The sequence below is a fragment of the Rhinoderma darwinii genome, chromosome 4 (genome assembly GCF_050947455.1).
Source record: "Rhinoderma darwinii isolate aRhiDar2 chromosome 4, aRhiDar2.hap1, whole genome shotgun sequence".
Classification (NCBI taxonomy): Eukaryota; Metazoa; Chordata; class Amphibia; order Anura; family Rhinodermatidae; genus Rhinoderma; species Rhinoderma darwinii.
Window position 1 is genome coordinate 19,249,599 of NC_134690.1, and position 72,089 is coordinate 19,321,687.

Here is a 72,089-nt window from a genome sequence, read left to right on the forward strand (position 1 = left end):
GATGTAACACCATCTGGGTGGTGGTGGACCGGTTCTCTAAGATGGCACATTTTATCCTGCTGACCGGCCTACCTTCTGCTCCCCGACTGACGAGTCTCTTCATTCAGCACATCTTTCGCTTGCATGGCTCGCCTCTTCACATTGTGTCCGACCGGGGGGGTTCAGTTTACCTCTAAGTTCTGTAGAGTCCTCTGTAAACTCCTGGATGTGAGTTTGGACTTTTCCTCTGCCTATCACCCCCAATCCAATGGGCAAGTTGAGAGGATCAACCAGATCATGGAAAATTATCTCCGCCACTTCATCTCTTCACAGCACGATAACTGGGTACAGCTTCTTTCATGGGCCGAGTTTTCATACAACCACACAAGTGAGTCCACCACTTCCACTCCGTTTCACATCGTGTACAGTCAACATCCCAGAGTCCCTCTTCCTGTGTCAACTTCATCTCAGGTACCCGCTGCTGACTCTGCATATGGGGACTTCCTGCAAATCTGGCAACAGACCCGGTCCTCTATTTTGCTGGCAGTAGATCGCATGAAGCGAAAGGCAGATACTAAGAGAAGAGAGTATCTTCCGGGGACTAAAGTTTGGCTGTCCTCTCGGAACATTCGCTTGAAGGTACCCTCATACAAGTGCGCTCCCAGGTTCCTTGGTCCTTTCGAGATCCTGCAACAGATCAACCCTGTCTCCTATAAACTGCGGCTGCCTCCTACCCTCAGAATCCCTAACTCCTTCCATGTGTCCCTCCTGAAACCAGTGGTCCTGAACAGCTACAGCATGACTTCTAGTTCCACAGTTGCCCCCAGCGGTCCTTCTGATGTATTCGAGGTAAAAGAGATCCTGGACTGCAAAAGGGTAGGAGGAAGTACTTTCTATTTGGTGGACTGGAGAGGGTTTGGTCCTGAGGAGAGGTCCTGGGAGCCAGAAGAGAAACTCAGCGTTGCTGCTCTTATTAAAAAAACTTCCTCTCTCGCTCTGGCCCCAAGAGGAGGGGGTGTAAGAGGGGGGATACTGTAGCGTCCATGGCCGCAGGTCGTCGGGTTCACTCACCTCCCGACGCCTGAAGCCATGGATCCGTGAGCGCTGGTCCCAGTCTCCCTCCTAGGAGACGCCAGCGCTCACTTCCGCTCTGTTCGGCTGTGTCCCGTAGGGTGCGCGCGCATGAACGAGCCGAGTCAAACCAGGAGTGTACGAGGTACCAAACGCAGAGCAAAAGAGTAGTCAGTAAGCCAGGGTCGATATGAAGCAGCGTCAAATAGTTCAGAAGCTGCAGCAGGGCCAGGAAACCAAACGAGAAGAATCACAAGCAAGGAGGAACAGGAAAGGCAGGTATAAATAGACAGAGGGCGGGAGCTAGCTCCGTCTGGCCAGGCTGTGATAGGCTCTACCACTCCTAAGCCTGCCATCCTGAGTGGTGGAAGATGGAGTCAGTCTCACAGATATAGAAGCAGGTGCAGACTGATTACCTATGGGCGTTGACACAGAAGCTGTGCCTGGCAGATCCTTTACAATATAGTGGTATCATAGGTGTGCAGTGTATATAGTGGTATTATATGTGAGTACAGTATATAGTGGTATTATAGGTGTGTAGTGTATATATTAGTATTCAGTGGCAAAGCTATAGAGGTTGCAACGGTCGCAGTTGCGACCGAGCCCCCATGCCTGGGGGGCCCACGGGGCCACTCAGCGCTGGTCATGTTTCCAACTGTATTGCGTCTTCAGGACGCAATTAAAGTTCAGTGCAATGCTGAAGCCTCGCTCCAGCATTCACTGTGCCGCAAGCGGCTCGGTGCAGGCAGGCGCGGTGTGGTGACATCATCGTGCCTGTCTGCTCCGAGTCACTCACAGCCCAGACCGGAGGAGAAGGATCCTCCACCCGTCGTGGGAATGGGGATAGGTAAGTAATTATGGGATTATTTTTCTATTAGGTACATATACTAAGTATGGCAGGGGGGCACATATGATAGATGCTGAGGGGGCATTATACCTTATGGGGGCACTATACTGTATGGGGCAGCTATGGGGGCATTATACTGTATGGGTTATTATAGTGTATGGGGCTTCTATGGGGGCATTATATTGTATGGGGGCATTACATAGTATGGGTGCATTATACTGTATGGGGGCATTTTAGTGTATGGGGTATTATAGTGTATGGGGCTTCTATGGGGGAATTATATAGTATGGGGTGTATTATACTCTTTGGGGCATTATACTGTATGTGGCAGCTATGGGGGCATTATATTGTGGGGGCAGCTATGGGGGCATTATACTGTGGAGGCATTCATGGGGTTTGTCGGACAAGGCGGCAGGGCATAGGCGTGCGCAGGGGTCTGGTGGTGTTGGGGAGGGGATGGGGGGCCCAAGCTGAATTCTTGAACCCAGGCCCATGAGCCTTTAGCTACGCCCCTGTATATATATATATATATATATATATATATATATAGTACACCGTACTATTATAACATTATATATATAGTGTACTATCTTATTATAACATGACATATATATAGTGTACTGTCCTTTTGTAACATGTGATATATATATATATATAGTGTACTGTCCTATTATAACATGAGATATATATATATATACATATATATATAGTGTACAGTACTAATATTACATGATATATATAGTGTACTGTCTTAGTATAACATAAGATATATATAGTGTACAGTGCTATTATAACATGAGATATATATAGTGTACATTACTATTATAACATGAGATATATAATGTACAGTACTATTATAACATGAGATATATATAGTGTACAGTACTATTATAACATGAGATATATAGTGTACTGTCCTATTATAACATGATATGTATATAGTGTACTGTCCTATTATAACATGATATATATAGTGTACTGTCCTATTATAACATGATATATATAGTGTACTGTCCTATTATAACATGATATATATAGTGTACTGTCCTATTATAACATGAGATATATAGTGTACTGTTCTCATAACATATGTATATAGTGTACTTTCCTATTATAACATGAGATATATATAATGTACAGTACTATTATAACATGAGATATATATAATGTACAGTGCTATTATAACATGAGATATATATAATGTACAGTACTATTATAACATGGGATATATATAATGTACAGTACTATTATAACATGAGATATATATAATGTACAGTACTATTATAACATGGGATATATATAATGTACAGTACTATTATAACATGAGATATATAATGTACAGTACTATTATAACATGGGATATATATAATGTACAGTACTATTATAACATGAGATATATAATGTACAGTACTATTATAACATGAGATATATAATGTACAGTACTATTATAACATGAGATATATATAATGTACAGTACTATTATAACATGAGATATATATAATGTACAGTGCTATTATAACATGAGATATATATATATATAATGTACAGTACTATTATAACATGAGATATATATAATGTACAGTACTATTATAACATGAGATATATAATGTACAGTACTATTATAACATGATATATAATGTACAGTACTATTATAACATGAGATATATAATGTACAGTACTATTATAACATGAGAGATATATAATGTACAGTGCTATTATAACATGAGATATATATAATGTACAGTACTATTATAACATGAGATATATATAATGTACAGTACTATTATAACATGAGATATATATAATGTACAGTGCTATTATAACATGACATATATATAATGTACAGTACTATTATAACATGGGATATATATAATGTACAGTACTATTATAACATGATATATATATATAATGTACAGTGCTATTATAACATGAGATATATATAATGTACAGTACTATTAGAACATGAGATATATATAATGTACAGTACTATTATAACATGAGATATATATAATGTACAGTACTATTATAACATGAGATATATATAATGTACAGTACTATTATAACATGGGATATATATAATGTACAGTACTATTATAACATGATATATATATAATGTACAGTGCTATTATAACATGAGATATATAATGTACAGTACTATTATAACATGAGATATATATAATGTACAGTACTATTATAACATGAGAGATATAATGTACAGTGCTATTATAACATGAAATATATAATGTACAGTGCTATTATAACATGAGATATATATAATGTACAGTACTATTATAACATGATATATATATATAATGTACAGTACTATTATAACATGAGATATATAATGTACAGTGCTATTATAACATGAGATATATATATAATGTACAGCGCTATTATAACATGAGATATATATAATGTACAGTACTATTATAACATGAGATATATATAATGTACAGTACTATTATAACATGAGATATATAATGTACAGTACTATTATAACATGAGATATATATAAGGTACAGTACTATTATAACATGAGAGATATAATGTACAGTGCTATTATAACATGATATATATATAATGTACAGTGCTATTATAACATGAGATATATATAATGTACAGTGCTATTATAACATGAGATATATATATAATGTACAGTACTATTATAACATGGGATATATATAATGTACAGTACTATTATAACATGGGATATATATAATGTACAGTGCTATTATAACATGAGATATATATATAATGTACAGTACTATTATAACATGAGATATATATATATAATGTACAGTGCTATTATAACATGAGATATATATATAATGTACAGTACTATTATAACATGGGATATATATAATGTACAGTACTATTATAACATGAGATATATAATGTACAGTACTATTATAACATGAGATATATAATGTACAGTACTATTATAACATGAGATATATATAATGTACAGTGCTATTATAACATGAGATATATAATGTACAGTACTATTATAACATGAGATATATAATGTACAGTACTATTATAACATGAGATATATAATGTACAGTACTATTATAACATGAGATATATATAATGTACAGTACTATTATAACATGAGATATATATAATGTACAGTACTATTATAACATGAGATATATATAATGTACAGTACTATTATAACATGAGATATATAATGTACAGTACTATTATAACATGAGAGATATATAATGTACAGTGCTATTATAACATGAGATATATATAATGTACAGTACTATTATAACATGATATATATAATGTACAGTGCTATTATAACATGAGATATATATAATGTACAGTACTATTATAACATGGGATATATAATGTACAGTACTATTATAACATGAGATATATAATGTACAGTACTATTATAACATGAGATATATAATGTACAGTACTATTATAACATGAGATATATATAATGTACAGTGCTATTATAACATGAGATATATAATGTACAGTACTATTATAACATGAGATATATAATGTACAGTACTATTATAACATGAGATATATAATGTACAGTACTATTATAACATGAGATATATATAATGTACAGTACTATTATAACATGAGATATATATAATGTACAGTACTATTATAACATGAGATATATATAATGTACAGTACTATTATAACATGAGATATATAATGTACAGTACTATTATAACATGAGAGATATATAATGTACAGTACTATTATAACATGAGAGATATATAATGTACAGTGCTATTATAACATGAGATATATATAATGTACAGTACTATTATAACATGATATATATAATGTACAGTGCTATTATAACATGAGATATATATAATGTACAGTACTATTATAACATGGGATATATATAATGTACAGTACCATTATAACATGAGATATATATAATGTACAGTACTATTATAACATGAGATATATAATGTACAGTACTATTATAACATGGGATATATATAATGTACAGTACTATTATAACGTGAGATATATAATGTACAGTACTATTATAACATGAGATATATAATGTACAGTACTATTATAACATGAGATATATATAATGTACAGTGCTATTATAACATGAGATATATATAATGTACAGTGCTATTATAACATGAGATATATAATGTACAGTGCTATTATAACATGAGATATATATAATGTACAGTACTATTATAACATGAGATATATATATAATGTACAGTACTATTATAACATGAGATATATAATGTACAGTACTATTATAACATGAGATATATAATGTACAGTACTATTATAACATGAGATATATATAATGTACAGTGCTATTATAACATGAGATATATATAATGTACAGTGCTATTATAACATGAGATATATAATGTACAGTACTATTATAACATGAGATATATAATGTACAGTACTATTATAACATGAGATATATATAATGTACAGTATTATTATAACATGAGATATATATAATGTACAGTACTATTATAACATGAGATATATATAATGTACAGTACTATTATAACATGAGATATATAATGTACAGTACTATTATAACATGAGAGATATATAATGTACAGTGCTATTATAACATGAGATATATATAATGTACAGTACTATTATAACATGATATATATAATGTACAGTACTATTATAACATGAGATATATAATGTACAGTACTATTATAACATGAGATATATATAATGTACAGTACTATTATAACATGATATATATATAATGTACAGTGCTATTATAACATGAGATATATATAATGTACAGTACTATTATAACATGGGATATATATAATGTACAGTACCATTATAACATGAGATATATATAATGTACAGTACTATTATAACATGAGATATATAATGTACAGTACTATTATAACATGGGATATATATAATGTACAGTGCTATTATAACATGAGATATATATAATGTACAGTACTATTATAACATGAGATATATATAATGTACAGTGCTATTATAACATGAGATATATATATATAATGTACAGTACTATTATAACATGGGATATATATAATGTACAGTACTATTATAACGTGAGATATATAATGTACAGTACTATTATAACATGAGATATATATCATGTACAGTACTATTATAACATGAGATATATATAATGTACAGTGCTATTATAACATGAGATATATATATATAATGTACAGTACTATTATAACATGGGATATATATAATGTACAGTACTATTATAACATGAGATATATATAATGTACAGTACTATTATAACATGAGATATATAATGTACAGTACTATTATAACATGAGATATATATAATGTACAGTGCTATTATAACATGAGATATATATATAATGTACAGTACTATTATAACATGGGATATATATAATGTACAGTACTATTATAACGTGAGATATATAATGTACAGTACTATTATAACATGAGATATATATCATGTACAGTACTATTATAACATGAGATATATATAATGTACAGTACTATTATAACATGGGATATATATAATGTACAGTACTATTATAACGTGAGATATATAATGTACAGTACTATTATAACATGAGATATATATCATGTACAGTACTATTATAACATGAGATATATATAATGTACAGTACTATTATAACATGGGATATATATAATGTACAGTGCTATTATAACATGAGATATATATATATATATATAATGTACAGTACTATTATAACATGGGATATATATAATGTACAGTACTATTATAACATGAGATATATATAATGTACAGTACTATTATAACATGAGATATATAATGTACAGTACTATTATAACATGAGATATATAATGTACAGTACTATTATAACATGAGAGATATATAATGTACAGTGCTATTATAACATGAGATATATATAATGTACAGTACTATTATAACATGATATATATATAATGTACAGTGCTATTATAACATGAGATATATATAATGTACAGTACTATTATAACATGGGATATATATAATGTACAGTACTATTATAACATGGGATATATATAATGTACAGTGCTATTATAACATGAGATATATATATAATGTACAGTACTATTATAACATGAGATATATATATAATGTACAGTGCTATTATAACATGAGATATATATAATGTACAGTACTATTATAACATGGGATATATATAATGTACAGTACTATTATAACATGAGATATATAATGTACAGTACTATTATAACATGAGATATATAATGTACAGTACTATTATAACATGAGATATATATAATGTACAGTGCTATTATAACATGAGATATATAATGTACAGTACTATTATAACATGAGATATATAATGTACAGTACTATTATAACATGAGATATATAATGTACAGTACTATTATAACATGAGATATATATATAATGTACAGTACTATTATAACATGAGATATATATAATGTACAGTACTATTATAACATGAGATATATATAATGTACAGTACTATTATAACATGAGATATATAATGTACAGTACTATTATAACACGAGAGATATATAATGTACAGTGCTATTATAACATGAGATATATATAATGTACAGTACTATTATAACATGATATATATATAATGTATAGTGCTATTATAACATGAGATATATATAATGTACAGTACTATTATAACATGGGATATATATAATGTACAGTACCATTATAACATGAGATATATATAATGTACAGTACTATTATAACATGAGATATATAATGTACAGTACTATTATAACATGGGATATATATAATGTACAGTGCTATTATAACATGAGATATATATAATGTACAGTACTATTATAACATGAGATATATATAATGTACAGTGCTATTATAACATGAGATATATATATAATGTACAGTACTATTATAACATGGGATATATATAATGTACAGTACTATTATAACGTGAGATATATAATGTACAGTACTATTATAACATGAGATATATATCATGTACAGTACTATTATAACATGAGATATATATAATGTACAGTGCTATTATAACATGAGATATATATATATAATGTACAGTACTATTATAACATGAGATATATATATATAATGTACAGTACTATTATAACATGAGATATATATAATGTACAGTACTATTATAACATGAGATATATAATGTACAGTACTATTATAACATGAGATATATAATGTACAGTACTATTATAACATGAGAGATATATAATGTACAGTGCTATTATAACAAGAGATATATATAATGTACAGTACTATTATAACATGATATATATATAATGTACAGTGCTATTATAACATGAGATATATATATAATGTACAGTACTATTATAACATGGGATATATATAATGTACAGTGCTATTATAACATGAGATATATATATATATAATGTACAGTACTATTATAACATGAGATATATATAATGTACAGTGTTATTATAACATGAGATATATAATGTACAGTACTATTATAACATGAGATATATAATGTACAGTACTATTATAACATGAGATATATATAATGTACAGTACTATTATAACATGAGATATATATAATGTACAGTGTTATTATAACATGAGATATATATAATGTACAGTACTATTATAACATGAGATATATATAATGTACAGTACTATTATAACATGAGATATATAATGTACAGTACTATTATAACATGGGATATATATAATGTACAGTACTATTATAACATGAGATATATAATGTACAGTACTATTATAACATGAGATATATAATGTACAGTACTATTATAACATGAGATATATATAATGTACAGTGCTATTATAACATGAGATATATAATGTACAGTACTATTATAACATGAGATATATAATGTACAGTACTATTATAACATGAGATATATAATGTACAGTACTATTATAACATGAGATATATATAATGTACAGTACTATTATAACATGAGATATATATAATGTACAGTACTATTATAACATGAGATATATAATGTACAGTACTATTATAACATAATAATAATAATAATAATCTTTATTTATATAGCGCCAACATATTACGCAGCACTTTACAATTTAGAGGGAACATGAAACAAACAATATCAGACATTACATAGTGACAAAGTTCATTTACAATTCAAACCTGGGTAGTGAGGACCCTGCTCGCAAGAGCTTACAATCTATGAGGACATAAGGGAGACACAAAGTGTAACAGTGTTTGTTCTGTACAATAGTCCGGCCATTTTTATACACATGCGGTGGTAACATAAAGCTGCATGAGCCGGTCACCAGCCAGTGTCAGTGTATGACGGACATGAAGAGAAGGAGTGTGAGGGAATCTTATTCTGATGACTAATCTAAATGGAGGGCCATGAAAAGGAGTCAGATTAGGGAATGTTAGGGCGGGTTCACACATGGCGGATTTTCACTTAAATTCCGCTGCGGACACTCCGCAGCGTTAATCCGCAGCGGAGCCGTTTCTCCATTGACTTTCACTTTAATTTAGCAGTGTTCGTTTACACGATGCGTACAATTCCGCTGCGGAGCATAGGCTGCGGAGCGGAATTTGGTGTCCGCAGCATGCAAGGGATGTTGCGGAGCAGTGGCGGACTGGTTGCGGACTCATGGCGGAATTTCTCCATTGACTTCAATGGAGATTCTAAGTTCCGCAATGAAGTCCGCAGCTGTCATGCACATGTTATGTGTGGTGCGGAGCGTATTGGTTTTTTAACATGACATTTCTTCATTCTGGCTGGACCTATGTATTTCTAGGTCTACAGCCAGACTGAGGAAGTCAATGGGGCTCCCGTAATGACGGGAGCGTTGCTAGGAGACGTCAGTAAATAGTCACTGTCCAGGGTGCTGAAAGAGTTAAGCGATCGGCAGTAACTGTTTCTGCACCCGGGACAGTGACTACCGATCTCAATATACATGTATCTGTAAAAAAACATATAAGTTCATACTTACCGAGAACTCCCTGTTTCTGTCTCCAGTCCGGCCTCCCAGGATGACGTTTCAGTGTAAGTGACGGCTGCAGCCAATCACAGGCCAAGCACAGGCTGCAGCGGTCACATGGACTGGCGCGTCATCCAGGGAGGTCGGGCTGGATGCCGAAGGAGGGACGCGTCATCAAGACAACGGGCGGTAAGTATGAATTTCTTTTACTTTCACTAGGGAAAGTGCTGTCCCTTCTCTCTATCCTGCACTGATAGGGAGAAGGGAAGCACTTTTCCCGCAGTCCGCAGCAGCTAGTCCGCATCAATTTTCTGCACATTTTGTGCAGATCCGCAGCCGTAATCCGCAACCCGGATTAGGTGCGGCATTGATGCGGACAGTTGCGGAGGAATTCCGCCATGTGTGGTCATGCCCTTATAGGCCTGTCTAAATAGATGTGTTTTCAGGGCACGTTTAAAACTGTGGATATTGGGAATTAATCTGATTGTCTGGGGTAGCACATTCCAGAGGACGGGTGCAGCACGAGAGAAATCCTGGAGACGGGAGTGGGAGGTTCGGATTATGGAGGATTTTAATCTAAGGTCGTTGGCAGAACGTAGAGTCCGAGTAGGGTGGTAGACAGAGATGAGGGAGGAGATGTAAGGAGGTGCAGCACTGTGGAGAGCTTTGTGGGTGAGAGTAATAAGTTTGAATTTTATTCGGAAGGGGATGGGCAACCAGTGCAGTGACTGGCACAGATTAGAGGCGTTGGTGTAGCGGTTGGTCATAAAGATGAGCCTGGCTGCTGCATTGAGGATAGATTGGAGAGGGGAGAGTTTAGTGAGGGGAAGACCGACTAGTAATGAGTTACAGTAGTCAAGACGAGAGTGAATCAGAGCAACAATGAGAGTTTTGGCAGTTTCCTCCGTAAGAAAAGAGCGGATTCTGGAGATGTTTTTGAGGTGAAAATGACAGGAGCGTGAAAGTGATTGTATGTGAGGAGTAAAGGAAAGATCTGAGTCAAAAATAACCCCGAGACAGCGGGCGTGCTGCTTAGGAGTTATGATAGTGCCACACACAGAGATGGAGACATCAGGTTTAGGGAGGTTAGTAGATGGTGGGAACACAAGGAGCTCAGTTTTAGAAAGATTCAGTTTCAGATAGAGAGAGGACATGATGTTAGAGACAGCGGACAGACAATCACTGGTGTTCTGTATTAGAGCAGGGGTGATGTCACGGGAAGAGGTATATAATTGGGTGTCATCAGCGTAGAGATGGTACTGGAAGCCAAATCTGCTGATGGTTTGTCCAATAGGAGCTGTGTAGAGAGAAAAGAGGAGCGGACCTAGGACTGATCCCTGAGGAACCCCGATATCAAGGGGAAGAGGAGAAGAGGTGGAACCAGCAAATGACACACTGAACGAGCGGTCAGAGAGATAGGAGGAAAACCAAGAGAGAGCCGCGTCCTTGAGGCCAATAGAGTGGAGCATGTTAAGTAGGAGTTTGTGGTCTACAGTGTCAAAGGCTGCAGAGAGATCCAAAAATCAGGAGAGAGGATTTACCGTCCGATTTAGCCGCCAAGAGATCATTTGAGACTTTAGTAAGGGCAGTTTCTGTGGAGTGTAGAGTGCGGAAACCAGATTGTAAGGGGTCAAGAATGGAGTTAGCAGAGAGATAGCGGATAAGGCGAGAGTAGACCAAGCGTTCCAGGAGTTTAGAGATGAAGGGCAAATTAGAGACTGGTCGGTAGTTGGCAGCGCTGGATGGGTCAAGTGTTGGTTTTTTCAATAATGGGTTTATAATGGCATGTTTAAAAGCGGAGGGAAACATACCAGAGGAAAGAGAGAGGTTAAATATTTTAGTGAGGTGACCAGTGACAGCTGGGGAGAGGGACTGGAGGAGGTGTGAGGGGACAGGATCACTAGGGCAGGTAGTAGGACGAGAAGAAGAGAGGAGCCTCGAGACTTCTTCTTCAGTTATTGGGTCAAATGCTGAGAGTGAAGAAGAGGGAGTGCGGGAGGGAAGGGGATTGATGTTACTAGGGGACTGGGAGAGAATATCATGCCGGATGTTGTCAATTTTAACTTTAAAATAAGTGGCCATGTCTTCAGCACTGAGATCTGTGATTGGCGTCTGCACTTTAGGACTAAGGAGGGAGTGAAAAGTATCAAAGAGGCGTTTTGGATTATTAGATAGTGTGGAGATGAGAGAAGTGAAGTAGACTTGTTTGGCGCGGTGAAGGGCAGAGTTGTACGTTTTGAGCATAAATTTGTAATGGAGGAAATCTGCATCCAAATGCGATTTTCTCCACAGTCGTTCGGCACATCTCAAGCACCGGTGAAGAAAGCGGGATTGAGGCGTGTGCCAGGGTTGTCGTCGTCTTTGTCGGGTGGTTCGGAGTGTAGTGGGGGCTGCTTCATCCAATGCATTTTTGAGAGTGTTGTTATAAAGTTTGGCAGCCAGATTGGGACAGGAGAGGGAAGAGATAGGGGACAATGAGGACTGTAGACTGTCTATGAGTTTCACAGTGTTAATGGCATGTAGATTTCTGTATGTCTGATACGTAGGGATGACCTGAGGAGGCAGAGAATATTTGATAGTAAAGGAGAGAAGATTGTGGTCAGAAAGTGGGAGAGGAGAGTTAATAAAGTCAGAAACTGAGCAGAGCCGGAAGAAGACCAGGTCAAGTGAATGCCCGTCTTCATGTGTAGGAGAGTTAGTAAGTTGTGACAGACCGAGGGACGAGGTTAAAGATAGAAACTGGGAGGCAGATGAGGAGATTGGGTTATCAATGGGGATGTTGAAGTCACCCATGATGAGAGTGGGTGTTTCAGAGGATAGAAATTGTGGAAGCCAGGCAGCAAAATGATCCAGGAATTGGCGGGGTGAGCCCGGTGGGCGGTAGACAACTGCCACTCGGAGGGGAAAAGGGTGATAGAGTCTGAGGGTGTGGACTTCAAAAGAGGGAAATGTGAGTGAGGGGACCGGGGGAATGACCTGGAAAATGCAGTGTGGGGAAAGAAGTATACCTACTCCTCCACCCTGCCTGTTCTCAGGTCTGGGGGCATGAGAGAACTGGAGACCACCATAAGATAGAGCAGCAGGGGAAGCCGTGTCAGACAGGTGTAGCCATGTTTCTGTAAGAGCCAGAAGGTTGAGAGAGTTAGAAAGGAATAAGTCATGAATAAAGGTGAGTTTGTTGCACACGGACCGAGAGTTCCAGAGAGCACAGTTAAAAGAGACAGGAGAAGACGTACAAGGAATGGTAAGAAGATTTGCAGGGTTTCTATGTGTGGCAGGTAAGTGGTTGAGCTTGGCAGAAGAAAAGGGAGGCCCAGGGTTGGGAGAGATGTCCCCTGCAGCTAATAGCAGGAGAATGGAGAGTGACAGCATATGGTTCTGTGATTTATGAGAGCGTTTTTTATGTTGGGCAGTGGGATGAGATGGGTTAAGTTGACTGAGGAAAGTGAATAGTGAATGGGAGCTGTACATGGGCGAGGCAAGGAGAGAGGGACTGATGTAGACTGTTTTTGGGCAAGTCTTAAATGGGCGATAGGATTGAAAACCAAGAGCAGCTATAATGCTGAGAGCGGTGGCAAACATGTTTGTTTACAGATAGTTAGAAATCTAATATTGAGAGCGTGGGCTAGTTTGTCTGGTTTGGTAATGCAGCTTACCTGTCACTGACCTGTGCAACTGCCATGTATAACTGCCAGGACACTTTGACAGTATGACACTTAGGGCGGGTTCACACATAGCGGAATTTCACTTAAATTCCGCTGCGGACACTCCGCAGCGTTAATCCGCAGCGGAGCCGTTTCTCCATTGACTTTCACTTTAATTTAGCAGTGTTCGTTTACACGATGCGTACAATTCCGCTGCGGAGCATAGGCTGCGGAGCGGAATTTGGTGTCCGCAGCATGCTCTGTCTGTTGCGGAGCAGTGGCGGACTGGTTGCGGACTCATGGCGGAATTTCTCCATTGACTTCAATGGAGAGTCAAAATTCCGCAATGAAGTCCGCAGATATTATGTGTGCTGCGGAGCGTATTGGTTTTACTACCATGACATTTCTTCATTCTGGCTGGACCTATGTATTTCTAGGTCTACAGCCAGACTGAGGAAGTCAATGGGGCTCCCGTAATGACGGGAGCGTTGCTAGGAGACGTCTGTAAATAGTCACTGTCCAGGGTGCTGAAAGAGTTAAGCGATCGGCAGTAACTGTTTCTGCACCCGGGACAGTGACTACCGATCTCAATATACATGTATCTGTAAAAAAAAAATATAAGTTCATACTTACCGAGAACTCCCTGCGTCTGTCTCCAGTCCGGCCTCCCAGGATGACGTTTCAGTGTAAGTGACGGCTGCAGCCAATCACAGGCCAAGCACAGGCTGCAGCGGTCACATGGACTGGTGCGTCATCCAGGGAGGTCGGGCCGGATGCCGAAAGAGGGACGAGTCACCAAGACAACGGGCGGTAAGTATGAATTTCTTTGACTTTCACTAGGGAAAGTGCTGTCCCTTCTCTCTATCCTGCACTGAATAGGGAGAAGAGAAGCACTTTTCCTGCAGTCCGCAGCGGCCAGTCCGCATCAATTTTCTGCACATTTTGTGCAGATCCGCTGCAGAATCTGCAACGCAGATTCTGTGCGGCATTGATGCGGACAGTTGCGGAGGAATTCCGCCATGTGTGGTCATGCCCTTACACAGAGATGACTTCTGCCGTCGTGCCCCCCTGTGTGAGTGCCTTCCCCATATGCTACATCTAAATTTATAGGGGAGTAGATGCTCAGATCTAGGCCTAATTAAGCTCGTTCAGCTATTAATCAAATCAACTAGACACATGAGGTGAAAAGCTATGCAGAGATAAACAAACAAACTAGCAGGTCTGGATGATCATAAAACTTAACGACGATCAAACACTTTGACAAAACTTTGAGATAACATTAGACTATATAGCAAGACAGGAAAGCAGAGTACCATAAAATAAAAGTTTCAGCTTTTTGAAATGCAGCTACAGCAGGGATGAGGTTCATGCATGAGATATATAATGTACAGTACTATTATAACATGAGATATATAATGTACAGTACTATTATAACATGAGATATATAATGTACAGTACTATTATAACATGAGAGATATATAATGTACAGTACTATTATAACATGAGATATATAATGTACAGTACTATTATAACATGAGATATATATAATGTACAGTGCTATTATAACATGAGATATATAATGTACAGTACTATTATAACATGAGATATATATAATGTACAGTACTATTATAACATGAGATATATAATGTACAGTACTATTATAACATGAGATATATATAATGTACAGTACTATTATAACATGAGATATATATAATGTACAGTACTATTATAACATGAGATATATATAATGTACAGTACTATTATAACATGAGATATATATAATGTACAGTGCTATTATAACATGAGATATATATAATGTACAGTACTATTATAACATGAGATATATATAATCTACAGTACTATTATAACATGAGATATATATAATGTACAGTACTATTATAACATGAGATATATAATGTACAGTACTATTATAACATGAGATATATATAATGTACAGTACTATTATAACATGAGATATATATAATGTACAGTACTATTATAACATGAGATATATATAATGTACAGTACTATTATAACATGAGATATATATAATGTACAGTACTATTATAACATGAGATATATAATGTACAGTGCTATTATAACATGAGATATATATAATGTACAGTGCTATTATAACATGAGATATATATAATGTACAGTACTATTATAACATGAGATATATATAATGTACAGTGCTATTATAACATGAGATATATATAATGTACAGTACTATTATAACATGAGATATATATAATGTACAGTACTATTATAACATGGGATATGTATATAATGTACAGTGCTATTATAACATGACATATATATATAATGTACAGTACTATTATAACATGAGATATATAATGTACAATGCTATTATAACATGAGATATATATATATAATGTACAGCGCTATTATAACATGAGATATATATAATGTACAGTACTATTATAACATGAGATATATAATGTACAGTACTATTATAACATGAGAAATATATAATGTACAGTGCTATTATAACATGAGATATATATAATGTACAGTACTATTATAACATGGGATATATATATAATGTACAGTACTATTATAACATGAGATATATATATAATGTACAGTACTATTATAACATGAGATATATAATGTACAGTGCTATTATAACATGAGATATATATATAATGTACAGTGCTATTATAACATGAGATATATAATGTACAGTACTATTATAACATGAGATATATAATGTACAGTACTATTATAACAAGAGATATATATAATGTACAGTACTATTAGAACATGAGATATATAATGTACAGTGCTATTATAACATGAGATATATATATATAATGTACAGTACTATTATAACATGGGATATATATAATGTACAGTACTATTATAACGTGAGATATATAATGTACAGTACCATTATAACATGAGATATATATATATAATGTACAGTACTATTATAACATGGGATATATATAATATACAGTACTATTATAACATGAGATATATATCATGTACAGTACTATTATAACATGAGATATATATCATGTACAGTACTATTATAACATGAGATATATAGTGTACTGTTATAACATGAGATATATATAATGTACAGTACTATTAGAACATGAGATATATATAATGTACAGTAACATTATAACATGAGATATATATAATGTACAGTACTATTATAACATGGGATATATATAATGTACAGTACTATTATAACATGAGATATATATAATGTACAGTACTATTATAAATGTACAGTACTATTATAACATGGGATATATATAATGTACAGTGCTATTATAACATGAGATATATATATATAATGTACAGTACTATTATAACATGAGATATATATATAATGTACAGTACTATTATAACATGGGATATATATAATGTACAGTACTATTATAACATGAGATATATAATGTACAGTACTATTATAACATGAGATATATAATGTACAGTACTATTATAACATGAGATATATATAATGTACAGTGCTATTATAACATGAGATATATAATGTACAGTACTATTATAACATGAGATATATAATGTACAGTACTATTATAACATGAGATATATAATGTACAGTACTATTATAACATGAGATATATATAATGTACAGTACTATTATAACATGAGATATATATAATGTACAGTACTATTATAACATGAGATATATAATGTACAGTACTATTATAACATGAGATATATATAATGTACAGTACTATTATAACATGAGATATATAATGTACAGTACTATTATAACATGAGATATATAATGTACAGTGCTATTATAACATGAGATATATATAATGTACAGTACTATTATAACATGAGATATATCTATAATGTACAGTACTATTATAACATGAGATATATATAATGTACAGTGCTATTATAACATGAGATATATATAATGTACAGTACTATTATAACATGAGATATATATAATGTACAGTACTATTATAACATGGGATATATATATAATGTACAGTGCTATTATAACATGACATATATATAATGTACAGTACTATTATAACATGAGATATATATAATGTACAGTACTATTATAACATGAGATATATAATGTACAGTGCTATTATAACATGAGATATATATATATATAATGTACAGCGCTATTATAACATGAGATATATATAATGTACAGTACTATTATAACATGAGATATATAATGTACAGTACTATTATAACATGAGAAATATATAATGTACAGTGCTATTATAACATGAGATATATATAATGTACAGTACTATTATAACATGGGATATATATATAATGTACAGTACTATTATAACATGAGATATATATATAATGTACAGTACTATTATAACATGAGATATATAATGTACAGTGCTATTATAACATGAGATATATATAATGTACAGTGCTATTATAACATGAGATATATAATGTACAGTACTATTATAACATGAGATATATAATGTACAGTACTATTATAACATGAGATATATATAATGTACAGTACTATTAGAACATGAGATATATAATGTACAGTGCTATTATAACATGAGATATATATATATAATGTACAGTACTATTATAACATGGGATATATATAATGTACAGTACCATTATAACATGATATATATATATATATAATGTACAGTACTATTATAACATGGGATATATATAATGTACAGTACTATTATAACATGAGATATATATCATGTACAGTACTATTATAACATGAGATATATATCATGTACAGTACTATTATAACATGAGATATATAATGTACAGTACTATTATAACATGAGATATATAGTGTACTGTTATAACATGAGATATATATAATGTACAGTACTATTAGAACATGGGATATATATAATGTACAGTACTATTATAACATGAGATATATATAATGTACAGTACTATTATAACATGAGATATATATAATGTACAGTGCTATTATAACATGAGATATATATAATGTACAGTGCTATTATAACATGAGATCTATATAATGTACAGTACTATTATACCATGACATATATATAATGTACAGTACTATTATAACATGAGATATATATAATGTACAGTGCTATTATAACATGAGATATATATAATGTACAGTGCTATTATAACATGAGATATATATAATGTACAGTACTATTATAACATGAGATATATATATATAATGTACAGTACTATTATAACATGAGATATATATATAATGTACAGTACTATTATAACATGAGATATATATAATGTACAGTGCTATTATAACATGAGATATATATATAATGTACAGTACTATTATAACATGATATATATAATGTACAGTACTATTATAACATGAGAGATATATAATGTACAGTGCTATTATAACATGAGATATATATAATGTACAGTACTATTATAACATGAGATATATAATGTACAGTACTATTATAACATGAGATATATATATAATGTACAGTACTATTATAACATGAGATATATATATAATGTACAGTGCTATTATAACATGAGATATATATAATGTACAGTGCTATTATAACATGAGATATATATAATGTACAGTACTATTATAACATGAGATATATATATAATGTACAGTACTATTATAGCATGAGATATATATATATAATGTACAGTACTATTATAACATGAGATATATATAATGTACAGTGCTATTATAACATGAGATATATATATAATGTACAGTACTATTATAACATGAGATATATATAATGTACAGTACTATTATAACATGAGAGATATATAATGTACAGTGCTATTATAACATGAGATATATATAATGTACAGTACTATTATAACATGAGATATATAATGTACAGTACTATTATAACATGAGATATATATATAATGTACAGTACTATTATAACATGAGATATATATAATGTACAGTACTATTATAACATGAGATATATAATGTACAGTACTATTATAACATGGGATATATATAATGTACAGTACTATTATAACATGAGAGATATATAATGTACAGTACTATTATAACATGAGATATATAATGTACAGTACTATTATAACATGAGATATATAATGTACAGTACTATTATAACATGAGATATATAATGTACAGTACTATTATAACATGAGAGATATATAATGTACAGTACTATTATAACATGGGATATATATAATGTACAGTACTATTATAACATGAGATATATATATAATGTACAGTACTATTATAACATGAGATATATATAATGTACAGTACTATTATAACATGAGATATATAATGTACAGTACTATTATAACATGAGATATATAATGTACAGTACTATTATAACATGAGATATATATATAATGTATAGTACTATTATAACATGAGATATATATATATAATGTACAGTACTATTATAACATGAGATATATATAATGTACAGTACTATTATAACATGAGATATATAATGTACAGTACTATTATAACATGGGATATATATAATGTACAGTACTATTATAACATGAGAGATATATAATGTACAGTACTATTATAACATGAGATATATAATGTACAGTACTATTATAACATGAGATATATAATGTACAGTACTATTATAACATGAGATATATAATGTACAGTACTATTATAACATGAGAGATATATAATGTACAGTACTATTATAACATGAGATATATATAATGTACAGTACTATTATAACATGAGATATATAATGTACAGTACTATTATAACATGAGATATATAATGTACAGTACTATTATAACATGAGAGATATATAATGTACAGTACTATTATAACATGAGAGATATATAATGTACAGTACTATTATAACATGATATATATATATATAATGTACAGTACTATTATAACATGAGAGATATCGTGTACTATCACTGAGAAAACACTGTAGAACGCGCTTTATAGGCGGGTTCTACACCTGAGAGGCGGAGCTAAGCACAATGACTGGCTGCGGGGAGGACATGGGGGGGGGGTTTGTTACAGAGGGCGGGATCAGCGCCTGGAGTGACGGTGAGAGTCCATGAATTATGCTTGGGAGGGGCGGGGTCAGTGCAGTGAGTGGCAGGCTGAATAAACAGTTCAGCGTGTTAGGGGCGGGGCGCTCGCTGTGAGGAGGGGCGGAGTCAGCAGCGTGAGTGGCGGGATAGCGGGAAAGCGGTAAATACGGATCCCGACTCCGGTTCCAGGGCCCGGCGGGAGAAGGATGGTGGCGGCCGGGGGTATAGGCTGGTTCGCGGCAGTCTCTCTCCTCCTGTACTTGGCAGAGCGGGCGGCGGGTGAGTACATTACTTGTCTCTGCTGCTCTTAGTCGGTTCATGGCATTCTGCACCCGGTGATTTCGTGTTTATCACTCCGCTTTACGACCCCCTCTACTGCCCCAGCATACCGCCCCCTGGTGCTTCTCGCCTGCCACCGTGCTCACACCCATCCCCCGAGCTGGTACTGAATCTGCTCATGTCCGTCCATAGCTGGGTGATATCCTAGACAGAATCCCGTGTCATGCCCCGCCCCTTATTACCGTGGGTCGTGTCATGCCCCGCCCCTTATTATTCTCGGACGTCTCATGCCCGCCCCTTATTACCCTGGGTCATGGAGAGAGGTGGCCAGGTCACCGTGTGTAGACAGGGCGGGCAGCAACAGGTTGGGTATAAAACATACATATCTCTGATACAGAACACTTCAGTTTTGCCTGGGTTACCCTGTAACATGGAGCTTCATGATGGAGATGCCCTTTAAGTGACCTACCTGCCAGCAGGGGGTGCTGCGGTGACAGATGGCATCAGTTAAAGTTATATTTTACCTGTTATGTCCAATCACTAAATAATAGGCACCCAATGATCTGTAGCTCACATTTTAAAGTCAAATGCAAAATCTCTGTTTGCCAACAGTGAATGGGTACATTGTTCTTTACATCCATAGGATGGAAAAAGTGTACAGGCCTAACACATCTCACAGCTGAGGGTTTGTTACCATTGTATCCAGTCTAGACAATCTCTGCCCACCAATCTCCTGTCCTGGTAGTTTGTTACAATGTATCAGTCTGTTCACTTCTGGATACAAATGTAACAAACTTAATATTCGCTCTTTATTGGATTTTAACCTCGGAATATAAAGCACAAAGTTCCAATTCACTGACAGCAAGCAGGTAATATACGGAAACATAATGCAGAACTTATTATACAGCGATTACAGGGTAGAGATGATAATATCGGCTAGAACTACTTATGATTGATGAGTCTCTAGTTATATCGGCACCTGGGAAAGCTGGGTGACCGGCAATGGATTGTTATCCAGACTCCTGTGTAGCCATAACTTCCCTGCTGCACCAGCACTGGAGCGCCCCCGGATGATAATAGAAGTGTATTGCATGTTCCATTGTCCCCATCTCTCCATGCAGCAGTTTCCAGGCGTCATCGCTCGTCCCTCTCCACTTTCATGGACTCCGCAGCAGTCATTGTGATCCGGATCTCTGACCTCTCCCTGCTGCCGAGCTGCCCATACATTATAGATGAACCCGGCCATATAATCTCCAGACAGCAGGATAAAGTGACAGCCTGAGGTCACAAGAGGACGCTCTAATCCTGACTGTCACTCATAGCGAGACCTACAAGCCTGGGGGCAGCATTATAGTAGTTATATTCTTGTATATAGGGGGCAGTATTATAGTAGATATATTCTTGTATATAGGGGCAGTATTATAGTAGTTATATTCTTGTATATAGGAGCAGTATTATAGTAGTTATATTCTTGTATATAGGGGCAGTATTATAGTAGTTATATTCTTGTATATAGGGGGCAGTATTATAGTAGTTATATTCTTGTATATAGGAGGCAGTATTATAGTAGTTATATTCTTGTATATAGGAGCAGTATTATAGTAGTTATATTCTTGTACATAGAGGGCAGTATTATAGTAGTTATATTCTTGTATATAGGGGGCAGTATTATAGTAGTTATATTCTTGTATATAGGAGGCAGTATTATAGTAGTTATATTCTTGAATATAGGGGTAGTATTATAGTAGTTATATTCTTGTATATAGGGGGCAGCATTATAGTAGTTATATTCTTGTACATAGGGGCAGTATTATAGTAGTTATATTCTTGTATATAGGGGCAGTATTATAGTAGTTATATTCTTGTGTATAGGGGACAGTAATATAGTAGTTATATTCTTGTATATAGGGGCAGTATTATAGTAGTTATATTCTTGTATATAGGATCAGTATTATAGTAGTTATATTCTTGTATATAGGAGCAGTGTTATAGTAGTTATATTATTGTATATAGGGCGCAGTATTATAGTAGTTATATTCTTGTATATGGCGGGCAGTAATATAGTAGTTATATTCTTGTATATAGGGGCAGTATTATAGTAGTTATATTCTTGTATATAGGATCAGTATTATAGTAGTTATATTCTTGTGTATAGGAGGCAGTATTATAGTAGTTATATTCTTGTATATAGGAGGCAGTATTATAGTAGTTATATTCTTGCATATACGGGGCAGTATTATAGTAGTTATAGTCTTGTATATATGGCAGTATTATAGTAGTTATATTCTTATATATAGGAGCAGTATTATAGTAGTTATATTCTTGTATATAGGAGCAGTATTATAGTAGTTATAGTCTTGTATATAGGAGCAGTATTATAGTAGCTGTATTCTTGTATATAGGGGCAGTATTATAGTAGTTATATTATTGTATATAGGAGGCAGTATTATAGTAGTTATATTCTTGTATATAGAAGGCAGTATTATAGTAGTTATATTCTTTTAGATAGGAGGCAGTATTATAGTAGTTATATTCTTGTATATAGAGGGCAGTATTATAGTAGTTATATTCTTTTATATAGGGATCAGTATTATAGTAGTTATATTCCTGTATATAGGAGCAGTATTATAGTAGCTATATTCTTGTATATAGGAGACAGTATTATAGTAGTTATATTCTTGTATATAGGGGCAGTATTATAGTAGTTATATTCTTGTATATAGGGACAGTATTATAGTAGTTATATTCTTGTATATAGGGGCAGTATTATAGTAGTTATATTCTTGTATATAAGGAGCAGTATTATAGTAGTTATATTCTTGTATATAGGGGCAGTATTATAGTAGTTATATTCTTGTAGATAGGAGGCAGTATTATAGTAGTTATGTTCTTGTATATAAGGGCAGTATTATAGTAGTTATATTCTTGTAGATAGGAGGCAGTATTATAGTAGTTATGTTCTTGTATATAAGGGCAGTATTATAGTAGTTATATTCTTGTATATAGGAGCAGTATTATAGTAGTTATATTCTTGTATATAGGGGCAGTATTATAGTAGTTACATTCTTGTATATAGGGGCAGTATTATAGTAGTTATATTCTTGTATATAGGAGCAGTATTATAGTAGTTATATTCTTGTATATAGGAGCAGTATTATAGTAGTTATATTCTTGTATATAGAGGGCAGTATTATAGTAGTTATATTCTTGTATATAGGAGCAGTATTCTATTAGCTATATTCTTGTATATAGGAGACAGTATTATAGTAGTTATATTCTTGTATATAGGGGCAGTATTATAGTAGTTATATTCTTGTATATAGGGACAGTATTATAGTAGTTATATTCTTGTATATAGGGGCAGTATTATAGTAGTTATATTCTTGTATATAAGGAGCAGTATTATAGTAGTTATATTCTTGTATATAGGGGCAGTATTATAGTAGTTATATTCTTGTAGATAGGAGGCAGTATTATAGTAGTTATGTTCTTGTATATAAGGGCAGTATTATAGTAGTTATATTCTTGTATATAGGAGCAGTATGATAGTAGTTATATTCTTGTATATAGGGGCAGTATTATAGTAGTTATATTCTTGTATATAGGGGGGCAGTGTTATAGTAGTTATATTCTTGTATATAGGGGGCAGTATTATAGTAGTTATATTCTTGTATATAGGGGCAGCATTATAGTAGTTACATTCTTGTATATAGGGGCAGTATTATAGTAGTTATATTCTTGTATATAGGAGCAGTATTATAGTAGTTATATTCTTGTATATAGGAGCAGTATTATAGTAGTTATATTCTTGTATATGGGGGGCAGTATTATAGTAGTTATGTTCTTGTATATAGGGGGCAGTATTATAGTAGTTATATTCTTGTATATAGGGGCAGTATTATAGTAGTTATATTGTATATGGGGGCAGTATTATAGTTGTTATATTCTTGTATATAGGAGGCAGTATTATAGTTGTTATATTCTTGTATATAGGAGCAGTGTTATAGTAGTTATATTATTGTATATAGGGCGCAGTATTATAGTAGTTATATTCTTGTATATGGGGTGCAGTATTATAGTAGTTATGTTCTTGTATATAGGAGGCAGTATTATAGTAGTTATATTCTTGTATATAGGAGCAGTATTATAGTAGTTACATTCTTGTATATAGGGGCAGTATTATAGTAGTTACATTCTTGTATATAGGGACAGTATTATAGTAGTTATATTCTTGTATATAGGGGGCAGTAATATAGTAGTTATATTCTTGTATATAGGGGGCAGTATTATATAGTTCTATTCTTGTATATAGGAGCAGTATTATAGTAGTTATAGTCTTGTATATAGGGGGCAGTATTATAGTAGTTATATTCTTGTATATGGGGGGGCAGTATTATAGTAGTTATATTCTTGTATATAGGGGGCAGTATTATAGTAGTTATATTCTTGTACATAGGAGGCAGTATTATAGTAGTTATATTCTTGTATATAGGGGGCAGTATTATAGTAGTTATGTTCTTGTATATAGGAGGAAGTATTATAGTAGTTATATTCTTGTATATAGGGGCAGTATTATAGTAGTTATATTCTTGTATATAGGGGCAGTATTATAGTAGTTATATTCTTGTGTATAGGGGGCAGTATTATAGTAGTTATATTCTTGTATATAGGGGGCAGTATTAGGGCATGACCACACATGGCGGAATTCCTCCGCAACTGTCCGCATCAATGCCGCACAGAATCTGCGTTGCAGATTCTGCAGCGGATCTGCACAAAATGTGCAGAAAATTGATGCGGACTGGCCGCTGCGGACTGCAGGAAAAGTGCTTCTCTTCTCCCTATCAGTGCAGGATAGAGAGAAGGGACAGCACTTTCCCTAGTGAAAGTCAAAGAAATTCATACTTACCGCCCGTTGTCTTGGTGACGCGTCCCTCTTTCGGCATCCGGCCCGACCTCCCTGGATGACGCTCCAGTCCATGTGACCGCTGCAGCCTGTGCTTGGCCTGTGATTGGCTGCAGCCGTCACTTACACTGAAACGTCATCCTGGGAGGCCGGACTGTAGACAGACGCAGGGAGTTCTCGGTAAGTATGAACTTATATTTTTTTTTACAGATACATGTATATTGAGATCGGTAGTCACTGTCCCGGGTGCAGAAACAGTTACTGCCGATCGCGTAACTCTTTCAGCACCCTGGACAGTGACTATTTACAGACGTCTCCTAGCAACGCTCCCGTCATTACGGGAGCCCCATTGACTTCCTCAGTCTGGCTGTAGACCTAGAAATACATAGGTCCAGCCAGAATGAAGAAATGTCATGGTAGTAAAAACAATACGCTCCGCAGCACACATAAGATCTGCGGACTTCATTGCGGAATTTTGACTCTCCATTGAAGTCAATGGAGAAATTCCGCCATGAGTCCGCAACCAGTCCGCCACTGCTCCGCAACAGACAGAGCATGCTGCGGACACCAAATTCCGCTCCGCAGCCTATGCTCCGCAGCGGAATTGTACGCATCGTGTAAACGAACACTGCTAAATTAAAGTGAAAGTCAATGGAGAAACGGCTCCGCTGCGGATTAACGCTGCGGAGTGTCCGCAGCGGAATTTAAGTGAAATTCCGCCATGTGTGAACCCGCCCTTATAGTAGTTATATTCTTGTACTTTGGGGGCAGTATTATAGTAGTTATATTCTTGTATATAGGAACAGTATTATAGTAGTTATATTCTTGTATATAGGGGCAGTTTTATAGTAGTTATATTCTTGTATATAGAGGGCAGTATTATAGTAGTTATATTCTTGAATATAGGGGCAGTATTATAGTAGTTATATTCTTGTATATAGGGGTAGTATTATAGTAGTTATAATATTGTATATAGGGGCAGTATTATAGTAGTTATATTCTTGTATATAGGGGCAGTATTATAGTAGTTATATTCTTTTAGATAGGAGGCAGTATTATAGTAGTTATATTCTTGTAGATAGGAGGCAGTATTATAGTAGTTATATTCTTGTAGATAGGAGGCAGTATTACAGTAGTTATGTTCTTGTATATAGGGGGCAGTATTATAGTAGTTATATTCTTTTAGATAGGAGGCAGTATTATTGTAGTTATATTCTTGTATATAGGGGCAGTATTATAGTAGTTATATTCTTGTAGATAGGAGGCAGTATTATAGTAGTTATGTTCTTGTATATAAGGGCAGTATTATAGTAGTTATATTCTTGTATATAGGAGCAGTATGATAGTAGTTATATTCTTGTATATGGGGGGCAGTATTATAGTAGTTATGTTCTTGTATATAGGAGGCAGTATTATAGTAGTTATATTCTTGTATATAGGAGCAGTATTATAGTAGTTACATTCTTGTATATAGGGGCAGTATTATAGTAGTTACATTCTGGTATATAGGGACAGTATTATAGTAGTTATATTCTTGTATATAGGGGGCAGTAATATAGTAGTTATATTCTTGTATATAGGGGGCAGTATTATATAGTTCTATTCTTGTATATAGGAGCAGTATTATAGTAGTTATAGTCTTGTATATAGGGGGCAGTATTATAGTAGTTATATTCTTGTATATGGGGGGGCAGTATTATAGTAGTTATATTCTTGTATATAGGGGGCAGTATTATAGTAGTTATATTCTTGTACATAGGAGGCAGTATTATAGTAGTTATTTTCTTGTATATAGGGGGCAGTATTATAGTAGTTATGTTCTTGTATATAGGAGGAAGTATTATAGTAGTTATATTCTTGTATATAGGGGCAGTATTATAGTAGTTATATTCTTGTATATAGGGGCAGTATTATAGTAGTTATATTCTTGTGTATAGGGGGCAGTATTATAGTAGTTATATTCTTGTACTTTGGGGGCAGTATTATAGTAGTTATATTCTTGTACTTTGGGGGCAGTATTATAGTAGTTATATTCTTGTATATAGGAACAGTATTATAGTAGTTATATTCTTGTATATAGGGGCAGTTTTATAGTAGTTATATTCTTGTATATAGAGGGCAGTATTATAGTAGTTATATTCTTGAATATAGGGGCAGTATTATAGTAGTTATATTCTTGTATATAGGGGTAGTATTATAGTAGTTATAATATTGTATATAGGGGCAGTATTATAGTAGTTATATTCTTGTATATAGGGGCAGTATTATAGTAGTTATATTCTTTTAGATAGGAGGCAGTATTATAGTAGTTATATTCTTGTAGATAGGAGGCAGTATTATAGTAGTTATATTCTTGTAGATAGGAGGCCGTATTACAGTAGTTATGTTCTTGTATATAGGGGGCAGTATTATAGTAGTTATATTCTTTTAGATAGGAGGCAGTATTATAGTAGTTATATTCTTGTATATAGGGGCAGTATTATAGTAGTTATATTCTTGTAGATAGGAGGCAGTATTATAGTAGTTATGTTCTTGTATATAAGGGCAGTATTATAGTAGTTATATTCTTGTATATAGGAGCAGTATGATAGTAGTTATATTCTTGTATATGGGGGGCAGTATTATAGTAGTTATGTTCTTGTATATAGGAGGCAGTATTATAGTAGTTATATTCTTGTATATAGGAGCAGTATTATAGTAGTTACATTCTTGTATATAGGGGCAGTATTATAGTAGTTACATTCTGGTATATAGGGACAGTATTATAGTAGTTATATTCTTGTATATAGGGGGCAGTAATATAGTAGTTATATTCTTGTATATAGGGGGCAGTATTATATAGTTCTATTCTTGTATATAGGAGCAGTATTATAGTAGTTATAGTCTTGTATATAGGGGGCAGTATTATAGTAGTTATATTCTTGTATATGGGGGGGCAGTATTATAGTAGTTATATTCTTGTATATAGGGGGCAGTATTATAGTAGTTATATTCTTGTACATAGGAGGCAGTATTATAGTAGTTATTTTCTTGTATATAGGGGGCAGTATTATAGTAGTTATGTTCTTGTATATAGGAGGAAGTATTATAGTAGTTATATTCTTGTATATAGGGGCAGTATTATAGTAGTTATATTCTTGTATATAGGGGCAGTATTATAGTAGTTATATTCTTGTGTATAGGGGGCAGTATTATAGTAGTTATATTCTTGTACTTTGGGGGCAGTATTATAGTAGTTATATTCTTGTACTTTGGGGGCAGTATTATAGTAGTTATATTCTTGTATATAGGAACAGTATTATAGTAGTTATATTCTTGTATATAGGGGCAGTTTTATAGTAGTTATATTCTTGTATATAGAGGGCAGTATTATAGTAGTTATATTCTTGAATATAGGGGCAGTATTATAGTAGTTATATTCTTGTATATAGGGGTAGTATTATAGTAGGTATAATATTGTATATAGGGGCAGTATTATAGTAGTTATATTCTTGTATATAGGGGCAGTATTATAGTAGTTATATTCTTTTAGATAGGAGGCAGTATTATAGTAGTTATATTATTGTATATAGGGAGCAGTATTATAGTAGTTATATTCTTGTATATAGGGGGCAGTATTATAGTAGTTATATTCTTGTATATAGGAGGCAGTATTATAGTAGTTATAGTCTTGTATACAGGGGCAGTATTATAGTAGTTATTTTCTTGTATATAGGGGGCAGTATTATAGTAGTTATATTCTTGTATATAGGGGGCAGTATTACAGTAGTTATATTCTTGTATATAGGGGCAGTATTATAGTAGTTATATTCTTGTATATAGGGGCAGTATTATAGTAGTTATATTCTTGTATATAGGGGCAGTATTATAGTATTATATTGTATATAGGGGCAGCATTATAGTAATTATATTCTTGTATATAGGAGGTAGTATTATAGTAGTTATATTCTTGTATATAGGGGGCAGTATTATAGTAGTTATATTCTTGTATATAGGGGCAGTATTATAGTAGTTACATTCTTGTGTATAGGGGCAGTATTATAGTAGTTATATTCTTGTATATAGGAGCAGTATTATAGTAGTTATATTCTTGTATATGGGGGGCAGTATTATAGTAGTTATGTTCTTGTATATAGGGTGCAGTATTATAGTAGTTATATTCTTGTATATAGGGGGCAGTATTATAGTAGTTATATTTGTATATGGGGGACAGTATTATAGTTGTTATATTCTTGTATATAGGAGGCAGTATTATAGTAGTTATATTCTTGTATATAGGAGCAGTGTTATAGTAGTTATATTATTGTATATAGGGCGCAGTATTATAGTAGTTATATTCTTGTATATTCAGTATTATAGTAGTTATGTTCTTGTATATAGGAGTCAGTATTATAGTAGTTATATTCTTGTATATTAGGGCAGTATTATAGTAGTTATATTCTTGTACATAGGGGCAGTATTATAGTAGTTATATTCTTGTATTATAGTAGTTATATTCTTGTATATAGGGGCAGTATTATAGTAGTTATATTCTTGTATATAGGAGCAGTATTATAGTAGTTACATTCTTGTATATAGGGGCAGTATTATAGTAGTTATATTCTTGTATATAGGAGCAGTATTATAGTAGATATATTCTTGTATATAGGGGGCAGTATTATAGTAGTTATATTCTTGTATATAGGGGGCAGTATTCTAGTAGTTATAATCTTGTATATAGCGGGCAGTATTCTAGTAGTTATAATCTTGTATATAGCAGCCCATATTCTAGTAGTTATATTCTTGTGTATATAGGAGCAGTATTATAGTAGTTATATTTTTGTACGTAGGGGGCAGTATTATAGTAGTTATATTCTTGTATATAGGAGAAGTATTATTGTAGTTATATTCTTGTTTATAGGGGCAGTATTATAGTAGTTATATTCTTGTATATAGGGGGCAGTATTATAGTAGTTATATTCTTGTATATAGGGGGCAGTATTATAGTAGTTATATTCTTGTATATAGGGGCAGTATTATAGTAGTTACATTCTTGTATATAGGGGCAGTATTATAGTCGTTATATTCTTGTATATAGGAGCAGTATTATAGTAGTTATATTCTTGTATATAGGGGCAGTATTATAGTAGTTATATTCTTGTATATAGGGGTAGTATTATAGTAGTTATATTCTTGTATATAGGAGCAGTATTATAGTAGTTATATTCTTGTATATGGGGGGGCAGTATTATAGTAGTTATGTTCTTGTATATAGGGGGCAGTATTATAGTAGTTATATTCTTGTATAGAGGGGCAGTATTATAGTAGTTATATTGTATATGGGGCAGTATTATAGTTGTTATATTCTTGTATATAGGAGGCAGTATTATAGTAGTTATATTCTTGTATATAGGAGCAGTGTTATAGTAGTTATATTATTGTATATAGGGCGCAGTATTATAGTAGTTATATTCTTGTATATGGGGGGCAGTATTATAGTAGTTATGTTCTTGTATATAGGAGGCAGTATTATAGTAGTTATATTCTTGTACATAGAGGGCAGTATTATAGTAGTTATATTCTTGTACATAGAGGGCAGTATTATAGTAGTTATATTCTTGTATATAGGGGGCAGTAGTATTGTAGTTATATTCTTGTATATAGGGGGCAGTAATATAGTAGTTATATTCTTGTATATAGGGGCAGTATTATAGTAGTTATATTCTTGTATATAGGATCAGTATTATAGTAGTTATATTCTTGTATATAGGAGCAGTGTTATAGTAGTTATATTATTGTATATAGGGCGCAGTGTTATAGTAGTTATATTCTTGTATATGGGGGGCAGTTTTATAGTAGTTATGTTCTTGTATATAGGAGGCCGTATTATAGTAGTTATATTCTTGTATATAGGAGCAGTATTATAGTAGTTACATTCTTGTACATAGAGGGCAGTATTATAGTAGTTATATTCTTGTACATAGAGGGCAGTATTATAGTAGTTATATTCTTGTATATAGGGGGCAGTAATATAGTAGTTATATTCTTGTATATAGGGGCAGTATTATAGTAGTTATATTCTTGTATATAGGATCAGTATTATAGTAGTTATATTCTTGTACATAGAGGCAGTATTATAGTAGTTATATTCTTGTATATAGGAGGCAGTATTATAGTAGTTATATTCTTGCATATACGGGGCAGTATTATAGTAGTTATAGTCTTGTATATATGGCAGTATTATAGTAGTTATATTCTTATATATAGGAGCAGTATTATAGTAGTTATATTCTTGTATATAGGAGCAGTATTATAGTAGTTATAGTCTTGTATATAGGAGCAGTATTATAGTAGCTGTATTCTTGTATATAGGGGCAGTATTATAGTAGTTATATTATTGTATATAGGAGGCAGTATTATAGTAGTTATATTCTTGTATATAGAAGGCAGTATTATAGTAGTTATATTCTTTTAGATAGGAGGCAGTATTATAGTAGTTATATTCTTGTATATAGAGGGCAGTATTATAGTAGTTATATTCTTGTATATAGGAGCAGTATTCTATTAGCTATATTCTTGTATATAGGAGACAGTATTATAGTAGTTATATTCTTGTATATAGGGGCAGTATTATAGTAGTTATATTCTTGTATATAGGGACAGTATTATAGTAGTTATATTCTTGTATATAGGGGCAGTATTATAGTAGTTATATTCTTGTATATAAGGAGCAGTATTATAGTAGTTATATTCTTGTATATGGGGGGCAGTATTATAGTAGTTATATTCTTGTATATAGGGGGCAGTATTATAGTAGTTATATTCTTGTATATAGGAGCAGTATTATAGTAGTTATATTCTTTTATATAGGAGCAGTATTATAGTAGTTATATTTTTGTACATAGGGGGCAGTATTATAGTAGTTATATTCTTGTATATAGGGGGCAGTATTATAGTAGTTATATTATTGTATATAGGGGGCAGTATATGCGTGTACAGGAGTACTTCCTGACCATTATATGATATTTATTTTCTAGCAGTTTCCTCTTCAGCAGGTTCTGTCTTTAAATTCTTAGTTTTCTCTGATCTAGTCGGCAGAGCCTGACTGCTTTCGTGTTTTGTATTCCCTACATACACAGAAGAGGAGAATCCTGCTTTCCCATCTTTCACTCATATATTGAAGCAGCAGCATGTGGGACATTATACAGCAGTAATTAGCAGTGTAGCTGTAAATCTGGCACTAGGGTGACATATAACACTTATTAGGAGCTGCAGCAGCGTCCCTGTGAGTGTCTCTTTTTCGCTATATTCCCCCCTCTCCATAGAATTCTATGGACAGCTGTAACCTCATTCCTCAGTAATCTGATAGACAAGACATCTTGAGGAGAGGGAGAAAGCAGTGAATTTAGAGTGAGTGAACATTTAGGAGATGGTGAAGGAGCCTGAAGTGGAGAAAGGCATTTTTCTCTAATAGGATACTTTACAAAGTTTCTTATATTTGCTTGTACTATTGATTTAGGCAAAGCTTGTTCGAAGTGCTCTACCTTTTTACAGGGGTTGTCCAGGCATGGGTGGGTATTTCATACTGATGACCCCACACCGATCAGTTGTTCCGGCTTCGTCTGTACGCCGGATGTTTTGCAGTGGTCGGTGCCGGAAGCAGATGACTTCCGTCAAAGTGTAACTGCTGTAGTGCAGCTCTGCTCCTATTCAAATGAGTAGGAGCAGAGCTGCAGCATGGCCGCTATACATGTATGGAGCCATCTGCTTCTGGCATGACCACTGCAGAACATCAAGTGTCAGGAGGCAGCCTTAACAGCTGATCGGTGAGGGGTCCAGTTGTCGGACCCCCACAGATCATATACTGATGACCTATCCTCTGGATAGGTTATCAATATGAACAACCTTCCCGTGCTGAAAAATTTCCTCAACGTTGTTGTTCCTTTCCTTCCCCTACTTCTCTTGGCAGCCAGTGCCTTCCTCAGCCAGGGGTGACAGCGCTGGGGGAATTACCTTGTTGCTTGTTTTGTAGGTCTACATTTGCGTTTACCCAATGGTCGTGTTTTGTTGTGTTTGGTTGGCAGAGTGCGCGGCGGTTGTACACTACTTCCTCACGGCACAGTTGCTTTGGGCAGGATGGACACTTGGATTGCTCCTCCCAGGCTGTCTCATCCAAGCGATCAGTTTTGTCTGGTTCCGGGCGGACGGGCACCAGCGATGCTTCACTCTGAGTCTGACTCACATCTTGCAGCTCGGGATCCTGAAACGGTATGTAGGCGGTGACCTCAGAAGTCGTTCAGCATGGCACCTGTGATATCATGGGTAGGACAGCCTAAAGCAATGGTCGGCATGTGCTGGGATCAGGTCTTATTCTATTCCATTCTTTCTATACACCATTTCATGACGCTTTTAGTTGGCCCTTATGCAGCCTATTTATTATGCCCGGACCACCCTCGATCCTACTGAAACAAACTTTGATCACCATAGGGTTGTATGTTTATCTAAATTCAATTCAGTAGAACCGCTGGAGGGTCAGTTATTACGCCCTTTATAAAGGCATACGTTTTATTAAAAAAATGATCAAAAAATGTATAGCAAATATGGAACTATAGAGAGGAGAGCAGGGACTATGCATTTCCTTGAAGCTGGGGTGACTCTGTGACTAGATGACAGCTCTATAGCTGCTAAAAATTGCTGCCATAACACAGCTCCCTCCTGGATCCAGCAACATGAAAAGTAAACACATCACGTGAGGTCTACACATCTGGATATGATGTACTATTGCTGACTTTGGATATTAGATAATCTGGTATGGGACATGCTTGACTATGATCTGGATGTTATGTTTTGGGGGCACCTTTGTATTTCTGATACAGAGATCCATAGTTCCTTCTCCTCTTCACACAAACATAATAAAAATTCTGTCTGCCTATAATTACCACTAGGGGGCGCTTAGTGCATTAGGATTTGTTATTGATTTCAATGGAACAATGTGCAGTGAGCTCCCCCTAGTGGTGACTGCAGGTAAGCACAATTTTATCTTTTAACTCTATGCTGTGTAAAGGGAAGCAGAGGATTTGCAGCTCTGTATCAGAAGAAACGACCTCTATAAATATAAATTATGACAATATCTTCATATCCGGCGCTGTCCTCCGTAGAACGCCATATTCCTAATTCGGGTCTTGTTTTCTTCAGTCACGTGGATTCTCTTCGTCTTGTTCTGGGGAAAAATGGAAAGACGGTGCGTGAGGAGCAGGAGCTGGTGATGAAGCAGGGAGACCTGTCGCTTCTCCGGCTGATAGAAGTCCTCCTACAGGCCCTGCCGCAACTACTACTGCAGACGTATATATACATGACCCTGGACTATGCTGATGTCTATGCAGGTTCGTTTTCTTATAGGGTGAGAGATCCAAGTCCCCTTCTTTTCTTCAGAGCCATAGTCCGATAATGAAGTTCTGCCTGCCTGCAGCCGCCACTAGGGGGCGCTAACTGAAGATAGCTGTATTATTGAATATAATAGAAGCTATACCATCCTGTATGCACTAAGTTCCCCCATATCTGCGGAGCTCCAACCCCTAGAAAGTATCAATAATAATAGCAATGAATAACTTTGTATATATGTTTTCCAGTTAGCAGTGCCTTGCTGTGTCTCCTGTCTCTCTCCTGGGCGCTGGTCTCCTTCAGTCACTTCCTATGTCTCCTAAGGCCTGGGCATCTGTGTTTACCATGGGCATCTGTGTTGTGCCAGCTACTGTGGCGGATGGGTATGATTGGCACCCGGGTGATGGCCCTGATCGTCTTTGCTAGAGTTTATCACTTCTGGGTGTTTGCTGTAGGAGGTGAGGGCTGATGTCAAACCTGTGTGCTACAGGGGACCCTGCTGATCATCACGTGATCCCCCCACAAGATCAGCACAATCGTCTCCTGAAATACTCTGTGCCGCTGGACCCAGCTCCTTCCACTATGTAAATCGAAGTCCGTAACCTCCTACTTGTCTCCATCCCTCTCCTCACTTCATAACATGTCACTATCTTTCACATATTCAGCACAATCCTATCCTGAAATACTCTGTACTGCTGGTTTCCATCTCCTTCCACTATGTAAATCTCAGTCTTTAACCTATGACTTCAAGGGTAACTAAACGTTCAACAAACTTCCGACATGCCGTTAGTCTGTAATCTCTCACGTAATCAGAACACTCCTCTCCTGAAATACTCTGTGATGCTGGGCCCAGCTCATTCCCATATATAACTCTTAGTCTGTTATCTCCCACTTGTCTCCATTCCCCTCTGCACTTGTCAACAGGTCACTAGATCCCACATGATAGTCACAGTCCTCTCCTGAAATACTCTGTGCTGCTGGGGACGCTGCTCCAGTCTACTGTCTCCTCTGCTCAGTATATATATATATTTGCCGTTGTTTAGTAGGATTGTATCTGACGCGGTGTCTCCCTGCAGGCGCTCACTGGCTGGTGATGTGTTTCTGGCTGGTGGCTCAGCAGACTGATGTTATCTCTACCCCTTGTTATTGGAGACTGTTCAATATCCTCCTTGGCGCGGTGTACGTCTTCTGCTTTATTAACGTCCGGGATGGGCCCTCCCGCTATCGCGTTGCCATCTTTTACGTGGTAAGGACATCAGATTCATCGAAATATTCCTTAAAGGGGTTTTCTAAAATGTTTGTAAGTAAAGATTAATCATTGTAGAATGGAAAGGTTTGCAGCTTTATAATATACTTTGTCTTCCAATTCCTCACCATTTTCAAGATAGTTGCTTGCTGTCAGTGAATTGGAGTGTGTCAACTGAACAGGGTATAAGGACATCATAGGGTCAGGACCCTTCCTTAGGCCCTGTTTACACAGCAGGGATAGTGGGCTGTTTATTTAAATGCCGTCACACGGCCGCAGTAAAAACAATAGACCCCTTGTAGATGGCACCCCCCCTGTAGATAGCGCCACTGTAGCTCCCTGTAGGAGTGGAATCCCTCTGGCTGGGGATTGCGCTCCTAGATGGTGCCCCTGACGTCACTGTCCATATATGGACAGTGACATCAGGGGCAACTCCTAAAGCAGCATCCCCGGCCAGAGGGATTCCACTCCTACAGGGAGCTACAGTGGCGCTATCTACAAGGGGGGTGCCATCTACAAGGGGGCTGTGTGTGGTGCTACCTACAAGGGGGCTGTGTGGGGCATTGAATTCATCTGTTTTTAAAATGGATGCAAAACAGGTTAAAAACGGAAACATGGCCCGGAACGGATGCAAAACGGCAGAGAAAAATGGACCAAAACAGATGTTTTTATCGGCTGACACTCGGGCCCTGTGGTGTGAATAGAGCCTTACCCAGAGCAGAGAGCCACCAATAGTCCCTCTCCCTCAGGTCAATAATTGATTCAGTATCGGGAACTTGTCGATTAATCGTTAACTGTCGACTTTTCTCGTGAATTCTTTGAGGAGGTTGTTCATGATAAAAACATGGCTGCTCTCTTCTAAAAACAGCGCCTCACCTGTCCCATGAATTTTGTGTGGTATTGCAGCTCAGCTTTTTTTAAGTGTATGGGACTAAGCTGCAATAGCATACAAAATCCATGGGACAGGTGAAGTGCTGTTTTTAGAAGAGAGCAGCCATATTTTTATTTTTGTACTTTTTTTTTACTTTTTTTTTTTTTTATCCTGGCCAACCCCCCTTTTAAATGCTGAAATGTTATCACAACAAACTAACAAATCATCAGTGCTGAGATGTGGGGGGCTGTTTGTTGAGGTCTACAAGCTGCTTTAGACCTTTATGGCTTTTAACCATTATGGTTATGACGAATCTCATTGACTTATAATTGTAGGTTTCCATTTTTTTTTCTGAACTAATTAAAAAGTAATAGGAACTTGATAAAACGAACCAGAACAGCAGAGCGTACATAGCTAAAGCTGCAGTACTAGACACCGCCACAACCAAATGTGAGGCGCTGTCCCTAGAGTTGGATCCCCAACGATCTGATATCCTAAGGATGGGCCATCAATTACAGTCCCGGAAAGTTTTTGCCTCCAGGACGCAATATATTTTTCTGTTTTTGCCTCACTGCAATCGGAGGTATAACTTTTTTTTTTTTTTTTGTTGCTGTTGCTGTGTCTTGTACTTTGCCTGTCAAGTCTTTTTTTTTAATCATTTTTCATACATATAAAAGAACTTTTTTTATTTTTCAGTTCTGTCATTTCTTTTCTCCAAACACTCGAATATTGTTGTTTTGGGTTGTAACAATTAAGTGAATTTTTTTTATTTTTTTGCTTTTTTTTTTTTTTTTGCATCCGGTTTTTTTGTTTTTTTTTGGATTTTTTTTCTTTCTTTTATTATAATGCATTAGAATATTTTTGCATTGCGGTCTGTACATGTATCTCAGGTTTGACCTAACAGGGATTGTTTCAGGACAGCCCTGGGGTCTTTTGTTAGCACTGGACGGGAGGGGGTTAATATACCTGTATTTTGGGTATAGCACAGTAAGTTGTGCATTGATATGGAATAAATATTCTACAATTGACATTGTCCCTTGTATCATCCCTCAGATCATGTTATTAGAAAACTGTATTCTGCTGCTGCTGGCCACAGATTTCCTGAAGGGGGCAGTGTGGAGCAATGTGAAGCTGTCAGTGGCTGTCATGTCAGGCTTTCTCATCGGTGAGTGGATGAATGATCAGATCAGCTTCATAGAGATTCATAATGGATTCTGCCTTGTTACCAGCGGAACCGACTTGCAGCTTCATATCAATGGAGTTCAGTGTAAGAGACTGAACCGCAAAGCTTTATTTCATGATTACTGGAAACCGTGTAATTGAAGACGCGTTCAAATTGCCGTAACAAATGATCATTTTCAGATTGTAAATTGCATCGTAAATTTTTAAAGTGACCGTGGATTTACATTCGTTTTACATATAAAGATAAATATCTGCAAATGTCAAATCCGGCCTCTGTGTTATTAGATCTTTATTACGCTTTGGGTACTGTTCAGTTTACTTAGACTTTGTGCAGTGAAACAATCAGCAAGCTGCTGTTTACATATTATTATGTTTATTTTTTGAGTCTCTTTTACTTGTATCCATGTCCCGGGCCAGAATTCCCATTTAGGTTCTGTAGGCATATGCCTATGGGTGGCTGTGCGTGCCTGGCAAGGGCAGTCTGTGACCGCCTCTGCCCTTCAGAGATGGTGCCCACGGCTGGCAGATAATGACCGCTCTTTATGCTCCTCCTGCATTAATCTCTGTTCCCTGAGCAGTTACAGGAGGCTTCATGTAGTAGCTGGATTAGGCTGCTCACAAGAAGCTGCCTGCCAGTAGAGGGCTCATCGCATCTGGGTGATAGGGGGCCTACTGTTACTAATGGAGGATGGGGTGGGAGGCCCTCCTGTGTGCACTGGTTAAACGTCAAGGCTACTTCTGTGGCTACTGAAGGAAAGCGGCACTTCTAAGACTATTAGGGGGTGAGAAGGTGGCTCTGCTTTGATTATTGGGGATAAGGAGTTGGCTCTGCTTTGACTACTGAGCGAATGGGTCACTGCTAAGACTATTGGGGGTGAGGAGGGGGCTCTGCTTTGGCTTTTGGGGATGAGTGGGCTCTGCTGTGACTACTGAGGGAATGGGGCACTACTAGGACCATTGGGGATGAGGAGGTGGCTCTGCTGTGACTACTGAGGGAATAGGACACTACTAGGACTATTGGGGGATGAAGAGGTGGCTCTGCTGTGACTATTGAGGATGACAACTGGACCCTGCTGTGACCATTGGATGGGATAAGGGGGGTTATTTGCTGTGACTACTGAGGGAATTGTTCACTACTAAGACTAGTTGGAAATGAGAAGCTGATTCTGCTGTGACCATTGGGAATGAGAAGGGGGCTTTGCTTTGACTATTGAGAGAGAAGGGGATCTGCTGTGACCATTGGGGGATGTGGGGGCTTTGTTGTGACTATGCGGAGAAGAGGAAATTGGTAACACTGCTGTTCCTACTGGGGGAACATCAGCACAATGTATTAAATGGTCGGGCATGTTGAAATCCATCATGCTCATTCCATGTCAGGAGGCCCCCCATATGTTTATGACCAGCTCAGGGCATCAAATAGAGGTCTGTGAGTTTTTTTTTTTGTTTTTTTTTAAAGGTTTTGGAGAGTAGTAGTAATATGTATGGGATGTGGTAGTGAATAATAGTGGACGGTAGTGGCACAGCGGAAGACAGACTAGAATGCGCAGACTGGCCACTAGTCCTCTCCCGGATAGTATTAGCCAATCTGTCAAATTATCTAAAAATAAATGTCGTTTGTTTTTATTTCAGTTTTCTTTCGGTCCATTCATTTTGTGCTAATTGTGCTTTTTATCCTGATTCACAGGCTGTGCCGCCTTAATTATATATTACACCCTCCTGCACCCCAAATCAACAGAAATCTCTCAAAGCTTCAAAAAAACGGGATCGTCCGGTCATGATAGAGAAGAGGAGTCTGGTTACTCCTTCAAATGGTGGAATAAAACTTCTCAAAAAGAGGCTTCAGACGATGCATTTCCAGGAGAGAACTTCAGTCCAGACCAGGAAATGGTTGATCAAGAAGATCTCCCGTGGAGTAAGGTTGCCGAAAAACACCATCGCCTGCTTCTTCTGAAGCTAGCCATGAAGACCGGAAACCTTTCAAAGATCAACGCTGCCTTCGGGGATGGTGGCATTGGAGGCCTTTTCACTCTTTATGGTGCAGCAGATGCCCAGGATCCTCTGGTTAAGAACAATAGTTTATCAGAAGACCGTAGTAAAGGTGGCTTTTCGATGTCTGAATCCTGGCATAGGGGTAAAACACCAGAAGACGTTGGCCAAGGAGGCAAGTTTGGTCCACAAGAATCTTCCACTTATGCTAGTCTTCAAGACTTTCTAGTGAAAGAGGGTCCGATTGATAACTTCTCGGAGCAACCACCAGGAAGAACATTATCAGAGGTTGCCACCACTTGCTCTCCTAGCAATGGGATGATTGGGAGTGGCACACTGTACTTCAGTGCCCATTCAGATGGTGTAATACCATCCGGCAATGGGACAGTGTGCATTGTAGAGGTCCCCAAGAAAGCTTTGATTGACAACTCCATAAAAGACCTTGAACCAATCGAAAACAAAGATCTTCCGATTATGTGCGTCAGCCCTATTCTTAGCCTGCCTACCAATAGCAACTTCCACAGAAGCATTGCAGAAGACATGGGAAGTCTATGTGAAGAGTCAGAGCTGACCAATGATGACTCTGGAATTACAGAGTCTTCAGGGACAAGAGTCTACCACGTATTATCTACTGGGGTTCTCCCTCCTTCCGTGAAAGGAAGACTTATCCAAGAAGAACAACCTTGTTTTACGTCAACTCCAAAACCTCAAGCCACAGCTGTAGATGTAGGACCAAGGGAGGAGACCAAAGCCAGGAGAAGGCTTGAACATTTGATCGTGAGAACTTAGATCACACGCATTGTTTTCTGAAGAAATTATGGGTCACTAGACAAAACACCATTTCTGATTTAATGGGTACAACGGATTAACTATCCTCTTTAATGGTTCTCGATGGTGGTTCCTGTGTTGGATTAAAGGTTTCCAGTTCTTAATGTACAGTATAGATGGCACATTGCCGGTCAAGTAAATGACCAAACGCAGTATTCGAAGATTCCCAAACTTTATTGCTTATTCGGTATAGCCCTGGTAGTCTAGGCTGGTTCCTGAGTAATGTCTCCTCTCCATGTTGACCAGAACATGATAGAACAACGCAACCATCATGGAGATGTCGCGTATCCGATATAAATCACGACAAGAATGTATGTTGGGATATATATGTAGGGCTATTGCTCTACTCTGTCTTATTTTGTGGGGTTCCTGTATGTGGTTCTGTATCATGCTGAGGAATATGGTTTTCTCATGTTCTTCTATAAGGTTGTTGAGGGGTTTTTGGGATATAACCGGGAATTTCACGCGTTGTCACCTTTTTTTATTTTTGTATAGCCTAATTCTCAGGCTGCTCTTTTATGAATGAAACAGGTGCACTTTAAGAAGGGAGCGGGCCATGATGACCCTAAAGTGTTAAACTGAGGTACTCTAAGAGTAACCACTGCAGTCTCTTTCTGTGTGCGGCTTCTCCTGTCCAGCTGGGTGGAGGATGGCCATATCCGGCTGCAACTCTCCTCTTCCTGTCAGCATCACCAAGAGCCTTCTTGGAGATGTTTATTGGAGGAGAGACCAACTGTTAGTGGCTGCCCTTCAAGACAGTAGGATGGGTGTAGCAGGATACTTAGCGTCTGGTTTGAGGTCTTTTCAACACGTGAAACTCCAGGCTAATTTTTAAGATGAGTAAAATGGACCTCCAAGGATAACAACTCTGTTCTCTCAAATGCAAGTTCCCAATGGGCTCTGTTTTCTATGGGCCCCTAACAGGGAAAGCCATAACAAAATGTTTGCATGTTACTGGGCTGTACAGCAGAAGTTGTCAGAACCGCGCCCCCTTCTCTGACACCACTTCCTGCTTTGCAGCTATTGGCTGAAGCTCCACCTCACAAACTTCCTGCTCTGCTCGCCCCCTGCCTGCACTCTGCACGTACTACTGGTAACATTAAGGGCACTCTGCTCAATATTACTTGGACCTGAAAGCCGAGGGAAGTAGCTGAAAGGCCGCCGAGTTTCAGTATTATCAGTGTTATTTGTAGGTGACGGGCAGAACAGGAAGTCTGTGTATGTATCTTCAGCCAATCACCTCAGAACAGGAAGTGATCTCAGAGAAGGGGGCTTCGTTTTTGGGAACATTCATCAGTAGTTTGGTCCTTGTCTGTAGTGCTCCCCGTCACAGCGCTGACTATTCATGTCCTAGTAGACGTATGACTTGGCACAAGGACTTAAATAATCACCACCTTGTTCCTCCTCTCGCAGCAATTCGGTGCTCCCCCTTCTCCCTGTCTTTTTGATGCCTTGGCACTTGCCCAGTAATGACTGAGACAATAGACTTGTCTACCAGAATATATTCACCTTATTTAACCCCTCCAATGCTGATTATGGTGCTAACAAACGTGCTTTTGTCATTGCCAGCCCGCCCCCCGGCATTGGGATTGCCAGGTCCCCACAAAGGCCTTCAGGGCTTTCCTGAAATACTGCATGTATGACCTAACAGATGTCTGTGCACAGATAGTAATATAATATATACAATTATGACCAGACATTAGTTTTTAATGTACTTAGAAACTAAAATTATTTTTGGGGTGGAATGGTGGAAAAAAAAAGGATTCCTCCATTGTTTTTTGGGTTTCGTTAAAAAAGATATTTAAAAACGAAGTCTCCTAATGGGACTAATTTTTTATTTTTAAATAAATGGAGTTTGTTAAGGCATAACGACACGAAAGAAACAAAAAATAAACGTGATTTTTTTTATTTTTTATTTTTTTAACACCTCCCCGAAACTTGACATAACTGTATGTCTTGGCTGCGAAGGGGGAGCATGTAGCGGGCTCACAGGCTGAGCCATACTCGGCGGGTGACGGCTGTGTGTTATAGCTGACGGTTCACTGTAACGGCCGGGATTGGACAGAACTCTGATCCCGGCCGTTTAAAAGTTTAAAGTTTTTAGTAATGTAAAAAAAAAATCTTGCCCATTTTCCACCTAAAGTAATAAAAAAAATTAAAATAAGCATAATTGGTATCGCTGAGTTCGTAAAACTCCAAACTATTACAATATAACAAACATTATTTAACCCTCCGGGTGAACGCTGTCAAATAAAATAACAATTTTTTATTTGTCACCTTAGAACCCAAAATTTTTTATAAAGTGATCAAAAAGTTGTATGTACCCAAACATAGTACTAATAAAAACGACTGCTTGTCCCGCAAAATGCAAGCGCTCGTACCGCTCCAATGATGGAAAAATAAGTGATCTCTTTGTAAAAGTAGGAAAACGCAAGAAAAGTCTAAATTTGGAATTGCCGTAATCGTATTGACCTGCAGAATAAACATGTCCTCTTTATAACACGGTGAACGCCGTAAAAAACGAAACGCACTAAACCACGGAGGATTCGCTGTTTTTCACATTCCATCCCACAAAGAATATTTTTTCAGTTTCCCAGTACATTATGTGGTACAATAAATTGTACCACTAAACACTAGAACTTGTCCCGCAAAAAAACTAATCCTAGGCTACGTCGATTGAAAATTTCCAAAGATGTGATTTTTGGAAGGCCGGAAAGAATAAACAAAAATAAAAAAAATGGCTGGAAGGAGTTAATTTAATAATTTTGATTAAATTAAAGTTAATGAACAGTAAAAAAATAAACAGACCTATTTGATAGCCTCAAATTTCTAACAATCCCTTCAATAAATGTATCGTGTCCATTGCAATGAATGGTAAACGGGGTCAAAAATACAATTAAAAAAGCAATGGCGGAATTTTTTTCTATGCATTTTAACATTATAAAAATTATCATAAATATTTGACTTTAACTTAGTCGCATTTTTAAAATGATACCTAAAAAAAATCTTCAACCTGTCCCACAAAAAAAAAGACCTCAAATAGCAAAATATGAAAAAAAAAATCCAAATTTTAGGCTTAAAGGAAACCTGTCCTGTACATTCACTGTACCCTCTGAGAGCAGCATCATGGAGTGATTTCAGCAGTATGTCACTTATTTGCAGCACTGCCAGAAATGAGTCCTGTGTAGAGTTAGGGTATGTTCACACGCTGAGCCAAAAATTTCTGAAAATACGGAGCTGTTTTCAAGGGAAAACAGCACCTGATTTTCAGACGTTTTTTGAGCAACTTGCGTTTATCGCGCTGTTCTCGCGGCGTTTTCGCACCGTTTTTTCGGCCGTTTTTGGAGCCGTTTTCAATAGTCTGAGAAAACGGCTCCAAAAACCTCCCAAGAGGTGTCCTGCACTTTTTTTGACGAGGCTGTAATTTTACGCGCCGTCTTTTGACAGCGACGCGTAAAATGACAGGTCGTCGGCACAGAACATCGTAAGACCCATTGCAAGTAATGGGCAGATGTTTGCCGATGTATTGGAGCCGTTTTTTCAGGCGTAATTCGAGGCATAAAACGCCTCCATTACGCCTGAAAATAGGTCGTGTGAACCCAGCCTTAGGGTATGTGCACACGCTTAACAAAAAACGTCCGTAAAATATGGAGAAGGTTTCAAGGGAAGACAGCCTCTGATTTTCAGCCGTTTTTTTAAGCATCAAGCGTTTTTGGATGCGTTTTTTACGGCCGTCTTTGTAGCTGTTTTTCTATTGAGACAATTAAAAACTGATCCAGGAGTGACATTTTTTACAGGGCGTTTTTTTACGCACCGTTTTTACAAACAGCGTGTAAAAAACCGTCCCATGGTTCTACAGTAAACAGACCACTATGAAAATTTGCATTTGGGAGAAAGCGTGAAAGTTTTACGGCTCCGTTGAGTTACGTGACTACAGTAGGTCCATTTTACAGTTTATGAAAATTTACTTGGGGTTCCACTTTAAGGCCATGTTCACACGTCATATGTTACAGGCAGGAAAATAGCCTCTGAAATCCAGGCGTTCTCTAGCGTATTTTTAGGAACGTTTCTCAACGTTGCAAGTCAATTTTTGTGCGTTTCTTTTCGGCTGCTTTTTGCCGCCGTGTGTGGATGAGATATATTGGCATCTCGCACACGCTGCTGCTACTGTAACACGCTGCGGATTTTCCGCAATGAATCCGTTATGGAAAATCCGCAGTGTTTCCGCCGTGTGTGTTCCCACCCGACGTGTGGATTTTGCCCCCTAAATTACCTGCCCTTGTTTGCGATTTTCATGCAGTTTTTTTTTTTCTATTAAATGCGGCAACGTGTGTCTGTGGCCTTAGGGGGATTACCAGACCGGATAACTCCGTAGCGTCACAGATGAGTCGGCGGTCGGTAGAACAGGACGCAGCGTCTTCTCCGTCACCAGTAAGTCTTCCACGTGCGCGGTTTCTTGTGGTGACCCCAGTGTTATGGCTGCCAGGAAGAATTATCCTCTGAATCCTCAGCGCTGTAGTAGATCCGAGGAGTCTGATCCTTCTCGGACATTTACATGGAAGTTTTTGGGTCATTTGGTCCGGATTTCTTATAAACAGAGATGACAAATGATCTGCTCACTTTTTTGACCACTCTGCTCCGAACAATAAAATAATTGTGATCCTAGATTATCTGTCTGATAATCCGGAAAATCTGATAGCACTAACTCATTCTGTGCCGGATTACCGGAATTTGACACTACGTACAATTAAATTGGGCACCTAATAGTCCGGAAATCCGCCTGATATGGCGTTGGTCTGTTGACACCAGTCAGCTCTGGCATGAAGACCGGGCCGGCACGCCCATGAGGACTCCAGCCATATGTAGATTACTGTATATTCTATATAATATTCATCTAGTCCGTCATGGATTTCCACTAATCCGGATTATTGGACTTTCTGTATAGATCATGTATACGTTCTACTGGACGGAAGGCGACGCCTGGAATCTATTGAATGTTTAGCCTGTTACGTTTTAATCGTAGTCTTAATAATTTATTCATATATTTTTGTAGCCTTTGTCGGTTTTCATATGCGTTTCTATATATTTTAATGTAAAGTATTTATTAACCCCGCGCTCTCACATTTTCTGGGATCCGACGACATCGCTAAGGTACAAACAATACAAAGGTTTGACCCTCATCTCGCCACCATGTCAGAGGGGTCGGCGGGCTGACACATCCCATGATGCTTTGCTGTGCAGTATGAACTTGTGGTTTCGTTTCATTTATCCTGAATATAACATACAACGTATCAAATAATATATATCTATAATAAAGGTAGGAGATGGTACTAAACAGGTCTAAGAGTCTGATTTAAAGGGGTCAGGTCGGCCTTTAATACCCCTTTTTAAAACGCTTTATTGAAGGGGAGGGCAATGCTGGGGATCCCCTGTAACAACACCAGAATGCTCCAGAGTATGGAGGACCATAAAATCACAAATTTTTATCCTGTAAATCTTTTTTTCCAGCTGTGTCCGTGCAGTTCCCCTATTGATAACAGAATATCGGGGCATGGGGGAGTTGCCCCCCCCCATGGTAAACACCCGAACCTTCCCACGATTATCTCATTGGGCGGGTGGCCTGAGGACTGTATAGACCATCACTAAACAGCAGGTGGGGCTCCAAGAGGTTTATATACATGTCTTTGGGGTTCTGACAGTACGACGCCGAGACCCCATAGATGTAGTGTCAAACCAATGATACAAAGAGTCCGCTCGAACTACTGTGGTGATCAGACTTTTATTTCTTGACCGTTTACTTATATGGTAAGTTAAAACTTTTGCAACTCTTTGTATTTCTTTCTAAATAAACAACAATGTAGCTACACCGGCGTGCTGCTCTGTCTTTATGAAATCCAACTTGTTTTGTTTCCTTAAAGGGGTTGTCCAGGAAAAGAAAACACTGCTGCGTTCTTCCAAAAACAGCGCCAAACCCATCCACAGGTTGTGTTTGGTAATGCAGTTCAGCCCCATTCACTTATTTTTTTATCCCATGAAAAAAAAAATTCCAGCTCTTATATTTTCTATTGAATTTGCTGCCTTACAAACGAGATCTCCAGAGAACTCACATGCTGTTGTTCGCAGACATTAAAGGCTATGGAAACCTCTAATGGGGATTATTTTTAGGTCAGTCAGTGTGATTGGTGCAACTTTATAATTAATTTTTATTAAAAATAATTTTAACTTTTTGAGATACAGCTGTTCTGTATAGAGAATATAAAAGCAGCTGTATCATTCGGTAAGACCGGGATGTGTCAGTCCCACAGACCTTACGGGTCCTGCGTGTCTTTATCACATCTAACTTATGAACTTAGATGTGATCCTGCGTATCACACATGCAGGACCTGCTTTCACTGAACCGGTCAGTCCCAGGGACCTGATGGGTACAAGATTAAGCGTAAGATACAGCTGCTCTGTATTCAGAGCAGCTGTATCTCAAAAAGTAAAAGTATTTGATAACTAATAATAAAGTTGCACCAACTGACCAAAATCCCTTTCGAAGGTGGACATAGCCTTTAAATCTGCTATCTTCTGGAAAGTCTAAAAATTGCAAAGAAAAATAATGCGTACACAAACATTCAACCTGACGGATTCCTTGCCAGCATGCGTCTTGTTTCAATATGGCGGATGCTCCATTGTAAAAGCTCATGTTGCCTTAGAAGCTTCCATACAACCCTTGTTCCACCACCTGTAAAGAAAACCCAGGAAATCTTGATCTTATGCTTTTAAAGTATACCTAACCTTTCAGGTGACCTTTCAGAATAAGCTGTCACTGTTTCTGGACATTATATGGCTTGTAGTCTGCATCTTTTAGCAGTTTTCCTTCTGCAGGCTCTATCTCTAATTCCCTGAGCTAGTGAGCGGAGCCTAACCCCTATCTTGTCTTCTATACATTACATATATAAAGAAGTAAACTTCCTGCTCCTAAATATATGTAGCGCACGCTCAGAGGCAGCAGCAAGGAGGAGATTTTACAGCAGTAACGAGCAGTATAACTGTTAATTCAGCACTGGGTTGATATATTACACTTACTAGAAGCTCCTGCAGAATTATACAGCAGTACTGAGCAGTGTAACTGTGAATCCAGCACTGGGGTAAGCTATAACAAGAAGCTGCAACAGCATGGAGGAGATTACACAGCAGCAATGAGCAGTGTTACTGTGAATCTAAAACTGAGTTAAGATATAACCAGAAGCTGCAACAACACGGCGGAGATTACACAGTAGTAATGAGCAGTGTAACTGAATCCAACACTTGGATAAGTTATAACACTTACTAGAATCTGCAACAACATGGAGGAAATTGCACAGCAGTAATGAGCAGTGTAACTGAAACCAAAACGCTTGGGTAAGATATAACACTTACAAGAAGATGCAACAACAAGGAGGACGTTATACAGCATTAATGAGCAGTGTAACTGAATCCAGCAGTAGGGTGAGATATAACACTTACTAGAAACTGCAGCCATATGGAGGAGATTGTACGGCAGTAATGAGCAGTGTAGCTGTGGATCCAGCACTGGGATGGGATAAAACACCTACTAAAAACTTAAGTAGTGTATCAGTGTCATGGTCACGGACCGTCAGGTTCACTCACCTCCTGACGCCCGCAGCCATGGAACTGAGCTCTGGTCCCCATCTCAGGTGACGCCAGTGCTCACTTCTGCTTCTCCCGGCCGGGTCCCGTAGGGTGCGTGCGCACGCTCGTGCCTGCTCTTACAGGACCAGTGCGCACACCTGAAATTAGTACTAAATTAGCCTATGAGCACCCTGGACTATAAGAAGGGCCCAGCTCCTTCCTGCAATGCCTGAGTGTTATCATACCCAACGTTTGTCTAAGCAAATGGTCTCCTAGTGTTTCCCAGTGTTCCCTGTACCTGTATCCCGTGCTCAGGGCCGCCATCAGGGGGGTATTAGGGGTACTACTGTAGGGGGCCCGGCCAAACTTAATTGAAAGGGGGGCCCGGCAACTGCCGCGACTTGCCTTTGGTAGAAAAAAACAGGCCCCTGCAATGGGGCCTGTTTTTTTCACCAAAACAATGTCGTGAGCCCCCAATGGGGCCCCCCTCTCGTGAAACACCGCCGTGAGCTGCGGGCCCCCCTCTCATCACCGCCGCGAAACACCGCCCGCTTGCGCACGTACGAGTGAGCGCGCGACCGCGCGCGAACGACCGCAAGCGCGCGCCCACGCGCGAATGACCAGGTGCGCCGCCGAGAGGGAGGCGGTGCGCCCGCAACACAAGATCTAGGGGTAAGGACAGCCACACTGGACAGCAGCGCAGTCTACTTACCTGCTGGCCCGCCTCAAACTCGTCCTCCGACTCCTCGTCCGACTCCGCCTCCTCGTCCGCCTCCTTCTCCAGAGCGTGGCTGCGTAAGGAGAGGGGGAGGAATCTAGTTGTTGCGCGGCGGCAGTTCTACGATCCCCGACATTTTCTGGAGCCTGGAGGTGAAGGACGACATCTGGACCGAAGACATCGCCTGAAGAGGACTGAAGTTGGAGCAGCTCTTCTGACACGGTGAGTAAAGTGTCTCAAAGTGCTGTTTATGTATGGCCCTGTTCACACAGAGTATTTTGCAGGCCGAAAAAATCTGCCTCAAAATTCCTTAAAGAATTTTGAGGCAGATTTTGACCTGCCCACACTATCTTGCCGCGTTTTTTGCTGCGATTTTTGCCCGCTGCGATTGAGGACAGCAGACAAAAAACGCAGCGAAAAATGCATTTTCTGCCTCCCATTGATTTAGATGGGAGGTCAGAGGCGGAACTGCGGCAAGAAAGGACGTGCTGCTTTTTCTTTTTTCCGCGACTGGCTCCCATTGATTTCAGATTAAATCAATGGGAGGCGGTTTTGGAAGTTGTTTGGTGCTGATTCTGATGCAGTGTCCGAGTCAATATCAAGGCCCATAAACTCTGTGAACTGGACCTTATTGTTAGGGCTTATTCAGACGAACATGTAATACATCCGTGCAACGTGTGTGATTTTCACGCACCTCGCACGGACCTATGTTACTCTATGGGGTCGTGCAGACTGTCAGTGATTTTCACGCAGCGTGTGTGTAGGAGGGACTACCGCGATAGGAATTAAATGAACAAGACACACCGTCTTTTGGGTAACTTCTTTACTGTAGCGAGCAAATAACAGCAACTTCTTCTTTATGGAGCAGACAGGAATCCTGAGGTTGAGGACTTCGATCTCGCTGGAAGTCCCCCGGAGAGAGGTTGTGCCTGACCCCACGTTGCCGGCTTGGCTAAGGATACGCCGCTGTCAGTCACGGCGGGAGCTACCCACTACTGACAGCCTATCCTAGGGTAAGAGTCACACTCTTGGCCCACGGATCGCGTCGTGGGAATCAGCGACTAACGTACCTACTAGCACCGTCACGGGTCCTTGCGGAGCTATCCGCTACCTTTCATGACAACCCTCTCTCTCCTCAGTCGGTAGTCCGAACGGTGGACACCCTAGGATGCAACTGAACTGGCGGGCTGACGCTAAGGGTTACACGAAGTCCAGCTAATAGTCCAACAAAGTCCCGTCAACCCGACCGTTCCTTCTGTCTGCTCCTATTCCAACAAGATTCATAAACAACAGTTCCATGCAAGTACTACATGCGGTGCTCTAGCTATAACAGTTCCATGCAAGGGTTACATGCGATGCTTTATGTATAACAGTTGTATGCAAAAGTGACACGCGGTGCTTTATCTATAACCGTTTCATGCAAGAGTGACACGCGGTGCTTTATTTATAACAGTTCCATGCAAGAGTGACACGCGGTGCTTTGTCTATAACAGTTTCATGCAAGAGTGACACGCGGTGCTTTATTTATAACAGTTCCATGCAAAAGTGACACGCGGTGACTGAGATAGCAAGTCCTCTGCCTTTGGGCCTTTCTGTGAAAGTGTTGTTTGTCCCTTTTGAGACTATTCTTTTGCGAGTAAGGTGGGAGTAAGGTGGCGGTAGTTAGTGAGGGACGTCACGCCAGAAACTGTCACAGACTAGGACACGGGCACTTTGGTCATGGCGGGAATCTAGTTCTTGGTCAGGGGTCTTAAGGTCTGGTACCTGTGGCTGTTGGCACACTCCTTGTGCTTTGGCTGGTCCCCTGTCCTCCTCCTGGATTTCCTCAGACACCCGTGCTGTCCTTCTTCCTCTATTCTGAGGCTGCAGCTGAGAGCCCACGTGCTGTCAGGCTCCTGCCTTCTCTAGTATGGTGCCTTCCTGTACCTCTCGCTTCTCAGTGCACCTCTTCTCTCTCTTTCACTCTCCGTACCACCCTTTTTCACCCCCCTCACTCCTGCTCTCTCCCTCTCTCCTCTTCGCGCCACTCGCTTGCTCCGCCCCCTCCTTTCTGGCGCGCTCACACTCTCCTCCTCTGTCCTCCCTCTTGCTCCCGTCACGGCCCCTCCTCCTCCTGCTTTCCTTCTCTCTCTGCTGGAGCGTCTGCGATGGCCGTCGGCACCGCGGCCGTTTCCATGGCGACCAGGACGCTCCTCCGCCCGACTCCTGTGTCAAAGACCGGCGGTGGTTTCCTGCGGGGTTCCCCCTCCAAGAGGACAGGTAAGTGCACCCCTTACACTTCCCGCCCGGTTGTCAAGTGCAGTCCTCAGCACTAAACTTCATAATCTTGCAAATAAGCCGGCTGTCGGTTGCGATTACATCTCTTAGGATACCGCAATCCACGATTCACTTCTGTTGCAGAGGTTTCCACACACTCCGTCGGGCGCTCTGTCTCTGTCGGTCGTGATTCCCAGGTGACACCAGGGTCATTTGCTGGGACCATCAACCACCAATCTCCGTCAGTACTCGTGGGTGGAGCACCCCGCGGTTCTTCGGGCCCCAAGGTCATGATCAATTCAGGTGTCAGAAAGGTACAAGGCCGCAACAGGTTGCGATGGAGCCTTCTGCTCGGTCCCTGGTTACCCTCAGGTCGCACTTCATACACAGGCAGCCCAGGGTCGACGCGTTTGATCACCACATATGGGTGTCTCTCCCATCGGGGCTCCAGCTTACGGCCACGCGCTGCCCTGCGATTCCGCACCAACACTCGATCTCCAGTATGAAATGCCCGCTGTCGTTCTTCCAAAGGGGGTAGGCTCTCTGTGGGTCGAGCTTTCTCCATTTCGCCCTTTGCTGCACTCAACCGCCGTTGATGTTCTTGGACCCATTGGGAGGGGGATCGGTGGACTTCAACCTCCGGCGTTCCTAACAGAAGATCCAACGGAACCCGGCTCGGTCGGCCGAACATCAATTGATATGGGGTATACCCGGTAGCTCGATGCACAGTGTTGTTATAGGCCCATACCAGGTCGTCAACATACTCAGGCCACCGTTCTTGTCGTTCGTCTCCGATGGTCTTTAATAGCCCCAGCAAGGTGCGATTGAACCTTTCACAAGCCCCATTCCCTTGTGGGTGATATGGGGTCGTCCTGGATTTTCGGATTCCATGTAAGATGCACAGCTCCCGGAAGAGATCCGACTCGAAATTCGCTCCTTGGTCCGACAAGATGCGTCTGGGACATCCATACGGACGGATCACATGTTTCCACAACGCCGCCGCAGTCGTCGGAGCAGTCTGGTCCCGCGTAGGAATCACCACAGCAAATTTAGAAAATGATCCAAGCATACTAACGCATATCGGTGCCCCGAGGTGACTTCTTGGATTGTTAAGAAGTCTACCGTCAGTAGTTCTAGTGACTCACCCGTCACGATAGTCATGGGCCTCTCCGACTGTTCTGTCGCCTTGTGTACGACACACTCTGTGCATTCCTTGTAGATATCTCTCATTATTTCTTCCAGGTTTGGAGCATAGAAGTGATTCCTGACGATCTGTACAGTCTTTTCCACCGCAAAATTACCTCGGTTCCCGTGCATCCACTTGCACACGGGTTTGACGTCTGCGATGGGCAAGACCAACTGCCATATGTCGCGAGATTCCCGTGGTGCCCACACCCTTCTATACAATACTCCATCATGGTATTCTAGTCGTTCCAACTGCCGAGCTAATGCTTTAGCTGGTGCTGACAACTTGGTTCGTTCGGCTGCCGTAGGCCTTTCCTGCTGACGTACCCATTTGGCGATTATTTGGATGTCCGGGTCTTGCTGTTGCCGCTTCTCCCACTCGCCTCTATCATACATCTCAGCAAGATCCTCAATCCCTTGTATTGCTGTCACTACCCGTTGCTGCTGCATTGGAGGATGAACCACGCGTAGTGGGGGTATCTCTACTTCTTCTCGTTCATCATCCACCTCTCCGACCGGGGTCTCACACGGCTGTCGGGAGAGTGCATCAGCGTTGGTATGGTTCTTACCGGGCTTGTACCGAATGGTATAGTTGAATCGGGCCAGTCGGGCTATCCATCGTTGTTCCATCGCCCCCAGCTTTGCCGTCCCAAGATACGCCAAGGGATTGTTATCCGTGTAAATTTCCACTTGACTTCCGACCAGGTATTCGGCAAACCGTTCGGTTACGGCCCATACGATGGCCAATAACTCGAGCTTGAACGAGCTGTAATTGGTTGGGTTACGTTCTGATGGCCGCAAGTTACGGCTACCATAGGCGCTCCACGTCTCCTTGCTGTTGGGCCAGGACTGCTCCCAGTCCCTTCAAACTAGCGTCAGTGTAGAGCCGGAATGGCTGGGTGAAGTCTGCAAACGCGAGGATAGGGGCTGTCACCAGCCGTGTCTTCAGCGCTTCGAATGCCGCTTGCTGTGGCTCCTGCCACTTCTCCACTATACTGGGGCTTCGGCTCCCCTTCTTTTGGGTGGGTTGTCCACAGAGGAGTTGATTCAGGGGACTTGCAATTTTTGAGAAGTCTCGGATGTACCTCCGATAGTAACCGACCAATCCGAGATAGGCTCGGGTTTCCGTGGGGTTCTGCGGAACGGCCCATTCCTGTATGGCTTTGATCTTATCTGGATCAGGTGCAATTCCTGCTGCATTCACAACATGTCCTATGTATTTGATCTGCCGGTGACCAAGTCGGCACTTGCTGGGTTTTAATTTGAGGCCATATTTTCCCAGTCGTTCCAACACGACCTGTAGATGCCGCAAATGTTCTGGGAAAGTCTTTGAGAAAATAACGATATCATCCAAGTAGATCAAGACTGACTCATAGTTTAGATCTCCCAGGCAATGCTCCATTAGTCGTTGGAAAGTACTGGGCGCATTAGTTAGGCCGAACGGCATCCGATTAAATTCGAACAAACCTGATGGAGTAATGAACGCCGTCTTTTCCTTATCCTCTTCCTTCATAGGTACCTGCCAATATCCACTGGCTAAGTCGAGCGTCGTATAGTATCGCGCCTCCTGCATGGCTGTTAAAGATTCCTCCACTCGCGGTAGGGGGTAGGCGTCCCGATGCGTACAAGCGTTCAATTTGCGGTAATCCATACAAAACCGGAGCGATCCATCCTTCTTCCTTACCAGGACAATTGGGGCTGCCCATGGACTCTGACTTTCTCTGATCACCTGCCCGTCTAACATCTTCTGCAGGAGCTCTTTTACCTCCCGATACAAAGCGGGAGGTATATTGCGATATCGCTCTCGGATGGGAGGCGCCGCCCCCGTGTGAATCCCATGTTCGATGGTAGTGGTGCATCCAAAGTCCTCTTCATGATGAGCGAAAACCCAGCCGAAGCGTTGCAGAAGCGTCTTCAGTTGCTCCTCCGACTTGGTGTCCGGGGCTATTCCGTCCAGTTCGAGTTGGCGCCACAGTCGATCAGTCTGCTCGTTCACGTCGGCCTCACTCCTTTCATCTCTTGACGATGCCTCTTGCAAAGTCTCGGCCATGGCGGGGTCCGTCACGTCCTCGGGCCTAACCATCTCAACATTAGCTAGCACCGTGCCGGCCGGTATCTCGACAACCCCTTGGGTCGGATTCAGCACTCTGATGGTCGCCATTCCTTTGGTGATCCGACACACCGTTCTTCCCACCACCCAGGGTGGCGTACTCTTGAGACTTCGCATGGGTTCCACCATGACCACGGCATCCCTTAAGCGATGATGGGTCCCTACGGAGAGGGGAATGGTAACTTCCTGTAGAGGTGGTACTTGCAGCACCGCTTTACCTGGGGCCCTCACCGACCCCACTCGCCCCTGTAGCGTCTTCAAGTCAGCCTGTCGTTGGCAGATTTGATGCACATGAAATAAAGCTTGCCGTGCGGTCCGATCGGCTGCCAGCTCCTCCCACCGGCTACCGCTCGTCTCATTGAACATCATGCCATGTATTTCCTGCAACACATTCATGCCAATTATAACAGGTATACCCGGCCTTGCACAATTATGTACTACCACAATACCAGCATGGGGAAAATTACGATTAAACACGTCTAATTCTAACCACGTAACACCGGCAATGGGAATTGGCAGGCTTTTAGCCGCCGTAAGTTCAATCCATGGGGCTTCTAGAGTCTGTCGACCTTGGAACTGTTCATGGAACAACTGATAGGTCATGGTGGTTACCTCCGAACCAGTGTCAATAAGGCAAGGAACGTTAACCCCCCCGATCATGGCTGTAACTATGGGGCATTTTCCTGTCAAAAGTTCCACCCTTCCTTTTGGGCCCGTCGATAGAATGCCCGCAGCTTGGCCCTCAGCGGCGGGGTACCTTAGTTTAAAGGTGGCTGTTCCCGTCTTGGATAGCGTCTCACCCTGCAATCTCTGGCGAAATGACCCGGCTGATCACGCTGCCAACAGCGTCGAGGCCCTCCTTGTGTCGCTCTGGGTGACCGAGGGAGCTGTTCCGGTCGATCGGCCATTACTCTCAGTTGGGCGACATCTGTTTTTAATTCCCGGATAGCTTCCTTGACATCCCGGGCGAACTCCGTGAACACTGCTTCTGGGCGTCCATTACCTGTCGGAGATGGCTCGGGGGTACCCACGTTTTGAAGGGCCATGCTAGCCTCTCCCAACTCCTCTCGATGAACTTTGAGCGCTTCTCGTAACACCTCACTCATCGTGGCGGTGGGGGTTACCCGGACGAGGTCTCTCGCTGCGCGTCTCAGGGTCCGGCTGTCCAGCCCGGACACAAACTGGTCTCGCACTATTCGGTCTGGCTCCGTTACGGCTGCGCACCCCGCTGGGTCCTTCGTTACGAGTCGACTCCACATTCCTTGTAATCCTACCGCAAATTGTTGGAGTGATTCTCCGTTCCTCTGTACCCTGGTATAGAATTTCTTCCGGAGATCGGCGGCTGACGTGACGTCTCCATAGAGGGACTCCAATCGGCTGATGATTGCTTCTAGCTTGTCGCGGTGTTCTAGCGGTAGAACCAAGACAGCTTGTCTCGCGTCCCCTTCGAGTGAGTTAAATGCCAGGTCAGCTTGGTGGGTCACAGGTACCTGGAATAACCGGGCCGCAGTACGAACTCGTTCCGTCCAGTCTGCGATCGATACACTCTTTCAGTCAAACTTGGGAATGTTCATTAGGGCGGCCCCCATGGGTATCATGACGGTCGGGGTCGGCGGTAGTGTCCCGCTGCTGGATGGTTCCATCGCGGCGAGGTTTCGGATCCTGCCGACTACGCCAATTTATGTAGGAGGGACTACCGCGATAGGAATTAAATGAACAAGACATACCGTCTTTTGGGTAACTTCTTTACTGTAGCGAGCAAATAACAGCAACTTCTTCTTTATGGAGCAGACAGGAATCCTGAGGTTGAGGACTTCGATCTCGCTGGAAGTCCCCCGGAGAGAGGTTGTGCCTGACCCCACGTTGCCGGCTTGGCTAAGGATACGCCGCTGTCAGTCACGGCGGGAGCTACCCACTACTGACAGCCTATCCTAGGGTAAGAGTCACACTCTCGGCCCACGGATCGCGTCGTGGGAATCAGCGACTAACGTACCTACTAGCACCGTCACGGGACCTTGCGGAGCTATCCGCTACCTTTCATGACAACCCTCTCTCTCCTCAGTCGGTAGTCCGAACGGTGGACACCCTAGGATGCAACTGAACTGGCGGGCTGACGCTAAGGGTTACACGAAGTCCAGCTAATAGTCCAACAAAGTCCCGTCAACCCGACCGTTCCTTCTGTCTGCTCCTATTCCAACAAGATTCATAAACAACAGTTCCATGCAAGTACTACATGCGGTGCTCTAGCTATAACAGTTCCATGCAAGGGTTACATGCGGTGCTTTATCTATAACAGTTGTATGCAAAAGTGACACGCGGTGCTTTATCTATAACAGTTTCATGCAAGAGTGACACGCGGTGCTTTATTTATAACAGTTCCATGCAAAAGTGACACGCGGTGACTGAGATAGCAAGTCCTCTGCCTTTGGGCCTTTCTGTGAAAGTGTTGTTTGTCCCTTTTGAGACTATTCTTTTGAGAGTAAGGTGGGAGTAAGGTGGCGGTAGTTAGTGAGGGACGTCACGCCAGAAACGGTCACAGACTAGGACACGGGCACTTTGGTCATGGCGGGAATCTAGTTCTTGGTCAGGGGTCTTAAGGTCTGGGCACGGTACCTGTGGCTGTTGGCACACTCCTTGTGCTTTGGCTGGTCCCCTGTCCTCCTCCTGGATTTCCTCAGACACCCGTGCTGTCCTTCTTCCTCTATTCTGAGGCTGCAGCTGAGAGCCCACGTGCTGTCAGGCTCCTGCCTTCTCTAGTACGGTGCCTTCCTGTACCTCTCGCTTCTCAGTGCACCTCTTCTCTCTCTTTCACTCTCGGTACCACCCTTCTTCACCCCCCTCACTCCTGCTCTCTCCCTCTCTCCTCTTCGCGCCACTCGCTTGCTCCGCCCCCTCCTTTCTGGCGTGCTCACACTCTCCTCCTCTGTCCTCCCTCTTGCTCCCGTCACGGCCCCTCCTCCTCCTGCTTTCCTTCTCTCTCTGCTGGAGCGTCTGCGATGGCCGTCGGCACCGCGGCCGTTTCCATGGCGACCAGGACGCTCCTCCGCCCGACTCCTGTGTCAAAGACCGGCGGTGGTTTCCTGCGGGGTTCCCCATCCAAGAGGACAGGTAAGTGCACCCCTTACATGTGTCCGTGTGTCCGCTACGTAATACTCACGACATGTCCTATATTTGTGCATTGTTGGTGCATCACGCACCCATTGAAGTCAATGGGTGGGTGAAAATCACGCCCAGCACTTCCGCAGCCGTATAAACTATGAATGAAAACAGAAAAGCACCACGTGCTACAAACATACAAACAGAGTGTCATAATGATGGCGGCTTCGCGAAAATCACTCAGCCGCACATCATACGCTGCTGACACACGGAGCTGTTATGGACCTTTTGCATGCGCTAAACGCCAAGTTTTTGCGCACACAAAAAGCACACGCTTGTGTGAATCCGGCCTTAGGGTAGGAACACACTAGGCATGAACACTGCGGATTTTATGCAACACATTTTATTGTGGAAAATCCGCAGCGTATTACAGTCGCAGCCGAGTGGATGAGATTTTAACAAATCTCATCCACACGCTGCAAAAAAAATGGACCTGCAGTGTGGCTTTTTAAGCCGCAGCTTGTCAATTTATGCTGCAGAATCGCTGCTCCTCTGTTGCGGAAATGCTGCGGTTCTGCCGCAAAAATCACAAATGAGAAAAAAAAAAGGTACCTTTTTACATTTATAAAAAAGTTTAGACTTGCCCCGGCCGTAGTCCTGGTGACGCGATCCTCTATTCTTAGCGCAGCCCCGCCTCCTGTCATGACGTTTCATCCCATGTGACTGCTGCAGCGGTCACATGGTCTACAGCATCATCCCAGGAGGCGGGGCTACGTTCAGAAGAGAGAGATGTGTCACCTAAACTACGGCCGGGGCAAGTCTAAACTTTTTTTTCCCTGCAGGATTCCCGCAGCGGACACGCCTCACCAAACCTGCGCCACTATTTGGTGCGGTTTTGCTGGCAGAATTCCCTGCGGCTACCGGGGCGGATAAGCTGTGTAGTTTTACTCAGCATATCCGCCTAGTGTGTCCCTTATGATGTCGCTCCTGGAGCTGCTGCCGGCAGGGGTGAACCTAGCCCGTCTGCCGCCTGAGGCGAACTATAAATAGGTGCCCCCCCCCCCCCCACAAATCTATCGGAGTTTTCTCATTCCTAACTTTACACATCAAACACGGTATAAACTTTTTAAATAGGAAAACATTTGATGTTTATTTGTTAGGCCCTGTTCACACAGAGTATTTTGACAAGTTTTTGGGCGCGGAAACCGCTCCGCAAAAACCGGTCGAAAATGCCTCCCGAGAAAGAAGGGACATGCCCTATCTTCGCATGTTTACGCCTCTGACCTCCTATTGACATCAATGGGAGGCAGAGAGAGGGTATTTCGCTGAGTTTTTTGCCCGTAGCACTCAATGGCCGTGAGCGAAAAACGCAGTGAAAATCGCGGCAAACGACGTGCAGGAAGGACAAAATTTGCCTCAAAAACCCAAAAAACTCAGTGTGAACATAGCCTTAAAGTGCTGTTTGAAGTATGGAAAATATTTAAAGAATTATTCTTACTGCCAATCAGTGCAGTGCAAATAGTACAGTCTGCACTGCCCCATATCTCTCCTCGGCAGCCAGTCTCATTTGCGGCGAAACTCTCTGCAATTACATTCAGGCCAGTCCAGGACGGATCGCGCTTAGCGCTGTTTTGAAGCGGCACGTCCTGGGCTGGTTTCTTTGCTCTACCTGCTGTATTGTAGTGGTCTGCCTGTGCTGGCTTGATGCCAGTGGTGGATTAATATGATCTTTGGCCCTGTACGGTCCACAAGTTATGGACATACATCCCACACGTAAGTATCACCTACATGTCAAAGTACATCACATGCCACTCTGCGGACTGTCTCTTAGCCTGATCATCTGCTGCCACACTCACACTTCCCCACAGCCCCCACCACAGTAATTTACATAGATTGTAAGACCAACATTACCAATAATACCGCCATACTGTTACTGAATAATACCGCCATACTGTTACTGAATAATACCCCATACTGTTACTAAATAATACTCCCATACTGTTACTGAATAATACTTCCATACTGTTACTGAATAATACTCCCATACTGTTACTGAATAATACCCCCATACTGTTACTAAATAATACTCCCATACTGTTACTGAATAATACTCCCATACTGTTACTGAATAATACCTCCATACTGTTACTGAATAATACCGCCATACAGTGACTGAATAATACTCCATACTGTTACTGAATAATACCCCCATACTGTTACTGAATAATACCTCCATACTATTACTGAATAATACCTCCATACTGTTACTGAATAATACCTCCATACTGTTACTGAATAATACCTCCATACTGTTACTGAATAATACTCCCATACTGTTACTGAATAATACCCCCATACTGTTACTGAATAATACCTCCATACTGATACTGAATAATACCCCCATACGGTTACTAAATAATACCCCCATACTGTTACTGAATAATACATTTATACTGTTACTGAATAATACCTCCATACTGTTACTGAATAATACCCCCATACTGTTACTGAATAATACCTCCAAACTGTTACTGAATAATACCCCCATACTGTTACTGAATAATACCTCCATACTGTTACTGAATAATACCTCCAAACTGTTACTGAATAATACCCCCATACTGTTACTGAATAATACCTCCATACGGTTACTGAATAATACCTCCATACTGTTACTGAATAATACATTTATACTGTTACTGAATAATACCTCCATACTGTTACTGAATAATACCTCCATACGGTTACTGAATAATACCTCCATACTGTTACTGAATAATACCTCCATACTGTTACTGAATAATACCTCCATACTGTTACTGAATAATACCTCCATACTGTTACTGAATAATACCTCCATACTGTTACTGAATAATACCTCTATACTGTTACTGAATAATACCCCATACTGTTACTGAATAATACCTCCATACGGATACTGAATAATACCCCCATACTGTTACTGAATAATACCTCCATACTGTTACTGAATAATACCTCCATACTGTTACTGAATAATACCTCCATACTGTTACTGAATAATACCCCCATACTGTTACTGAATAATACCCCCATACTGTTACTGAATAATACCTCCATACTGTTACTGAATAATACCTCCATACTGTTACTGAATAATACATTTATACTGTTACTGAATAATACCTCCATACGGTTACTGAATAATACCTCCATACTGTTACTGAATAATACCTCCATACTGTTACTGAATAATACCCCCATACTGTTACTGAATAATACCTCCATACTGTTACTGAATAATACCTTCATACTGTTACTGAATAATACCTCCATACTGTTACTGAATAATACCTCCATACTGTTACTGAATAATACCTCCATACTGTTACTGAATAATACCTCCATACTGTTACTGAATAATACCTCCATACTGTTACTGAATAATACCCCCATACTGTTACTGAATAATACCTCCATACTGTTACTGAATAATACCTCCATACTGTTACTGAATAATACCTCCATACTGTTACTGAATAATACCTCCATACTGATACTGAATAATACCCTCATACGGTTACTGAATAATACCCCCATACTGTTACTGAATAATACCTCCATACTGTTACTGAATAATACCTCCATACTGTTACTGAATAATACCCCCATACTGTTACTGAATAATACCTCCATACGGTTACTGAATAATACATTTATACTGTTACTGAATAATACCTCCATACGGTTACTGAATAATACCTCCATACTGTTACTGAATAATACCTCCATACTGTTAGTGAATAATACCTCCATACTGTTACGGAATAATACCTCTATACTGTTACTGAATAATACCCCCATACTGTTACTGAATAATACCTCCATACGGTTACTGAATAATACTCCCATACTGTTACTGAATAATACCCCCATACTGTTACTGAATAATACCCCCATACTGTTACTGAATAATACCCCCATACTGTTACTGAATAATACCTCCATACGGTTACTGAATAATACCTCCATACTGTTACTGAATAATACATTTATACTGTTACTGAATAATACCTCCATACGGTTACTGAATAATACCCCATACTGTTACTGAATAATACCTCCATACTGTTACTGAATAATACCTCCATACTGTTACTGAATAATACCTCCATACTGTTACTGAATAATACCCCCATACTGTTACGGAATAATACCTCTATACTGTTACTGAATAATACCCCCATACTGTTACTGAATAATACCTCCATACGTTACTGAATAATACTCCCATACTGTTACTGAATAATACCCCCATACTGTTACTGAATAATACCCCCATACTGTTACTGAATAATACCCCCATACTGTTACTGAATAATACCTCCATACGGTTACTGAATAATACCTCCATACTGTTACTGAATAATACATTTATACTGTTACTGAATAATACCTCCATACGGTTACTGAATAATACCCCATACTGTTACTGAATAATACCTCCATACTGTTACTGAATAATACCTCCATACTGTTACTGAATAATACCTCCATACTGTTACTGAATAATACCTCCATACGGTTACTGAATAATACCCCATACTGTTACTGAATAATACCTCCATACTGTTACTGAATAATACCCCCATACTGTTACTGAATAATACCTCCATACTGTTACTGAATAATACCTCCATACTGTTACTGAATAATACATTTATACTGTTACTGAATAATACCTCCATACGGTTACTGAATAATACCTCCATACTGTTACTGAATAATACCTCCATACTGTTACTGAATAATACCCCCATACTGTTACTGAATAATACCTCCATACTGTTACTGAATAATACCTTCATACTGTTACTGAATAATACCTCCATACGGTTACTGAATAATACCTCCATACTGTTACTGAATAATACCCCCATACTGTTACTGAATAATACATTTATACTGTTACTGAATAATACCTCCATACTGTTACTGAATAATACCCCCATACTGTTACTGAATAATACCCCCATACTGTTACTGAATAATACCGCCATACTGTTACTGAATAATACATTTATACTGTTACTGAATAATACCTCCATACTGTTACTGAATAATACCTCCATACTGTTACTGAATAATACCCCCATACTGTTACTGAATAATTCCTCCATACTGTTACTGAATAATACCCCCATACTGTTACTGAATAATACCGCCATACTGTTACTGAATAATACATTTATACGGTTACTGAATAATACCCCCATACTGTTACTGAATAATACCGCCATACTGTTACTGAATAATACATTTATACTGTTACTGAATAATACCCCCATACTGTTACTGAATAATACCCCCATACTGTTACTGAATAATACCGCCATACTGTTACTGAATAATACATTTATACTGTTACTGAATAATACCTCCATACGGTTACTGAATAATACCCCCATACTGTTACTGAATAATACATTTATACTGTTACTGAATAATACCTCCATACTGTTACTGAATAATACCCCCATACTGTTACTGAATAATACATTTATACTGTTACTGAATAATACCTCCATACTGTTACTGAATAATACCCCCATACTGTTACTGAATAATACCCCCATACTGTTACTGAATAATACCCCCATACTGTTACTGAATAATACCGCCATACTGTTACTGAATAATACATTTATACTGTTACTGAATAATACCCCCATACTGTTACTGAATAATTCCTCCATACTGTTACTGAATAATACCCCCATACTGTTACTGAATAATACCGCCATACTGTTACTGAATAATACATTTATACTGTTACTGAATAATACCCCCATACTGTTACTGAATAATACCCCCATACTGTTACTGAATAATACCGCCATACTGTTACTGAATAATACATTTATACTGTTACTGAATAATACCTCCATACAGTTACTGAATAAAACTGCCAAACCATGATCACATATTACTACAACATTGTGTCAGAAAAACCCACCATACTGTTAGTGAATAAATCACACTATAAATTGACCAATATTACCACCATATAGTGACCTTATAGAGGTAGATGCCAGTTATACACAAGATATCTGCAGACCATATAAGTGATTACAGTATAGTTATATCGAGTGACTATTGTGGCAAATTTAAGTTTTTTACATTTTCATACTGCTTTTTTTGGTAGGTTCCGCTGGAGCGTTTGGACTACTCCGATGATCTACTTTTAAAAATAAAAAAAAAAATGGTGAAAGAGGGTTGCATGGGGGAGTTTAGATTTCAATAAAAGTTTTTCTTGTGGTTTTTTTTAATACTTATTATGGCCTTAGTAATGGCTGCTGTCTGATTGAGAGCGTCCATTACTAAGAAGGGGCTTAGTGATAGCCAGTAAAAAGGCTATCACTAACCCCTATAATTACCCCGGTTCTCACTGCCGCGAGGGGAGTACGATCCAGTACCCGACCATCTGAAGCGACGGTAAGGCAGCAGGGCAGTCACAGGCTGGTTTTACCAGGCTAGGAAGGGATAAAAAATGTGGCCCTTCCCACCCTGGGGATGCTAGGCTGCAGCTGCTGTATTGTATCTGGCTGGCTGTGAAAAATAGCGGGAACCCCACGTCTTTTTAAAAAAAGAAATAGAAAAAAAATTACGTGAGATCCCCTCCATTTTTCATAACCAGCCAGATACAATAAAGCAGCAGCAGCCTAGCATTACCAGGGTGGGAAGGGCCATGGTTTTAGGCCATTCCGAGCCTGATATTACCTGCCTGCGGCCACCCCAGTACCCGCACTTCTCTTCAGACAGTCGGGTGCTGGATCGTACCCAGCTCTTCCCGGTACTCCTGGTGGCGGTGGGTACCGGGGTAATAATAGGGGTTAGTGATGGCCTTATTACTGGCTAACACTAAGCCCCTTCTTAGTAATGGACGCTCTCAACCAGACAGCAGCCATTACTAAGGCGGTAATGAAGTATTAAAAAACAGAGACATAAAGACATTTATTTTATTGAAATGACAACTCTTCCACACAATCCACTTTAACCATGTTATTTAAAAAAAAATGAATGAATCTACGACGTAGTCCAAATGGTCCAGCGGAACCTGCAAAACAAAAATTAGCAGTATGAAAAATAAAAATAAAGCTGGCTGCCCCCACAGACGTACAAATGTATGAATAAATAGCTACCTTCGGAAACATATTAAAATAATTAGAAAAAATTATAACACCTTTATTTTAAAGAGAACCTTTCACCTCCCCATACATGTACAGCAGGTAATGGGGAGGGCCGCACAAACTCTGGGGCACTTTACATTTTTTTCGTTATTTAGATATCAGTGCTGTAATATTTGGCGCCCGATATTTAAATAACCCCCTGAACTGTCAATGGGGAGGTAATTGGCAAGGGGGCGTGTAACATCGCTGTGACACTGTCCAATCAGCTACGGTCAGCGTTACAGCAAGAGCTGGAGAGAGAGCGCGTGCGTGCAGCTCCGCCACCACTAAGGAACAGAAGAGGAGAAGAAGAGTGTGAATTCTTCTTCTGTTCCATGGCATCGGAGCTGTGCGCGCACGCACGCTCTCACTCTTTAGCTCTCGGCAGACAAGGACGACAAGACTGATCTCTCACCTGAGATCACAGTCTTGTACTTGCCTGCCGAGAGCTGAAGAGTGAGAGCGTGCGTGTGCACATGATCTCCTCTCTCCAGCTCTTGCTGTTGACATTGTCCGCAGCGGATTGGGCAGTGTCACAGCGATGTTACACGTCCCCTTGCCAATTACCGCCCCATTGGCAGTTCATGGGGTTATTTAAATATCGGGCGCCAAATATTACAGCACCGATATCTAAGTATGGAAAGAGGGTAGAATTTTTTTTTTAAAGTGCCCCAGAGTTTGTGCAGCCCTGACCATTACATGCTGCACTCAAATGCAAATCTGTGGGCAGGTGAAAGATTCTCTTTAAAGTGTAACAACTTTTAAAAAAAATGTTGACATGTCAGAAGTTTTGATCAGTGGGGGCCGAGCACTGAGACACCTCCACTAGTCGCTAAAACGAAGCAGCAGAAGTGCTCGGGTGAGCGTGTGCCGCTTCAATTCTGTTTGGCTTTCCTTGAAGCAGTGTACAGGCTCAATAGAAAGTCTAGGAGTCCGTACACCGCTCACTCGGCTGAAAGTCGATCATAAATGAAGAGGCACAGCGCTCACCCGAGCACTTCTGCTGCTTCGTTTTAGCGATCGGTGGGGGCCTCAGTGCTCGGTCCCCCACCGATGAAAACTTCGGACATGTCACTATGATATATAAATATATCTATTACTGCGATTGGTGCAAGTTTTAATTACTTTTTATTGAAAATGATTTGCACTTTTTGAGATACAGCTGCTTTGTATCCTGTATACAGAGCAGCTGTATATAGCGCTGAGACCTGAATCCATTAGGTCGCCTATTACCGATCACATCTAAGTTATGAACTTAGATGTGATCGGTTACAGCTCGATCCTGCAGGACTCGCTGACACTGAATCAGTCAGCCCCACTGACCTGACGAATACAGGATACAGCGCTATATACATTATATAATATATTTATTTTAATTAGCGGGGGCAGGTTTATGGGGAAGGATTAGGGCCTGTTCACATCAGCGTTGGCTTTCCGTTCCGGGGTTCCGTGGGAGGTTTCCGTCGGGTGAACCCCCTGCAACGGAAAGTCAAACTGAAACCACAGCTTCCGTTTCAGTCACCATTGAAATCAATGGTGACGGAAACATTGCTAATGGTTTCCGTTCATCACCATTCCGGCAGGTTTCAGTTTTTGTGACGGAATCAAGAGCGCAGTCGACTGCGCTAATGGTGACTGAAACGGAAGCTGTGGTTTCAGTTTGACTTTCCGTTGCGGGGTTACCTCCGACGGAACCCCAGAACGGAAAGCCAACGCTGATGTGAACAGGCCCTAAGGGCATGACCACACGTGGCGGATTTCCTCCGCAACTGTCCGCATCAATGCCGCACAGAATCTGCGTTGCAGATTCTGCTGCGGATCTGCACAAAATGTGCAGTACATTGATGCGGACTAGCTGCTGCGGACTGCGGGAAAAGTGCTTCCCTTCTCCCTATCAGTGCAGGATAGAGAGAAGGGACAGCACTTTCCCTAGTGAAAGTAAACGATTTTCATACTTACCGGCCGTTGTCTTGGTGACGCGTCCCTCTTTCGGCATCCAGCCCGACCTCCCTGGATGACGCACCAGTCCATGTGACCGCTGCAGCCTGTGCTTGGCCTGTGATTGGCTGCAGCCGTCACTTAGACTGAAACGTCATCCTGGGAGGCCGAACTGGAGACAGACGCAGGGAGTTCTCGGTAAGTATGAACTTATATGTTTTTTTACAGATACATGTATATTGAGATCGGTAGTCACTGTCCCGGGTGCAGAAACAGTTACTGCCGATCGCTTAACTCTTTCAGCACCCTGGACAGTGACTATTTACAGACGTCTCCTAGCAACGCTCCCGTCATTACGGGAGCCCCATTGACTTCCTCAGTCTGGCTGTAGACCTAGAAATACATAGGTCCAGCCAGAATGAAGAAATGTCATGGTAGTAAAACCAATACGCTCCGCAGCACACATAAGATCTGCGGACTTCATTGCGGAATTTTGACTCTCCATTGAAGTCAATGGAGAAATTCCGCCATGAGTCCGCCACTGCTCCGCAACAGACAGAGCATGCTGCGGACACCAAATTCCGCTCCGCAGCCTATGTTCCGCAGCGGAATTTTACGCCTCGTCTAAACGAACACTGCTAAATTAAAGTGTAAGTCAATGGACAAACGGCACCGCTGCGGATTAACGCTGCGGAGTGTCCGCAGCGGAATTTAAGTGAAATTCCGCCACGTGTGAACCCGCCCTTAGGCTTCTTTCACACTAGCATTAATATACGTTTACCGCTCTTCCGTCAGAGGAAGAGAGGATGAATACGTTAAACGGAAAGCAACGGCTCCATTAGAATTACCATTGCTTTCAATGGTAATTCTTTTGTATCAGTTGCTTTCCGTTTGTCTCCGTTCGCTAAGTTTCCGTTTTTTTTAAAGGAAACAAAAGTGAAGTCTGCAGAACTTTTATTTCCGTTCAAAAGAACGGAAACCTAGCGAACGGAGACAAACGGAAAGCAACTGATACAAAAGAATTACCATTGAAAGCAATGGTAATTCTAATGGAGCCGTTGCTTTCCGTTTAACGTATCGATCCTCTCTTCCTGACGGAAGAGAGGTAAACGTATATTAATGCTAGTGTGAACAAAGCCCAATACAAGTAAGATATTAATAAATAAATAAAAAAAAAAAACCCAACAGGGATTTGAACCAGCAACCTTCATGTGTAAGGCAGACAAGCTGACCACTACACTATAGAAAGCTTCAGTCAATGCCTGTGAAACTGTAGTACTTGAAGGTTTATTGAATGACAGGCACTATTAGTCTCTCTGCTGCATGTGGGTGGTGACTGGTCAGAGACTCACAGTCAGACTGGCTGCCGCAGCTGCTGCATGCAGTGTGCACTGTGAGACTCACCAGTCAGCCCTATTTGTAGCTTTCCCACGCTAATTAAGCACAGGAAAGCTACAAAGCCAGGAGTATACTGCAAGGGGGGGGGGGGGGGGGGGAGGTCGTTTTACTGACAGCAGAGGGCTCTATAGGGGGGAATCATCCCCCCACCATAGAGCCCTGACTAGTTACTATATTGGAAGGTTAGGGGGGTCTGAGCATCTGACTGCTCTAAAGTGGGGGCAGACCCTCCCCCACCCACACTAATCGTTCCATTATAGTGATGTGAGGGCTCTATGGGGTGGATTATTCCAGTCCCATAGAGCCCTCTGCTGTCTGTAAAATGCCCCCCTGCAGTATACTCACGTCCCGGTCCCAGCAAGGCAGGCACTTACCTCGTGGTGCTGGTGCTGCTCGTCGCTCCTCCTGCAGACTTGCTCCTCTCTGGCTGTATGTGCTGTGTACAGCGTCAGAGAGGAGGAGGAGTATTACAGACATTAGGCGCGTCTGCAAGGCCCCTCCCCCCGGTCCAGTCCCGGGCTGAAAATGCCGCCCCCCCCGTTTGGGTAGGTGGTGCCGCCTGAGGCCGTCGGCTCACCTGGCCTCATGGCAGGTTCGGTACTGGCTGCCGGTCTCTAAATAGGCAGTTGGTCCAGTAGAATTTGGAATTATTTTTTTTTGTGAACCAGCTTAAAAAAATACAAAACTTTTGTGTTAGGGCCTGTTCACATCACCGTTCGCTTCCGCTCCGGGGTTCCGTCTGAGGTTTCTGTCGGGTGAACCCCGCAACGGAAAGTGAAAGTGACAGCACAGCAGATAGTGTGGGCAGGTCAAAATCTGCCTCAAAATTCGGTGAGCGGTTCCAGGTGGTCGCGGGTGCGCATGCGCGGGAGTTTGCGGGTGCGCGCGATCGGTCGCACGGGCGGCAGTGTTTCACGGCCCCCATGACGACCCCCATGCTACCCAGGGCCGCCATCAGGGGGGGTATTATGGGTACTGATGTGAGAGGCCCGGCCAAACCTAATTGAAAGGGGGGCCCGCAGCTCACGACATTCTTTTGGTGAAAAAAACGGGCCCCATTGCAGGGGCCTGTTTTTTTTCTACCAAAGGCAAGTCGCGGCAGTTGCCGGGCCCCCCTTTCAATTAGGTTTGGCCGGGCCTCTCACATCAGTACCCATAATACCCCCCCTGATGGCGGCCCTGGGTACCATGATATAGTGCTGGACGGAGTACCGTTAACAGGCGGTGCCACGTTAGGGGGGCCCAGAAAATTTAGCTGTAGGGGGCCCTGAAATTCCTGATGGCGGCCCTGCCCGTGCTACCCTGGTTAAGTGCTGTGCTGAGCTGAAGTCGTGCTGTGCTGTATACCACGCCTGACGTCTACCTGCTGCCTAGTCCCAGATGAGCCTGTCTCGCTACTGTGCGAGCTGCCATAGGTACCCTATACGAACTATAGACTGTAACCTGCGCCCTATTAGCCAGCTGCCATACCGCCAAGACAGTACGGTCCAGTGGATCTAAGTACACAACGTGACAATCTCTGCCTCTGTCTATCTGCTCATCCTCTCCCTCCCCTCTCCATAGACTTCTATGGACAGCTGTAACCTGATCCCCAAGTGATCTGATAATCCGTCTTGTATTGAGGAGACAGAAAAAGCAGTGCATTCAGAGTGAGTGAACAGTTAGGAGGGGTAAGGGAGGGAAGGAATCTGATAAGTGAAGAAAGAAGCATTTTTCTCTAATAAAATATATTCTGAAATTTCTTATTCGCTTCTACTATTGATATATGCAAAGTTTGTTGAAAAGTTGACCATTTAAGTGAAGTAACTGTTTCTCTTTTGTAAGCGCAGCTTTTTGTGCTCCCGACTGTTCTTGCCTTTTTAGTTTCTGGAGCAGGAAGTAGCTGCCAGGTAGGTGCCTTTGTCAGCCATATTGCCTTTCACGGGGCTCCATATTTTTTTTGTCACTGGGTCACCTATATAACCAGCTTTACCCCTCTCAGGTCTCTAGGGGCAGTCAGTCATAATGAAGGAACCCTCCCATACCTGTCACTGCAGACCTGCTTGATCAAATGTAGAGCGTAAAACATGATCTGCTATCAGGGACCAAATGTCTTGATCCATCAGGGGTGTGTTAGACAGAGCAGAGTTTTACCCACCCTCTACCCCCCAATTACACACTTGCAGCCTTTTAGACATTCATTTCATATGTATATATGTATATATATATATATATATATATATATATATATATATATATATATATATATATATATATGAGATTATTAGAATATTGTCACCAATGTCATACACAGCAGGTGACACACACCGCTTCCCACAAGATCAGCACACCCCTAGCCATAAATAATCTGTGCTGCTGTGGATCCTGAATCGC

General features: G+C 39.9%; 1 protein-coding gene across 1 annotated transcript; it reads left to right on the top strand.

Moving 5' to 3' along the window:
• The first annotated feature begins 21,688 nt into the window (after positions 1 to 21,688).
• Positions 21,689 to 44,096, top strand: XKR5 (XK related 5). The gene is made up of 7 exons (XM_075863809.1): positions 21,689 to 21,814; positions 34,781 to 34,964; positions 35,892 to 36,079; positions 36,326 to 36,535; positions 37,154 to 37,323; positions 39,248 to 39,359; positions 41,061 to 44,096. The coding sequence occupies exons 1-7, from the start codon at positions 21,742 to 21,744 to the stop codon at positions 42,149 to 42,151; spliced, it is 2,028 nt and encodes a 675-aa protein (XP_075719924.1). The 5' UTR covers positions 21,689 to 21,741; the 3' UTR covers positions 42,152 to 44,096.
• Positions 44,097 to 72,089: the final 27,993 nt, after the last annotated feature.

Bases quoted from the DNA above. Each gene is read 5' to 3' on its own strand.
- XKR5 (XM_075863809.1), top strand. From the start codon at position 21,742: ATGGTGGCGGCCGGGGGTATAGGCTGGTTCGCGGCAGTCTCTCTCCTC. The intron at 21,815-34,780 runs GTGAGTACATTA...TTTGGTTGGCAG, and splicing joins CTTGGCAGAGCGGGCGGCGG to AGTGCGCGGCGGTTGTACAC. The intron at 39,360-41,060 runs GTGAGTGGATGA...CCTGATTCACAG, and splicing joins CATGTCAGGCTTTCTCATCG to GCTGTGCCGCCTTAATTATA.